We start from the raw sequence: 72,089 nt of genomic DNA on the forward strand, positions 1-72,089 counted from the left end.
GAAATCATAGAAGAAGTAATGAGCAGTCCCTGCAACTCACCAATCATTGGGATTAAAAAGCCTAGTGGAAAGTACCGAGTAGTGCAGGACCTGCGCAAGGTAAACCAAATTGTTGTACCTTGCTGTCCCATCGTGCCCAACCCTGCAGTGATCTTGTATCAGATTCCTTGGAATGCGGAATGGTTCACTGTCATTGACCTGTGCCATGCTTTCTTTTCCATCCCATTGCATCCAGAAAGCAAGTTCCTTTTTAGTTTTGAATTTGACAGCCATATCTATGTCTGGAATCGGGTCCCTCAAGGGTACACTGAAAGTCCTTCGATTTTCAACCAGATCCTAAAGAAATGTCTTGAGTCCCTAATACTGCCCGGAGAGTCTGTTTTGGTACAGTACATAGATGACCTTTTAGTGGCATCTAAAACTCAAAATGACTGTGTCACCGACACCATCGCCTTGCTGAATCACCTAGGAAAGGGAGGACATAAAGTATCCTCTGACAAATTGCAGTTCTGTAAAAACTCAGTAAAATATCTGGGGCACCAGATAGAGAAAGGGATCCGAAAAGTCACCACAGAAAGGATCAAGATAATTAAAGCAATGGACCTACCCCGAACTCAGAAAGAGGTGAGGATGTTTCTAGGAGTTGTGGGGTACTGCAGGCAGTGGATTGTGGGATTCGCAAATCTAGCCAAACCTTTGATAAAAATGACCAAGAAAGGAGTAGAAGACCCAGTCAGTTGGGACAGTGAAAGCATGTCCGCTTGGGTAACATTGCGAAATTGTCTATGTACCGCTCCTGCCTTGGGTATGCCCGACTATTCCAAACACTTTGAACTGTTCTGTGATACCAGAGAAAATTGTGCGCTCTCAGTCCTGACCCAGGAACATGGGCTGGTTAGGCGTCCTGTGGCCTATTTCTCAGCCACTCTAGATCGGGTGGCTGCTGGATTGCCCGGATGCCTGAAAGCAGTAGCTGCTACTTGCGTCAGTCTGGAACAGAGTGAGAATATTGTCATGGGACATCCTGTCACTGTATATGTTCCCCATTCTGTTGTAATTCTACTGACAAGAACCAAGACCCAGTATCTCACACCTAGTCGGCTGACTAAGTATGAGAGAATTTTGATTGGTGCTGAGAATGTAACAATTTCTCGGTGCAATGTCCTAAACCCAGCAACTCTGTTACCTGTTCCTCTGGATGTAGACGACGAGGATGAAATGGAACATAACTGCATTGATCTAACAGAATTCAGCACTAAGCCCCATCCTGACATACGAGAAGTTGCATTGCTTGATGGGGATCTTACAATGTTTGTGGACGGCTCATTTTTAAGACATGAGAGTGGAGGTCTGTGTGCTGCCTATGCTGTAGTCACATTGACAAACACCATAGAAGCCTTTTATCTATGCGAAGTGAAATCTGCACAGGTAGCAGAGCTCATAGCCATGACAAGAGCCTGTAGGAGGGGTAAAAACAAAAGAATAACTGTTTATACCGACAGTCAGTACTGTTACGGGGTTGTTCATGACTTCGGCCAACTATGGTTACAAAGAGAATTCATGACTTCCTCAGGTACCCCTATCAGAAACGGAAAGGTGGTACAAGAATTATTGGAAGCTATTCAATTGCCCAAAGAATTGGCTGTGGTCAAGTGTGCGGCTCACAGATCAGGAAATGATGATGTGACAGCCGGGAACAGATACGCTGACCAGATCGCACAATTTTGTGCCCGACACCAAATGTCCCTCCAAATTGGGTTATGGGGTGGACACAGCTGCCAACTGATGTTGTTTGATAATGTGTCAATGTGGGATGAATTAAAAGACTTGCAACAGTCAACAGGCAGGGAAGAAAAAGGTAGATGGAGTGAGAATGAATGCAAAATGAGGAATGACGGTGTGGTGGTAGACAAAAATGGAGTGCCTGTGCTGCCCGACAGCCTGATAGATCCCATGGTCAGGATGATACATGAACCAACACATATGGGAAGGGACGCCATGTGTCGTGTGTTTGACAAGGTGTTCTACAATTCAAAGTTCAGGAACCAGGCGGAAAGGTTTTGCCAGAGGTGCCTAGTATGTCAGCAATTCAATGCAGGGAAGAAGACTGTAGTAGAACAAAGTACCATCGGAAAGGCAGTAGGTCCCTTTGTTAGGATGCAGGCAGATTTTATAACTATGCCCAGATGCAAGGGATATAGGTATGTCCTGGTTGTAGTGTGCCTGTTCTCCCGGTGGGTGGAGGCTTACCCAGCAAAGAAAAATGATGCCTTGACGGTAGCCAAATTATTGCTCAGGGAGTTGATACCTAGGTATGGAATTCCTGAGACGATTGAAACAGACCAAGGTGGGAATTTTGCCAACGATGTCCTAGAAGAGCTCTGTAAGGCCTTTAAAATGAAGCAAAGACTGCACTGTGCCTACCATCCCGAGGCGTCTGGGGTGGTTGAACAAATAAATGGCACGATCAAGTCCAGATTGGCGAAGATGTGTGATTCCACCAAAATGAACTGGACAGAAGCTTTGCCCCTTGTGCTGATGAGTCTGAGAAGTATTCCAAATCGAAAAACAGGCCTGAGCCCCCATGAAGTACTAATGGGGAGAGTGATGCGACAAGCTTGGGTACCTGGACACAAACTGCTAAGCATTACTGATGATTTGGTGCTAGAATACTGCAAGCAACTGGGTGACCAAGTGCGTTCTATCTCCCACCAGATTGGAGAGACAGCTGACGACTGGCCCAAGACTCCAGCACATAAGCTACGACCAGGTGATTGGGTGGTGTTAAAGAAACATACCCGGAAGAGTTGCCTTGGACCAAAGTGGGGAAAGCCAAGACAAGTGATCCTCGTCACCACTACTGCTGTAAAGTGTGCTGGTGTGCCGAAGTGGATCCATGCCAGCCACACAAAGCGGGTAACCGGAGAAAACGCGACTGAAGCTGAAGGCAGCACCGCTGAGGAGACTCCCGAGGAGAGTCCGGATCTCGCTGACATCGAACTGCCGAGCACTAGTCGAAATGTTGATTGGTACCCTGCCGACGACCAGGTTCATGATCCAATACGAACCCGGAAATATTCCTACCTAGACAGTGAGTGGGATAGTCCAGGTGAGACAGAACTAGAGGACGAAGGAAAGGTCAACGAGACTCACATCACACCTGATCAGGAAATAGGCCAAGTAGGGACAGATCAAGACGTCAACACTCCACCTGAAACTCCGGAGTCTGGAAAGGGACAGATAGTGGTCAAAGTTGAAGTTCATGCGGAAGAAAATGAAGAGAACGAAGTGCATGAACCAGAGCAGATAGAAATAGATGAACGTGTTCAGGAATCAGAATCCAGTTCACCCGAAAGCAAAGAAAACCTACAAAGCGAACCTGAACAGGACCAGTTTGAGGACCAGGCAGAAGAAATAGATGAAAGACCTGGAACTAGTCAGACAGGAAGGGAAATAGACTCTGTCAAACACAAAGAAAAAATAAAAAGAGTGCACGAGGAAGGCCAAGTATCCTCGACCACTGAAAGTCACAGAAGCAAAAGTACACCCAGGTACGTCAAAAGGCTAAGACTCCGAATAAAAACAGTCGAAGAAAAACTGAAAGACCGTAAAAGGGCTGAAAGTGAACAAAAAGCAGCCAGAGGCAAGTCTCTGAGAAAGAGCGAAAGAGTGAAGAAACAGAATAGACTGTATCGGAGCCCCGAATGGACATACCTGGTGCTGGAAGAAATTGATGAGCCCAATCGCAGTGGCAAAAGTGACGAAGAGTCCATCACTGATCGGAGTTCGGAGGAAGACCCTCCTTGAGACAACACAGAGCGAAGCCTTGGTGTATAGAAACAAAGAGGGGTTGCAAAAGCCACCTGTGAGCTAAAATGTCTGATTCAAACGTAGCTGGAAGGTCCAGATTTGGGTGTTGTAAAACTTGCTGTAAAATATGCTTATGTAGTGTAGCTATGCTAATAGTGATGTGGATAGGATTAACAGTCTTTATACCTTTTATGATAAGTAAAGATCCTAACTTGTCCCCTACTGAACCTGAAATATTAGACACAGACGTTGTACAGACCGCAGAAACACCACGAAGCTTAGAACGACGTGACAACTCAGTTAGTTTGAAACACACACGACCAAATTTAGAAGCATCAGATGAGGGTGGACTGCACTTTCACAAGATGAAAAATAGGACGCATTTAAATGTTTTCGCTAACTTATTAGTGCATTATGTAGAAGCTATGGAAATAGAAGATTGTTATGTCTGCATGAAGCTACCCACATCTGTAGCTGAAGGTGTGACATATCACCACTTACCCCTAACTTACGGAATCTCCTGTAGTATATTAGCAAGCTTGTTTTATAGAAGCACTTTACAGTACTACTATTCAAATGCTGACGTAGTCTTTTCCGAACTCCCTATTAGGGGACACCTGAACCTTGTACATATTAGAAGTGAGGTAACGCGGTATATGGGAGAATATTTCCTGACTATAGGTGACATAGACTTAAACGAAGCACGACAGGCCAATTTGACCTGTTCCTTGCAAGAGCAGGAAAAGATGTTTATAAAAATGGCAGACAGAAGGAGAGAAAAGTTTCAGAAAAAGGCAAATGACGAAAAGGATAGAGTCCCTAGGTGGGCAGAGCATATGGATAACACCTCACAAGGCGAAGCTAATCCTGCTTTGTTACTGGATTTTGAACGGAAAGGAAAACTTTGTCTCCATAGAGAAAGGACAGAATATTATAACAATGTATTCATTGGTTCCAGCGAGTGTGAACATAATTATAAGGTAATTGGAGGTTGGGGTTTCAAAAATGGGTCAGAACCTGTGTTTCCCGGAATATATTATATATGTGGGAACAAGGCTTATTTCAAATTGCCGGATCACTGGTATGGAAGCTGCTATTTTGGCATTGTTTTCCCGAAAATATACCATGTGAATAATGCTGCTGGAAGCAATGATGAAGACACTAATGGCTTAGTGCGTAGTAAACGTGAGAGTGTAGGAGAAATCATAGGTGATATTTTTAGTGCACTGATACCTGGAATGGGGGTAGTTCTAAATACACACAGAATTTGCAAACTGTCTACAGTAGTGGATCGGTTATCTACTGACACTGCTGCTGGATTCCTGCTGGTCAATACTGAAATGGTTGCGATCAGATCAATGGTTTTGCAGAATCGCCTTGCTCTTGATACCTTATTGGCAAAAGAGGGCGGAGTCTGTAGAATGCTGAAGGCGCAACATTGTTGCACCTATATACCTGACAAAAGTATCGAACTTAAAAGATATGTAAGAAATATAACTAATTTGGAAAAAGAGCTCAAACCATTAGAGGTTGACAGTGCCTGGACGAGACTGACTGGAGGTCTCTCCTCAATAGGTAGTTGGTTTTCTAACTTAGGTAGAAATCTTCTGTGGAAAATACTGATGCCAATAATCGGAATAGGTGTGGTTGTTCTGATCATATTCATCTGCTGTAAATGTCAAAAATGCAGAAAGTATACAGTGAATAAGAGAGGGGTGAAAAGAAATATTGATGAGTTAGAATTAGAAGAATTGAGGAATCAAATATACAAGAAGGTAAAGAATCACCACTCTCATAGAGAAGCTGAAAGAAAACTCAACAATAAATTTGTCGAGATTGAAATGAAAGATATGGATGAATGAAAGTTGGCATCTGTTTCCTTAATGTAGTGATGATAGTAAATATCATCAAAGAGGGGATTGATGGAGCAAGGATTCGCACGTAACGCGACTTGCTCGTACTCATGAACCTCGCCTAACGTATAATCATATTAACCCCACTGTCCGTCATTTATTTAGCATTTTTCCCAACACGCGGGTGTCCCCGAGAGGCTTGCCTGTGTGTCCTTTCATCCTCACAATGCTTGCACTAAGAGAATGGCTGCTTTGCAGAAAATCCAATCTGCGCATGCGTCGGTCATACCCATGTGATGTGACGCACTCGCATTTTGGAGGGATTGTATTGCTCATGCGCACTGATGCAAAAATGGCCGCTTGTCTCTCACCACGCTCTCTGCTTGCTACCGCTGCTTTCGCCTATCTGTCTTTTCGCACTAAACTTTAATACTATTGATGTTATAAAATGAGGGGTGTGTTAAAATCTATCACGGTATACAGTGTGATCATTTTTATGTCTGATTCTAATTTGTTCTCGCTTACTTTTCATGTACCGCGTCTCTGGGGGCTGGGGCACACATGAGCTACGCCATGATGAAGCTCCTCTGAAACCTGTCATGTGACCTGGGAGAAACCTCACTGCGCAGAAGCTAAAACAAGCCAGCTGGCTCCTGAAGCCCAATGCGCCTGGGAAACCTCTCCAGGAGACTGAATCCTACCTTGAGCGAAGCAACACTGTTGCTATATGCTATGTACTGTATTGTCTTGCTGTATTCCTATGCCTGGGAACGTGAACCCAAGGGGCGGGTAGGCAAAAATTACTATTAATGATGGGAACACTGAATTCTAGGAGGCGACAATGACCAAGTCACCTCTCCTGACCAATCATAATGTGGGAAACTGTCACTTGCAACATTGGTGGTTGGTCTAAGGGTCCCCAAACAGTATAATTGCCCTAGTGTAGCATAGAGAAATTGTCCGACTTGTCCGAGTAGCAGACCTGTCACTGACCCTACGAACTCTATAGGTCCTCAATCTAGAGTGCTGCGGAGCACTCTGTCCATACTTTCCACAAACTCCTAGGGGTGGAAATAGTCTTAAGTGCTGGCGAAGCATTTTGCTGGGGAAATTCGAAACCCAATCGGGGTTACTGGCGGATTACTTGCAGAGAGGGGTAACGCAGGCGTTGCATACGAAGCTGTGGGTGTTGGTCGTACCTTGGTGAGCCCAGTCCTGACCCAGAACCTGAGGGGTATCCTGTCCTGACTATCCGTGAGCTGTACCTGCTCGCATTCTGGTATTCCTTTCCTTGAGGGTCCTTGTCCCCGTTCTTCTAAACTGACCCATGGCCAGGGTTAGTCCTCATTCCTAATTAGGTAAATATTACTCTGTGGGTTTGCGTCTTTCTCTTACTTTCTCTTCTTTTCTTAATAAAGCACTCTTGCCTGTGATATTGCCCTATTGCCTTTGAAAGCAACATATATGCTATTGTTTATTAGACTGTTCCACTTTTTCCCTGCCCGTAGGACGTTACTGAATTGACATATTATAGTAGTATGTTCCAATTTTTCCCTTTTCCCTTAGTATGATTGCAGTGAAACTCAGTAAGAATAGAATAACTAGTCTAGTTAAGTACTTGTTTTAGGTCCGGTTTTCCTGTCCCTTGCCCTAGTTTAAGTTTGCGGTGAAAACCTATTGCTTTCCAGTGTTCTCACTTACTCTAATGATCCTTGCCCTAATTCATAGTTATATTGTGGCTTTGGTTCTACTGATAGATGTGGTACTATGTATTTGGCTTGTCAGTTTGTCATATTCATTCTGAAATCTTTTGATAAACTTTAAAAACTCATCAGGTGTCTGTGGTCATTTACAATAACATGTGGTTAAACGTACTTGGTATATGCAAAGTTTTACTCCCTTTAGGAGACTTGTCACCTATCCACTGCTAGCTCCTGATCCGTCAGGAGTAATGTGCCTGTGGTAAGTCAGGTACATGAATAGTAAGTGGTGTAAGAATCACCCCCCAAATTACTCATAGTGGCGTGCAAGAAATAACCCAGTTCGCGCAAACTCAGTCCTCTTACTCACGCCAGGGCCCAGTGCGTGGGGAAAATTGGTAAACTTGTGACCCGGGTGACCTGCGCGCTCTATCACTAGCGCTTACCTTACAGTTGTATGCCTCTCTGAACTCAGTTGTATCCCTTTGCCTACACTGTCCTGGGCCACTGAACTGACTCATGGGGAACCCTTCTTCTCACTGGAGGACCCCAATTGTGAATCACCTAACCGTAACTTGATCACAGAGCATCCTAGTAAGCAGACAGTACCATCATGGCCAAAAAACTGATGTGGCCCATTCCACCTCTTAGATTAGACTTCTGTCCCCAACTCAAGGAAAAGTCTGCCCACAAACAGTTTAGACTTTTTAAAATGTCCTTCACTTGCCTAATCACGTGAATATCACAATTGGACTTAATTCACTTTGATTTGAAAATGCCCCAGGACTTGAGGGCTTACTTTTGCTGTGATCAATAGCAAGGCTGCAACCTGCCAATTGTTGTTAAGGTGTAAAAAAAAAAAGAAAATAACCTGCATACTGGAACAGATTGACATAGATGACAAACGGAAGACGTTTTCTGAGTTTAACTCATATTTTACGGATCACTGACAGAATATCGACAGTCAAAATATCAACTTGCCAAAATATCGGGGTAAAAATATAGAATGCCAGAATATCAACTTCCTATCTACAAACAGGCAAGTACAAAAATATCGACTCCAAAATATCGATTTTTTTTAAATATCTTAAAAGTAATTTAAAACTAATATAATAATTAATTTAAACATACTTACAATACTTAAATAAACTTAAAATTAATAAATAATTAATGTAACTTTAAATAAAAATAATAATAATTTTAAACATATATATATATATATATATATATATATTCACTGAAAAAACCATAGGTTTCACACCAGTTATAGTTAGGAATTAGCATTTAAAAAACCTATTAAATTCACTGAAAAAACCATAGGTTTGACCCCAGTTATAGTTAGCTGGAAATTTTACTGATATAAAACCATTGAAATTCACACGTTATAGTTAGTCGGACTCACTATAACTTGCGCGTGCAATGCACTGCTGATGACATCACATATTACATCACTCATGACATGGTCAGTGACATCACTCATGACACCATCCTTGTGACATAGTGACAGACCTCCTTTCACTATAATGTAACCCTTGAGACACATATTCAAAAATAGAAACTGAAATTTTTAAAAAAATGGAGATACCGATATCAGTTACAACAAGCAATTCAGTAATTCCACTATCTATATACACATCCACTCATTCACCAACAGTTCTATATAGTCACTCATACATATACTCACTCATCATATGAAGTGATACACCTATACATCCTGTTACACACCGACATTCATCCAAAAGTTACTCACACACATATTCACACGTGCAAATAAACTATTGGACATCCATTTATTTGAATATAGAGTTATACACACACTTCCACCTTACTTCTATTTAAAATTACACATATTTATTCTCTTAAACAATCACTTATAGAAACACATACTTATTTAAACAGGAACTCTTACAATCTCTTACTCTCACATATACTCACTTATATACATCAATATTCATATATACTAGATTAAAACATATGTAGTTACTGATAAAGACACTAGTGAGACAGTCATTCACTCACTAACAAACACATATAGACACTCATCCACCCATACAGTCCTGTACATATGCTGTCTTCAAAACACATAGAAACAGAGAGTCAGTCACTCATGCATCTATGTGCTAAGTAATACCCCCACCAAACCATATAGACACTCATACTGATACTAAGAGAAACATCTAATAACCCATATACATACGCATGTAGCTACTTACCAACACATGTAGCCACTTATACACAAAGTAAAACACTAATATATATATTTAAATATTTAAACATTACTCACTAATATTTACTTTTTCAGAAAGGCACATATTCACTGGATGGTGTCATCAGTGATGTCATGAGTGATGTCACTGACCATGTCATGAGTGATGTAATATGTGATGTCATCAGCAGTGCATTGCACGCGCAAGTTATAGTGAGTCCGACTAACTATAACGTGTGAATTTCAATGGTTTTATATCAGTAAAATTTCCAGCTAACTATAACTGGGGTCAAACCTATGGTTTTTTCAGTGAATTTAATAGGTTTTTTAAATGCTAATTCCTAACTATAACTGGTGTGAAACCTATGGTTTTTTCAGTGAATTTCATAGGTTTTTTAAATGCTAATTCCTTTCTATATCGAGTTTGTATCCTTTTTTTTTTTACAATTTGCTGTTTTTTTGTAAGTATTCTTTTTTTTATATATTTTTTTTTTTTGCGCTCTTGGTGCGCGCTCCGAGAAGCTTTCAGCTAAGCGCTCCCGTAAGCTTTCCGGTGAGCTTAGCAGAAAGCGCACCCGGAGCGCTATTGTCGTTCGTGAAAAAAAATATGAATGAAAAGTTAATAATAATGCAAAACTTTTCGTACTATACAAATAAAATCAGTTTTTTTTAATAAGGAAAATGATTATGCATTTCTGTAAAAGTTTGATGACATCACTTCGGCGCGCAACGTAAGTGCCCTCGGAAGCGCCTACGCTCGCGCCTCGTAAACGCACGCAGAAGCGCCTACGGTCGCGTCATATGTGCGCCCCGGAAGCGCCTCAAATCGCGCCGCGTAAACGCACCCGGAAGCGCCTACGATCGCGCCACGTTTGCGCCCCGGAAGCGCCTCCGCTCGCGCCGCGTAAACGCACCGGAAGTGCTCCGAAGCGCGCAGCGTAAGCGCGTCGGGTCATGTGACCCTAAAATAACACTTTTCATTGGTTGCTAACAGTTTTTTTTACAAAGAATGAAATCCCCACCCATTTCCTTCACTATTGCTTTGTACTTGGAGAGAGCAAGAGCTGTTCTGTGTACTATCTTCATCTCCTACTTTCCTGATCTACAGCAATGGCTGCAAGAGAGTCATCCAGCAGTGATTCAGATGCATTTGTAGATGAGGACCCTCCTACGGACAAGAAAAAAATCCATTTCATCTGGAAATTTTATAACATCCCTGAAGGTGAAAAAAAAGTCAACGCTCCAAAAGTAACCTGCAAAATATGTGGGAGTACTTTATCCAGAGGCAATCCTCTGAAAAAATATAGTTTTGGTAATGCCAATTTAATCAGGCATGTCAAAAGAAGACACCCAAACAACTTTGCGAGGGAGAGTGTCAGAGACCTGGCACGGAAATTACCCACAGATGGCGGCAGCACCTCCACTGGTGGAGCAACACCTTCGGGACCATCCCGTAGAAGAATGGTCCCTAACATACAGCCAGAGTTTGCAGGCATCAAATTTCTGTGCACGGAGTGTAACGAACTGCTCTGCTATGGGGAGCAGAGTGTTGAACTTATTGCCCTAAAGAAACAGCAACACCGCTGCCCTGACAGTCCCTAAATTTTCACATTTTTTTGCTCCTGTTGAGCCGTTTTTGAATTCCTGTTTTTTGTTTTTCCCTTGACAAAAATCCAAAAAAATTATAAAATTGTTTTAAAAAGCCAAAAAAAGTTCAAAAAGTTCAAAAAACACAAAAAAATATAAAACATCAAAAAGAAGAAAAAAAAAAGTTCTTTTCAGAACTACCTCTAATTTATAAAAAAATGCATTTTTTTGTGAAAAAAATCTGTCATTTTTTTTCTCCTTAGTACGCTCCTCAGTAAGCTCCCCGGTACGCGTACCGGGTGCGCCCCCCGCGGAAATCGAAAAAAAATAATTTTTTTAAGAGGCCCCGCGGGGCCCTTTAATGGCCCCCACATCAAAACTAGGGGGTCAGAGGGGGTGTACTCTTCCCCCTTATTGTCATTTCCCCCTTTCTTTTAGCCACCTCTTGTGTCTCGATTTTACCGAGACACAAGATGGCGGCCGCTCCAGACTGTTTAGAATGTTTACAGACAACTGAGATCCAATCAGCTTCCTGCGCGCAAGTCGCGTGTCGCGCCTGGAGCGCTCACCGGTGCGCGTACAGGAGCGCTGCTCTAGATATATATATTTTTTTGAACCTAAATTACTCAAAATCCACTGGAGCACATATCTTGAGACATAGCAAAGGCACATCGGGCTACCAGTCCCTACAATTTTGCCAAGTTTGGTGGAAATCCATTCAGCCGTTCGGGCTAAAAGTGAAATCGACCGCCCTATGGAAATTAACATGGGGAAAACGCGTTTTGGGACCCCCCTTTTATCTCGGCCCCCGCTTGACGAATCCCCCCCAAACTTTCAGGGAAGGACCGGACCGCCATGAGACCATTTTCCTGAAAATTTCAGGCAGATTCGTCAACCGGCGCCAAAGTTATTCAAAATAGAATGTTGAGATTTAACATTGAAAATTATCCTAACTATAACTACCTACTGGCGACCGCCAGTAGGTAATATATATATATATATATATATATATATATATATATATATATATATATATATATATATATATATATATTCACTTAAAAAACCATAGGTTATAGACCATATATAGTTAGGAATTAGCATTTACAAAACCTTGAAAATTCACTGAAAAAACCATAGGTTATAGACCATATATAGTTAGGAATTAGCATTTACAAAACCTTATTTTACTCACACAAAACCATTGAAATTCCATATATAGTTAGTTGCACTAACTATATATCGCGCACCCGCAATCCACTGCTGATGATGTCACATATTACATCATTCATGACATGGTCAGTGACATCACTGATGACATCACTGTTGACATCATCCAGTGACTGTATGTTTCTGTAAAGTTAAAATATGTCTTACATATTGAAGAATGAGTGGATGTATAAGTGTCTGGATGAAGGATTTAGTAGGTGCGTGACTGACTGTATGAGAGAGTGATTAAATGTCTCTCACTGAGTGCATGGGTTAGTGACTAAACTGTCTTAATTTGTGCATCATTATGTCTGTTGTTCTGTAAACTGTTGCATGTGTTGATAAGTAGCTATATGAGTAACTATATGGGTTATTGATTGGTTGCCCAAGTATTTGTATGGGAGACTGAGTGTGTGTGTGGGTGGCTGGGAGATGTATGACTCTGTGCATAGATGTGTGAGCAGTTGATTCACTAGATGTATGTGTTCAAAAGTGCATGTGGAAACAGCTGTATGGGCGGTTGACTGTGTGCATGAGTGTATTGGTGAGTGAATGGATATCTCAGTGCTACATGTCAAAGTAAGTACATATGTAAAACACAGTACATGTGAGAGTTGACATATATAAATAACTGTGCATAAGAGCCAGTGAATGTGTGAGTGGCTGTATGGATAATTGTAAACTTGTATCAGGGATTGTATAAGAGAGTAAATATGTGTTAGTATATGTTTGAATAAGTAAGGTGTGTATAACTGTATAGTTGGGGAAATGGAGGTGTGAATGATTCTTTGCATGACTGACTAGGTGTGTGAGTACCTCCATGGATGAGTGACAGTCTGTGAGTGTCTGTTTACACTGATTGTATCTAAGGTTATAGTAGAGTCTTAAACTGTTCATCGTATTATCACATGAATGATATCATCAGTGATGTGATCAGTAATGTCAAATGAGATGTTATCAGTGATTTCATCAGTGATGTCATTTGAGATGTCATCAGTGATGTCATCAGTGATGTCATTTGATATGTTATCAGTCATGTCATTTGAGATGTCATCAGTGATGTCATCAGTGATGTCACTGACCATGTCATGAATGATGTAATATGTGACATCATCAGCAGTGGATTGCGGGTGCACGATATATAGTTAGTGCAAATAACTATATATGGAATTTCAATGGTTTTGTGTGAGTAAAATAAGGTTTTGTAAATGCTAATTCCTAACTATATATGGTCTATAACCTATAGTTTTTTCAGTGAATTTTCAAGGTTTTGTAAATGCTAATTCCTAACTATATATGGTCTATAACCTATGGTTTTTTAAGTGAATTTCAATGGTTTTTTAAAAGCTAATATCTGTATTGTTCTTTAAATCTTAAAATATATTTTACATGTTTTTTATACAATTTTTTTTTAAAAAAAATTTTTGTTTCGCTCCCAGTCCGCGAACCGGTCAGCTTCCCGTTAGCTCAATTTAAAGCCGCGACTCGGTCCGCGAACCGGTAAACGTTCCTTTAGCGTAACTGTTACGTTAGAATGACGTTTTGCGTTGTCGCGTAATACGTCATTTGACGCGCCAAGTTAGTGGACCCGGAAGCGGACCGGAAAGCGGAGCAAAGCGCGAAACGTAAACACAGCAGGTCATGTGACTCAGTAATAACACTTTTCATTGGTTCATTTCACTTTTGGTTTCCTAATGATGTAATACTAGGTCATGTGATCTAAAATTAACACTTTTCATTGGTTTAGAACTTTTGCTTTTCCCAAATGATGAAAACCCCTCCTTCTTTCCTCACTCTGACTTTCATCTTGGTGAGAGAAAGACCCTTTTTCATAGTTGAGCAATGGCTTCAGTAGTTGCTTCAGCTGGTGCAACCCCACCACCACCTCCACCTCCTCATGGGAAGAAAGTACCACCTGCTAAAGTAATCATACAAGAAGAGGAAGATCAGGAAGAGGAGGATGAACAGGAAGAGCCAGAGTTTTTGCCAGAGGAGCCCAGGAGGTACAATCGAAAAGAAAACTACATCTGGCAATTTTTTTAATTTCCTGAGGGGCAAAAAAAAGTGAATGCAAGATATGTGTTTTGCTGTATATGCGATGAAAGACAATCAAGGGGGACTGATAAGAAATACAGCTTCGGCAATTATACTATGCATAGGCATATGAGTAGGTGGCACCCAAACAATTATAGTGCTGCCCAGCTTCGTGATGAGCAACAAAATCCCCCTGCGATGGCAAGAAGATCGGTGGTTCAAGAAGTGTCGGGACCAGAGGCGAGGGAGATGGTCCCAAACATTCAAATGAACTTTGGGGAAGTGAAGCAAGTGTGTGTGCGCTGTAACCAAATAATTTGCTACAGAGAAAGTAGCATTACTCTAATTGTGAAAGCTATTACTAATCATGTTTGCCCGAAACGCCCCAAACAATAAATTCTTCTTTTTTCGTTGCTCCTGTTGAGCGCTTTTCAATGAATCATTTTTGTTTCCCCCCTACCCCAAAAAAACAAAAAAATATCAAAATGTTCAGAAAATACATAAAAAATAAAACAAATGTTCAGAAAAATAATAAAAAAAATTTAAAACAGCAAAAACAAAAAAAAAGTTATTTTCAGAACTACCTCCCCATTATAAAAAAATTGGTAGAATTTTTGAAACTCTGCCAACCTCTATTCCTTTTAGTTCGCTCCTGGTCCGCACTTCGGTACGCGAACCGGGAGCGACCCCAAATTTTTTTTTTAAAAAAAGAACAGTAAGTATAAGGGAAGGAAACAGACAGTTATGTTACAAGAAAGACAGCTATAGGGAGTAAACAAAAGATACTGTTACCTGCAATCCACTTCTGATCATGTCACATATTACATCATTCTTGACATGGTCAGTGACATCATCAGCAGTGGATTGCGAGTAACAGTATCTTTTGTTTACTTCCTATAGCTGTCTTTCTTGTAACATAACTGTCTGTTTCCTACCCTTATACTTACTGTTCTTGTTTAATAAAAAATTTTGAGATCATTCAGAAACAGTAACATTAATAGAGACAGAATGAGTGAATAAGAATGAAGAAGTATGAGAAGAGAGGGACTGAGAAAAATACTGGAAGGCGTAGAATAATTAAGTAATAGAGAAAGGAATGAGGGAAGTAGCAAACGCAGGAAAGTAAGGATTAAAGAAATGAAGCAGTAGAACTAATAGATGGTAAATGTGATAGATTAAATGATTGATTCAGGATGACGATAAGGTGTGTCCTCTCCAAAAGTTTGTTTAAGGTGAGGCCTACTCAGGGTTGCATATCAAATTTATGCTTGTTGAAGAATACAGAGGAGATAATACATGTGAAGGCCTACCATTGAAGTAAAACATGTCCACTTCACTCTTGAACAACGGCCAGACCTCTTCTGTGTCCATAGACAGACCTAAACTTCATCTGCACAATGTCATTTGTAAACTTAGAAAACACAAGTAATGTAATTGAAAAACGTGGAGTTTCTTTTGCTCATTTCACAATCACATCACCTGTGTTGCTTTTGCTTAGGTATCTCATAGTGCAGATGTAGTCCAGCATATGAAACAGAACGCAGAAGTGCAGCAGTGTATGCATTAATACATGTGAAGGCCTACCAATGAAGTAAGTCATGTCCACTTATTACATCATTCATGACATGGTCAGTGACATCATCAGCAGTGGATTGCGGGTAGAAAGAGTAGAAAACATTAACCTTATAATTCTTGTTAACTTTTTCAATTCTTTTTTCATACTTTCAATCTGTAAAAGAGAGAACAAACATTTCAAAAATATTAAAACATGTATTTAAAAATTAGAAAAGACAAGGGAAAAGGTTCAAGAACAAATAGTTTTTCAACAACTTTGACATTTACAGAAGCCTCTGCTTCTCTACGTCCCCTACACAATCCTAAAGATATATATTTTAAACAAACAGTATCTTGATGCTGAAAAACTGAGGCCTATTTTGGAACATGGTGCATCTTTTGCACTACTGATGTCTCACAATAGTGATGCAATAGCAGCGCAAAAGAGATGTAAAGCCATCATAAAATTGTGTCTAACATTTTAAATGATTGTTTCAGGATGCAAATAAGATGTGTCCTTTCAAGAGGTTTCTTTGAGGTGAGGCCTATTCAGTTTTCAAAAAAAACAGTACCCAGAAGTGCAGCACTGTAAGCATTAACTTTGACACTTACAGAAGCCTCAGTTTCTCCATATCTACCTCACATTTCTAAATGTATATCATAAGTACAAAAAGTAGAACATTAATTATACATGTTAAATGGTTTATTTTTGCTGTTCTCAGAATGTATCAAATTTCACTTAAATCAGTGACTTGAAGGTATTCATCATGTAACAGCGGGGAAAAAAAACACAATCAAAATGATTGTGTTTAAAAAACCCATACAACCTAAGAAATCTGAATTCAAAACTCCTTAAAATTAACTTACTTTCCATAACGTCGAAGGATGTCCTATGAACAGCGTACACTCTGTTGTGCTATAAATATTTTCAGCCCGTCACTTTCTGAAAGAAAACCTCCATTGTTTTGAAAAATATGTTACATACGATAAAAGACTTCTCACATTCTACCACATGTTTCCACTTGGCCAAATCATGTTGCAGCGATTCACAACTCTTGTAATTCTTCTAATCAAATCCTGTCATTTTCTATTTTCGCAACTTTCAAAAAGAAAACATTTAAGATTACTTTCACAATCCTGGACTACTAATATCATACCCTTCTTGCTCACTCATGTTCTACTTTTCCTATGACACTGATACTGCTTACTATGAAGCAGACTTACTTGCATCAGGTTTATATAGTTGGATTTTTAAAATGACATTATAATTAAAAGTTTTGGACCAATAATCTAGACAGCATTACAGACTTACATTCCCTCTACTTCATGAACCTTTTGCAATTCCTCAGAGGAAATCCCAAGATTCTTTCCTTAAAATTTTGGTTTTAAAAACACCAGGTAAGAATTTTTAAGGTCAAACGGCAATTTTTTTTTGAAAGTTACAACAGAATCGTTGCAGAATGACCAGCCGTTTCTAGAATTTAAATAAGCTGTGTAATGTCCTGATGTTGTTGAAGGACCATCGTGATAGATAATTGCTACAGTTACAAAAGTCCTTCCTGATATTGACAGCTGAGAAGCAACAAATTTTTTTATTAAAGTTGACAATTTTGATCCATCAGGCCTACATCGTTGGATCATTAAAATGACATACTGGCCATATCTTCGTATAAATAATGTTGACATCATTTCAGATTTACATTGGCTACACTCCATGTTGTGATCAGCTGCATTTACTAGCTTATTAAAGGAGACTGATTTACTGTCTGGCAAAGTTAAATATATAAATCTTTCTGAGTCTACACTAGTAGTACTTGATACCCTACAATTCTCGCGTGATAAGAAAGCCCAAACAGGTGATCTACATCTACACCCTCATCTTGCAATACATCAAGCATATACATTAAAAACTCCTGACAATCCTGCTGATTATTTTCAGAGAAGTCTGTTTGACCTGAACATTCATCTAACAGATAACGAACTTCAGACACACTTTCTACTTTTGTCCGATCAGTGCTACATTTCTCTAACACAGAATTCAACAAGCAGCATAAACTTTGTTCCGAATTGAACACAATCTGTTCTTTTAAAGTCTCTAGTGAAAAGAGAACATTAACCACTACATTTGCATAGCAGTTGACACCAGAACTGTTTTCAAATTGAAAACCGACAACATCTTCAACAGAATCCGTTTTCTTTCTGCTTACAATTTTCGGTTCATCGGCTTTTCGGCTTTTTGCTACAACCTCCCTACTATTAGTGATATTTCTTCGTTTACGGCCTACCACACGTTTCTCAAACAAAGGATATTGAGGCAAATGTGGCGCATACTCTCTTCTTAACCTATTGTATTCCTTAACACAATCTATATCCGCACAAATGTTTGTGACATCACAATCAATCAAGTACAATCCCGATAAAGTTCTAACTCGTGACAATGCCACATATGCCATACCCTCTTTTTGAACACAGAACTGCCAATATTGACCAATGCACTATCTACACTTAAACCTTGCGATTTATGGATTGTCACCGCATATGCCAAGCAAACAGGAAACTGTTTACGGCGAACATATAAGTCTTTAACAAGCAAAAACCTAGCAGAACAATGACCAATTAGCTGTACTTCCTCAATGCCATCAAATTTAATTTTTAAAAATTCAATACCATCTCTACTTCTGTATTTCTCAAAATCAACAACATTACCCATTGATCCATTTACCAGACCTCTTTCAACATGTAAATTCCTTCTCAAAATGATTCGGCAATTTAAACACACATTCAGAGTCTTTTCAAAACCCGCTGTTTTAGATATAGTCTTCTCTAATGAATCCAATTTTGATTTCAAATTCTCTGACAAAATAATTGTGGATCCCATATGCTCTATTCTGTCAATAGCTTCAAGTTTCACAATCTCTTGCTTTTCTAAATTCAACATTTTGTTGTTGAAGATGGCACATTCTGCAAGAGTTGACATCAAACATATTCCGGATTTCTTCTCAGTAATTTTCTGAAAAATATTCTCAGGCACAACGTCTTGCTCTGGATATAAATTTGACAGTAATCGTGCATTTAAAGCTTCTTTCCCATGCTCGGTCACTTTTCCAATTCTAATATCTTGTAGAATATTCTTGTAATCTTCATCCTTTGCCTGACGCATATTTTCATGCAGTTCAGCATAATTGAAGTTTAACCACATATTGACGTTGCCAATGCTCCCTAGGCACTTCCTGGTATCTTCATGCGTGAGTATTTTGAATACAGGTTGTCCTTTTACTGGTAATGAAAAGAAGGGGTCCCAGTACTCAAGGATCACATTTACAAGACATACAATAAAAATAAATCAATCAAGAAACAAATCTGTCCACATTGTTTTAATCACAATGTGAATGTTTATAATAAATATATGAATTATCTCAACACGTAAACACAGTTTGCGTAGTGCCCCAGATATAGTGGAAGAAGGAGGGGAGTGATCCTGTGAGGAAGTGGTGGAGGAAAGAAGGAAGTTTTGTAGTGACAATTAAATCAGTAAATATACAGCATTTGTACATGCTACACAGTGTGTGTAGAAATGTTAGACCACAAGGTTCAATGTATTATTCACACATAACAGCATACTCCACAGAATTCAAATAATGAAGGCGTTTAGGGCGTGGAGTTGAGTTCTACGGGTAGTTGTCGAGGTTTCGACCCACTAATATGCAGGTAGAATTGCTATCCTTGCGGTGGGGTCTTCATCAGGACAGGGGTGGGGACACACCTGTTTAATATAAATATATAAATTATATAAATTAATATTGGGGAATGAATCCCTGTATTATTTCAAATGGAAAGCACATCATTACTAACCTATGATGGTAGGGAACACACTCACTAATGTGCCATACACTTAGGGCAGTATATTGTCCTGCATCACAAAAGTCTAGTTGACTGAATGGATGAAAAAATATAAACTAAGAATGAAGCTGTACTGCTCCAGTTGATTAGATCTAACGATTTGTAAGGAAAAAATGGAAAAATTGGGAGTAAAACCGGTCCGAAGAAAGCAGCAAACGGACAGTACTGTATCCACTGACTATGGACAAGGGGCAAGACATAGTAGTTGCTCAGTGTCAGTAAATCAAAGGAAACTCACCAAGAAACAGTAAAAACAGGACCGTGGAACCGACTAGCGGCTTGGCCCGAAGCAATCGTCAAGGCTGATAGAACTGTTAATATACAAAAATGCGGGCGATTTAGATAGACCAGAGTCTCCATCAGTAAGAAGCAAAATCAGGAAATGCGAATAGGGAACTTACCACGAAGTGATATCACGGCGACCCCAATTTAATTAGATGACATGGTCCGAGGTAACAGCTATTTAAATCAATGCTGGGGAGTGTGAATAAGAGACCAGAGTTTAGCACAGAATAGGTGAACTATGCCGCAACAGAAATGACGAGTTGAACATGGGTTTACACTCACCACAAATGCGTGATCATATTAACATCATTAAGGGGTCTGGTCCAATCACAAGGGTGCCTCGTAGATTATTCTGAAGGTAAAGGAGGGTTATGGGATTAGCATGGGAGAGGTTAGCTCAGAGCCACCAGAAAGAGACGGTTTGGTGAGTTAACTCACCATGAAGGCGCAATCAAAGTCCGATAATGGGGGGTCCGCCTCGGTCGGACGGAAGGCTTCTTAGTAGAAACTGCGAATGAAGACGGGAAACATTGATGTAGAGCGCCCATCATAAGGTAATAATTACAAAAAGCATCCGTTTGTTAGAGAAGATGCTTACCGGCAACGGAATGAATCTCGTCCCGCCGGCAGCCGAGTTCGCAATGGCGATTCTCGGTTCCGGGTTTAGAGCTATCCCCATGGTAACGGGATCACGTGGTGCGAGGCACCCGTGTAAGCATAGAGAAAAGACTGCAGTTGCGGTCAGAGTGGGTAATATCCTTAGTTAACCAATAATTAAAGATCTTTTGCTGGCACAAAAAATTAATTATGTTAAATCTTTCAAAGATAACCATAATAATTTTGGAAGCATAATACCACAGTACAGATGGTCATAATTAAATACGTGTGTTATCCATTGCTATATACCAGTTCATGGACTTAATGAAATCTTCTTATCCAAGTAAGGATCCACTTGCTCTGGGATCATTCAGAAACAACACATAAGGAGGCAGCATATAACATTTTAAGTGGATTATTTCACAATTAAATCATTCAAGAGCAACACGAAAGGAGAAGCATCTTAAAGCATTTTGAGTGGATGGTACACTAGTAGATGCGATTAAATTCGACAATTATACCAGACGTGGCGTACCTCTCTCATGAGGGTAAAGGCCACATGTCATTAGTTCGATAGTTATAGCGGCATGACCAGACGTGGCGTACCTCTCTCAAGAGGGTAAAGGCCACAAGTCATATAGTTACCACCTGGAATGACATCAAACATATATATGTAAAGTAAAAGCGTCCATACTGTAAATAGATTGACGATGTTCCTCTCACAGAGGGGTAAGGGCCATCCAGAATCTTATTACAAGTTGATAGTTACTCAAATCAGAGTCGCATACTACTACACACATGGTAAGAGCTACAGATAAGTTATATATGTCTTGCAGAGCTACATTACATTAAAATCAGAGTGGCGTACTACTGAACACAGGGTAAGAGCCACAGAGAAGTTATATGTGTCTTGCAGAGCTACATTGCATTAAATTCAGGTGGTTGATAGGGTAGCTAATTGTGAGAAGGAGCTATCTTGCTCATTAAGCCCGTTCTCAATTGAATCAAACCTTAGCATCCATTTTAGCTCCCGAATATTCAGAATATCCGCGATATTCCCACCCCGGGGCCCCAAGGTGGCTTTCTCAAGGATTACCCATTTCAGACTATCCGGTGTATGACCGGCTGTGGAAAAATGTTCAACCAAAGGTGCACCTGGTGTTCGGCACCTAATTCTACTCATATGCTGAAGGATCCTGGCCTTCGCTTTCTGTTGCGTCTGACCAATGTATATCATCGGGCAATGACACAAGATGGCGTATATAATGTTTGATGAGTTGCAGTTGGTGTGTGTTCTCAGTGGAATTTTATGATCATGGTAAGTGAATTCCTTCGTTTGGATAACACTGTCGCATGCCTTGCACTGACCGCATCTGAAGTGGCCTACAATGGCGGGTAAGTTCCAAAGAGTCGTGACCGTGGGATCATCTCTGGTCTTTAAGAAGGAACGAACCACATGGTCTTTTACACTACGCGCCTTCCTGAAGGCATGTAAAGGTGGATTAGGTTGCCTGATGTCATCTGATATCAAGTTCCAGTGGCGATTGACAATACGTTTAATTTTGTTACTCTGGGTGTTGAAAGTGGTAACACATACAATCCTTTCTTGCTGATCGACTTTGTCAATTCTGGGGGTGAGCAACTCCTCTCGAGGGTAGAACCACGCTCTTTTCCTTGCTCGTTTAAGTAGTTGTGTAGGATATCCTCTACTCAGCAGTCGTTGTTTGAGTTCTTCTGATTCGGTGAAGTAATGGTCCTTATTGGAACAATTCCTGCGGACGCGCAGGAATTGTCCAAACGGTAAATTATCTCGCAAAGCTCTGGGATGATGACTGTTATAATGTAATAATGAATTCCTTTCGGTGGGTTTGCGATAAAGTGTTGTTAGCAAGTGACCCGAACATTCGTAGATGGTAAGATCAAGGAAATTGATTCTGTGGTTATCTGATTCAATCGTAAATTTGAGATGTCCCGATTGATTGTTTAGCCAACCAAAGAAGAGCGTTAGTCCTTTCAAGTCTCCATTCCAGATTAGCAGGATGTCATCTATATACCGCATCCAGAGACCGAGCTGGTCTCTGAATGGGTTAACTGGGTTAAGAATAGTGTCCTGTTCAAAAGCTGCCATGTACAGAATGGCTACATCAGGAGCAAAGGGAGCCCCCATTGCAACTCCGGAGGTTTGAATGTAGAATTTGTCCCTAAAGATGAAAAAATTCTTTGTCATGGCTATGCGTAATAAACCAACAGTGAACTCAGTTGGTACTTGGACTGGTGCCGGGCGTTGGTTCAGGCAGCGTGTAATGACCGTTAGCGCCGCATATTGCGGAATCGATGTGTAAAGAGATACAACATCACAGGTGGCAAGTCGTTGTTTTGAGGGGTCAAATGTGGAATTTTCAATAATATTGATGGTGTGCATAGTATCACGGAGACATGCAGGAGTGTCTTCCGCCAATGGTTTTAAGAAGAAATCGATATATTTGCCAAGCGGCTCAAGCATGGAGCCGCAACCCGAGACAATTGGACGACCGGGGGGGGGCAACCATGGACTTATGAATCTTTGGTAAAGTATATATGGTCGCTAGGCGTGGATACTTCTTGTTCAGAAAGTTGAACTCTAGTTCTGATAGAAAACCTTGTTCAAGGCCAGCTTGGGTTAACTCCAGGATCTCATTTGCGATAGTCCTTGAGGGATCTGATCTCAGTTGCTGATAGCTGGTGTCAGCTGCAGAAGATCTCCGAAAACAATGATGTGTTTGCCACCAAATAACACATCATACTCAGTTTTAAGAACTTCTTGCATTCTCAAATGCACAAAGGCAAGCATGACATTGGAAACCATGCTTACTTCGTCAATGATAAGAAGTTTCATTTTCCTCAAGACTCTTGAAACTTTACAACAAGTATCCCCAGATAACTTGTGGTATTGTAAATTGTTGTCATGCTCCACTGGCAGCATCAGTAGACGATGCAAAGTAATACCTTTAATGTTATGTGCTGCCAGTCCAGTAGGAGCGGTAACAACACAAGACAGCGATGACTCAGTCCTTTCCTGTAAATAACAAGAAATTGCTTTAATAAGGAAACTTTTTCCAGTTCCCGCTTCTCCACTCACGTACAGTCGGACAGGCTTCAACGACGTACATGAGCACTCTTTCTTCTCATGACTTAATCCATGATCAATTTGCTTGGTAACTTCGTCATATATTTTCCTCTGCTCAACGTTGAGTTGTTTTTCCAAGTCTTCTAAGTTAACCGCATCCTCCTGAGCATGTGCCATGGCTCTTTCCACTTCATTCATAGCAGTGGCAGCTTCATTTTCGATAATAGGTCCTCCTAGTGGATCCTGACTCAATGAAACAGAACTCTGACTGTCCTGAGAACTGTCTCTGGCAATCTCGGCTGCAATCGTTGCTTCCTGCTCAATTTCCAAAGTCAACATTTCTTGATATTTGGGAAAAGCAGGAGATTCTATGGTCTCCTTAGCAGCAGTGAAAGAGTCTTCGTAACAGAGGAAATCTCCAAGCAGTTCCTCTTCTGCACGCCAAGGCTTGAAAAGTTGCAAAAGTGCTAAATAGAAAAACTCCTTTTTTTCTGGAGATTCGCCACTCAATTTTCGATGGTTTACTAATTGGCATTTTCTTTGCTTGACCAGACATCCCTCACTTCCAATTACAGCATACACTCCTTTCTCAATATCTTCTTTGATGTTCCTCTTGAATATATAATTTTGTAGAACCTCATATAGACAAACATTCTCAAGGTGACTGCTTCGATTTGGATAATATGTATCCAACATGTTGGTCTTCAAAATGTCGGTACTGTTTGGTTCCTTTTCCGCCAAATACTCAATTTCCCGGACAGGTTTTAGAACTCGATTTCGCGTTGCAGCAAGACCAAGACTCGCCCAAACGATACTCCTGGATTTGGCATAGAGACTTGCTGAAGACAACCGGTCAGAACATTCGTAAGCTCCGATTTCTCGATGCGACAACATCTTCAGACTGAAACTGTACAACTTCTTGCTGAGGCTCTTTTCATGGGAAATGTCCTCCCACATATCCTTCAATTCTGTCTTTTCTTTTTTGGTGATGTAAGATGTCGCATACCGAGCCACAGCCATATAGTTGTCAGCCACAAACTGTATATCCATGTTAGCATTCCACATGGACAAAATCACTGGGTTGTAGTCGTTGATGTACTTGGACTCTTCGTTCCTTTTCAAATTGTATGTATTTTTGGGTGATTTCCTCGTCACATTATGTCGCAATGAAGACATCAAACTGTTCACTCTTCCTTTAGAAATCACCGGTCGTGGAAAGTTGAAACGACATTTGGTGTAGAACTAGTCCTTGTTTCTGAATTTACGACGACAGTACTTTCCACAACGATGGCTTTGGAAACGTAGAACTTGTTCTCTTAGGCTTTTCTTCTCCGTTGCGTTTGGAACAGCACACGTAGAATACTGTTCTATGAAATTCATCACTAAGTCATCCGGATCTGTTCCAAATTTAGGTGCATCCTTGATCCACAGCAACATATGTATATGAGGAGCACCTCTTGCTTGGTACTCCTTTCTCCAGAAGAAATCCAACACCTCTCCAAGAGGTGGATTCTTCTTATTTGTGATGAAAGACATCATAGCTTCAAATCTATGATTGAAGTACCTGCATACATTCACTGGATCCAAAGAACACAGTTCTCCAGGTGTCTTGAATTCAATGTTTTCAATATTTCCATTTGCCTCTCGTAGAAATTCAAGTAAGTCTTCCCAGCCATACTCGGCACAGCTCAGAGTGAGGAACCAAGTTGGAGTTCCTAAGTTCCTCAGCATACATTTTAAATCACCATGACGACGGTACCAGTACTCATTAGTACCACGCTGACACGCCATGAGATTAATTAGGTGAGAATCCAAAATACTGTCTTGGACATTGACTTTATGCATAAAGTCACTTGCCGAGATGTTTCGCATCTGTATACCACTTTTTAAGATGTGGTTCACTGCATATGACAGTCCAGACAGGAGATGAAACAAATAGGGAATGCATTGACGAAACCTAGGATCTTCTGCATACAATCGTAAAGTCCGGTATTCAGAAGCAGGAATTTGATGAGGTCGCTCATCATATCTTCCTCCTTGACCTGTTGGAAATAGTTGTGGGAAACACCGAGCTTCCAAACTTTCCTCCCAAACACTAATGGGACTCCCTTTGGCTTGTTTCATTTGAAACAACTCAATAGCATTCCCCATGACTTCCTTGGAATGCAAAGGATGAACACTATAATGTTCATATATTTCTTCACTTTTAGAGGCCTCTACTTTCTCAATTTGGCCAGCACACAAATCGCTCTCCTCTTCATCACTTACTTCCTCTCCTGCAACATATACATTCTTATAGAACTTATTATTTTTCTTCAAATACAATGTTGCCTTTTTGACTTTCCTAACATCCACTAAATCTTGCCATATTTTCTTATTCTTTGTCGGAACCCCATTAACCAAGATAACCAGAGGTTCCTCTTCCACTTTTTCTACTCCAATTGTGTTAATGTTTTTGTTCAAATCTAGAGGCAAATAAACAACTCTTCCCTTTAATCCTCTCTGTAAATCTGATGGAGGCAACTTCCCTGTCTTTGGCTCCATTCTTACAATAGCCTGAAAGGGATGGATACTTTGAATCAAAATAGATTCATAAGTATTTAAATCCTTCAATTCAGAAGGAATCTCAGCCAATTCCAGATTATTATGAACCGCCCTAGCAGGCATCTGGTTTTGGTTTAATTTGTTACAACAATAAGTACACACACGTTGATCCGATCCCAAATCAAAACAATTTTCTACCATCAAGTATGTGGCAAAATCCTTCCATTCACTATTATTTTCCCTTTCACTTTTTGCATATAAATCCACTAACTTAATCTGATTCTTGTAATAAGTATGTCAACAACACACACAAGTGAAATTAGGCCTCTCACTTGATTTCATCTGAAACGTGGCAATTTCCTTCTGAAATGTATCTGTACTACAAACCTGTACATTATCTTCAACATTACCCTCTACTTCTGGGTCAATTTGAACATTCTCATCTTTACTTCCAAAGTAACAAAACTCAATTTCTTCACAAATATTCTTGACATCTATTTCAGAACCATGCAAAAGAGCAGCACATAATTGTTTAAGCATAATTGCTGGACTCTTAGCATGATACAACATTCTGACTAATTTCCTGACTTTATTATGATGCACTGCTAGCATCCTGAAATGATGAAAAACACTCTGGCATACTCTCCTGGAAAGACAAGCCAGTGAATGACCACACAAACCTGTCATTTGTCTCACTCTGCAAGGATCTAATTCTTGCAACAACTTCATTTTCTGCTTCAAACTTTTCTAAATGTCCGTACAAAATCACAAAGCAAATTGATGGAATCCTGTCGCACACTGCAAATAGAACTACACTTCCAAATGTACACAGAACCCTTAGGACGTCTTCCTAAAACCTCATTACCTAACACCTCGTCTGCCTCTGTTGTCGCAAGTTTTTCTTTTTCAACTGGACAACCATCCTTCACTTCATAAGCTCGACCACTGGTGTCAACTGCAAACACCAAATCATTATCCTGAAAATAACTCTCCTCATTAAAAAATGCCTCACAACTTGAACTATGCATCCATTCTCCGGAAAAAACTTCACAAAAGTTAGTACGATTTACTACTCTCTTCCATCTACTATTTGATTTGAAATCAGAAATTACCTTGTTTAGTTTCCTAATTCTATTGATTACCAAAATAAATAACTTTCGCTTAATTTCGAAAGCATGATCAATAATTTTCTCTACATTTTTCTTTTCTTATAAAATGCCACTTTCTGTTGGCCTTTCTTAATATTTTTTAATAAATTTACTATTATCCTGTTGCGGAACATTCGTTTTCGAATGTCCCTAAACTGTTGTTTCCTTCTACTATCATGCACAGAGTTATCTCTTGCTCTAGCAGTAACATTTTTGATTGGTCTTTCTTTTCCATTTAAATTGCTTTTCTTTTTCTGGACTGAAACATTTTCGGAAGAAATACTTTTTTTACTACAAATATTTCTTATGAATGATTTCGTGCTCTTACCCGGAGCTTTCTTGGTGATTTCACGAGTTTTTTGGGGAGAGGACTGCTGCAATAATAGATGATCCTGCTGTCTTTGACGTTTTCTAGCCTTTCTAATTCGATTCTTAGTTGGCATTTTTCAAATTTTGAAATGATCTGCAGTTGAATCTGTGGAAAAATATAATAAAAAATGTTATTAACCACTATTACTAAACAGTAAATGAATAACAGTCATCAAAAACTTAACACCCTACTTATTATTTAACATAGCAAATCTTTTGCACCACCACTGCGTCACAAAAGTGACGCACAGTGGTACAAAACAGGCATACACCTATCATAAATCTCTCCCTAACATTTTAAATTATTGATTCAGGATGACGATAAGGGGCCTCATTTATGAGGCCTTGCGTCAGTTTTGCGCTGCGGATGCGGCACTTTTTGTGACGCATCTGCGGCGTAAAACATGCGCCTTGTTGCGCCATATTTAAAAAGTGACGCATCTAGGTAGATGCGTCACTTTTTAAACCCCTGCGCCACATTATACCTGCGTCAGGTATAATGTATGCAGAGGTGGCGTTCCCCCGCAAAAAGCCTCGTAATAGTGACGCAGTGAAATCTATGAGATTTCACTGCATCACTTTTAGGATGCTGTTGCGTCAAAATCTTGCGCCTGCCTCACAGCAGGCGTAAGGCTGACGCAAGCCCTTTCACATGGGGCTTTCCCCATGTGAAAGGACGCATTGCTGGAGATGCGTCACTTTTGTGACACACTCCAGCAATGCGTCACTTTTGCGCTTACAGATGCGTCAGAAATACTGACGTATCTGTAAGTCCTTGCAACATGATGCGTCATACATTAAATATGACGCATAATTGGTGTCGCAAGGAGTGCGCAGTGAAAAGTGACGCATCGCTGTTTTCACGCAGCGATGCGTCACTTTTCATAAATGAGGCCCAAGGTGTGGCCTATCTAAAGGTTTGTTTGGGCCCAGATCTTTGGACTGGGGTGAATGTGTGTCATTGATCCACATTCGGTCCATCACCTGTTTTGTTTGTTTGAGGTGAGGCCAACACACGGTTGCAGATGAGATTTTTGCTTGTTGAAGAAAACAAAGGAGATAGTACATGTGAAGGCCTACCAATGAAGTAAGTCATGTCCACTTCACTCTTGAACAAAGGGCAGACCTCTTTTGAATCTGTGGTCACACCTAAACTTCATCTACACAATGTCATTCATAAACTTAGGAAACACTAGTGATGTAATTGAAAAATGTGGAGTTTCTTTTCCTCATTTCAGAATTACATCACCTGTGTTTCCTCATTGACTTAAAATGTCCTTAATACACATGAAAGCGTTTTTTAGATTGCCCCTGCACCATTTTGGGTCATTTTTAACCTGGCTATATAACTCCCATAATCAAAATCTAAATTTGCCAAGCACAGGTGGGAGCGTATTTACAAGAAACTTGCCCCATTAAGAACGCTTTCCATTTAAAAAGGGAAAAATAACATCATAGACACTCAAATGCCTTATAAATATGGCCCAAACAACCTATGAAGCTCTAGCAGTACATATCCAGAAATGTAATTGATTTCAAAAAATCGTTTTTAAACACAGCATATAAATCAATTGTATACCTACATTCAAGAGGAAATGACTAAAAATGTCCTTAAGACACATGAAAGCGTTTTTTTGAATGCCCTTGCACCATTTTTCAGACATTTTTAACATGGCTATGTAACTCCCATAATCAAAATATAAATTTACCAAGCACAGGTGGGAGCGTATTTACAAGAAACTAGCCCCATGAAGAAAGCTCTTCAATTAAAATGGGAAAAATAACATCAGAGAAACTCAAATGCCTTATAAATATGGCCCAAACAACTTATGAAGCTCTAGCAGAACATATCCAGAAATGTAATTGTTTTCAAAAATCGTTTTTAAACACAACATATCTGTTTCAGCTTACATGAGAGACCATGGAATGGGCTCCATGTACAACAATATCTTGTGTTACTGCATGCCAGAATGCTAAACCGAATATGCAATTACAATTTCTCAAAGAAACAAAATCTATTTGTATATGACTTGAGACAAAGCCACATTTTAAAAACACAGCTTTCTTCATCATTTTCTCCTTAAATCATACTATTCTCTATCTAAATTAAATAAATCTTTTCTCACCTTAGCAAATACTTTTTGAGTTTCAAAACAGTCTCAGAAATACTCCAAATTGTCTTCAGCAGAACAAAGAGGATGCACTCCAGAGGCTGCAGCTATAGAAAGCACAGAAATACAGATATTCATTACACATATCTCTCATATTAGGCAATCATAACTCTTCCCTCATTTTTTTCAAATCAAAACCCTTCCCCCCTCTTCCCTCTCTGCCTTTTTTGCTTAGCAACCACCTCCTGAAAGACCTCTCATGTTTGCAAGTTCACACAACAATGTTTCAATTGAACTCTGAACTCTCAGTGCACCTGCGTATCCAGTGCAATCTTTCATTAAAGGTTTTTTCCTTGACCATTCAAATTACATCTTTCAAAGAACACATCCATGCACCCTAACTTTCTGTTTTCAGAAATGGAAATGCACCAATCACTGCTAATGGATCATTAGCACTGGAAATCCACAGTTTTTTTTCTTTACAAACTCCTACTGTTTCAAACTGCCCTTTCATTACCACACTTCATCTGACTGCAGCCCAACCTTCTCTAACCATGTTTAATGTCTGGATTGTTGGACATAGTTACATCTACTGGGCTCAAAGGTATGCTGAGAACAGAAATTTACCTAACCTCAATTTACAAGATGTGGAAATTAAGTGGTTGGGCCAAAGAGGATTAAAATGTCACCAATTGATACCATTGGTGAAAACCTTTATACATTTGCCAAAACCTGACCTGTTAATTGTGCACTGTGGAGGTAATGATTTGGGCACTTTGACTGGGGTAGGTCTGGAAATGCTTTTAAAGGACACCTTTGAGCAATTAATGGCACTTTTTCCTCAAACTGCCTTGGTATATTCCAATATATGTCAATAAACAAAAAAGTGGCCTGGTCAGAAACCTGTAAGTGTGCCGCAACTGAACTAGTGCCCCAAGACCATTAGTAGCACTAGAAGTGATAACCCAGGTCTGTTAAGAAAAATTCCCATCAGCCCACCCATGTGGTGGAATGTCGTCATGTGGGAGATGTCACCAATCCAATTCTCAAACAGTGCACCTAGTCATGGTGCAGAGATGGATTAACATGGTGTAAATACAGACCACTGGGCTTCACTGGTGATGCTAATGGGGTGCAGTGCAAAAAATTAAAGTGAAAAACGTGAAAGTAAAATTGACTCCAAGGGCCAAAATTAATTTTAATCAGTATGGCGCTCGGGTCAAGATTAAGATTGCCAAAATAGTTTGAAATAATAACTATATGTGTGCAAAGTAAGTGGAGGTCGACATGTTTCAGCTGTGTTGACTGTTGGTCTTAGCTTTCTTCAGGACCATTAGGAAACTGCGACTGCAAATCAAAAATTAGTGATGTACGCTAATGTACATTGGATAAGTCCTACCAGTTCCTCTGAGCCCAGATGAATACTGTAGGAAGTCCAGAACTTTATGTATCTCCTAAGGAAGAGACATAAGCGTGAATCAAAAACCATGTAGTGCACAACAGATGTTAGGAAAACAAGCACAAGATGCTGAGCACAAAAACAGGGCAATGGAGACAATCTCTCCCCGCTAATTATACTACTATGTTTTAATCAGTGTATAAAATCACACATATGGGAATGGATGTGGTAACTTACCCAGCATTATGTGGGAGTACGCCTCACCTCACCCGGAACCCACTCGGGAAGAAGGGAGGCCCGCTCTAGTTAAGGAGGGAAATGGACAAGAAAGTACCTCTGAAAAGTAGCAAAGGGACTAACAACAATAATAGCTACCATTTCCAAAACTATTCTTAACACATAATGCTGGGTAAGTTACCACATCCAAGCTAAGACCAACAGTCAACACAGCTGAAACATGTCGACCTCCACTCACTTTGCCCACATATAGTTATTATTTCAAACTATTTTGGCAATCTTAATCTTGACCCGAGCGCCATACTGATTAAAATTAATTTTGGCCCTTGGAGTCAATTTTACTTTCACGTTTTTCACTTTAATTTTTTGCACTGCACCCCATTAGCATCACCAGTGAAGCCCAGTGGTCTGTATTTACACCATGTTAATCCATCTCTGCACCATGACTAGGTGCACTGTTTGAGAATTGGATTGGCGACATCTCCCACATGACGACATTCCACCACATGGGTGGGCTGATGGGAATTTTTCTTAACAGACCTGGGTTATCACTTCTAGTGCTACTAATGGTCTTGGGGCACTAGTTCAGTTGCGACACACTTACAGGTTTCTGACCAGGCCACTTTTTTGTTTATTGACAGTTTCTCTTAGGGCATGAGTGGTTTTGGTCGTTAAATATAGCCCTATTTGACCCTCCCTACGTTTATTCTTTATATTCCAATATATGCCAAAGACAGAAATGGAGGTGGTCCAACCAATTTTGTCCACAAATTGAGAAGTCGAGGAAGAATGCAAACAAATCTGTTTCAGCTTACATGAGAGACCATGGAATGGGCTCCTTGTACAACAATAACTTGCGTTACTACATGCAAGATATCTACAGAGGAGAGGGAGTTCACTTCTCAGATGAGGGCAACAGAGTTTTCATTCTGAATTTAAGACTGTGCATTGGTACCTACTTATAAGTACCAAAATGTACCATAAACCCAAAAGCTCTTTTCAGACTAACCCTACATCTGATCACTCACAATTATTATTTTTCTCTAACTTTTTTCTCTAATTTTCAACAAAATACGCTCAAAGAGCGCTACCCGGTACGCGAACTGGAAGCTAACCGCGCAAAATTTCTAAAAAAAATGTTTTTTCCCCGCACATATGGTCCTCCTCAGCCACCCTCAGAAAACCTAGGGGGTCAAGATACATCTACCGTGCCCCCTTCTACCCATTCTGAACATTATTTGCCCTCCATCTTGTATCTTGATTCGACCGAAACACAAAATGGTGGACTCCTGTTACGCTGCTGGTTCGCGGACCGGACCGCTTCCCGGGAAGCGGTCCAATAAAAAAGGTGGGAAAGTAATTCACAGAAAAACGACTGGAGACACTCTCACCAAATATAGATTAGCTCATACTACATAACAATCCCTTTCATTTTCACAAATTTGATAAAAAATCCATTTAGCCATTAAGCCTGTAGACCTCTCTAAATACCGTGAGGTAAATTACTTCACAAAACACATCTGAAGTGTTGGAATTGACAACCAATGAAAATGTTACTTTCATTTTCTACTTTTATTACCTGACATTTGATTGGTTATATACCTGAATATATATAAAGGAAGAGAAGAAAACACAGCCATTTTGACTGCTAATTCGTATTGTACATTACATTTGAATAGTTACCAAACACTTCAACTTGTTTGTGAAGGTAAGTTGTTATTTTTAAAACTGAAGTATATTGTGCACTATAACTTAATATGGTAAACTTTTTCTGATAGTTATATACTATCCCTCTGTAGTAATTATAGATTTAGATAGACTTCTCTGTTATAGTTATGGATGGAGTTAGGCTTCTCTTGGTTAAATCACATACACTTTTTTATAGTCCTACTTCCACTCTGATACTATACACTGCCAAAAGATGAATTCACTGATAAAAAACTGCCTATCTAAAATTAATCCCAACAGTGCCCTATCTCTAGTAATATATATTTTTTTAATCCAAATTTCAGGCAAAATGGAAGGCGAGCAGCAAGTTCAATTTAAAATTGTACTGGAAGAGAGCAGCCAAGGAAACATTGATGAATTTATGGATGAAAGTAGGGACCAGGAACTACTTCAATGTGTGGAAGCAGTGGATAACCTGCTTAAAAATGAGGACATTTTACACCCTCATAGACTTCAAAATATATTCAATGACAAAGATGAAATTTCTGACAATGAAATGTTAGAATATTTAATAAATTATGAAACACAATCAAAATAAATAAAATGCTTAAAAAATAAAGAAAAAAAAATAATCAACAAAAACAACAAACAATTAACATACAGTATTCTTTTTTCCTTATAGTACGCTGCCCAGAACACTTTCCGGTTCGCGGACTAGGCGCTCACAATGCAAAAAAAAAAAAATGTTTTTTTGCCCTGCTGGGCCCTTTTAAAACCTCCACATAAAACCTAGGGGGTCAACGAGCATCTACTATGCCCCCTTATGGTAATTTCCCCCTTTGTTTTGGCCTTCTCTTGTCTCTCGATCCTACCGAGAGACAAGATGGCGGCCGCTCCGGACTGTTTAGAATGTTGACAGACACAGAAGAGCCAATCAGATTCGCATCGCAAAGTTCCGTTACGCGAAAAGTACGCGAACCGGAGCGCAGCCCGGAGCGCTGTTACAGATACATATCTTTTTTTGAACGTTAATTTCTCAAAATCCACTGAAGCACATATATTGAGACCTAGCAAAGGCACATCGGGCTAACAGTCCCTACAATTTTGCCAAGTTTCGTGGAAATCCATTCAGCCGTTCGGGCTAAAAGTGAGGCCAACCGCCCTATGGAAATTAACATGGGAAAAACGCGTTTTGGGACCTCCCTTTTTTCTCGGCCCCCCCTTGCCGAACCCCCCCAAATTTTCAGGGGTTGCTCAGAAACAAAATGTGCCATTTTCCTGAAAATTTCAGCCGATTCCGTCCACAAACGCCAAAGTTTTTAGACATAGAATTTTCAAAAATCCCATAGGGAAAAAATCCTAACTATATATACCTACTGGCGACCGCCAGTAGGTAATATATATATATATATATATATATATATAATATATATATATATATATATATATATATATATATATATATATATATCTATACTACTATTATAAAGAGAGAACTTGCACCTTTTGGCAAGGTAAACTCGAAAACTACACCACCAATCTGAACACCCAAGACATCTTAGAAAACCTCAGGGCAAGAAGAAGGACATAGGCTACAAACGCATGAAATATTTACTAATAAAAATAAATTAGTCCTTTGCAAGTAGCGCCGGCCGCGACATATGCGTGAGGGGAGTAGCGTCGATCACAGCAACAGGAAGAGCGAGGAAATGAGTAGCGTCTGCATGAGGGGAGGAGCGGAGTTCACCAGCAACAGCAATACGGAGCGGTGAGAAGCGGTTAGCGGAGAAGCAGTGGCAGCGCGGGGAGGTAAGTCGGGACCTTGGGGGGGTTTACAAAGCCGGGGCAGGAGGCGGGCGGGAGAGTCGAGGCGCGAGGCCGTAGGCGCTATGCGCTATGCTCAATGTCGGGTCGGGGCGGGGCGGCAGGCGGCGGGCTCAAAGCGGGAGGCGGTATAGCCAATGTCAAGGCGGGAGGCGGGAAGGATGCGGACTGGGCAATGCTGTGGGGGGGGGTGCGGTGCACAAAGGCTTACAATGCTGCCCCCAGCCCCTTTCTGCCCCAGGCAACGCTGGGGCGGGCTGCTAGTATATATATATATATATATATTACCTACTGGCGGTCGCCAGTAGGTATATATAGTTAGGATTTTTTCCCTATGGGATTTCTGAAAATTCTATGTCTAATAACTTTGGCGTATGTGGATGGAATTGGCTGAAATTTTCTGGAAAATGGCACATTTTGTTTCTGAGCAGCTCCTGAAAATTTGGGGGGTGTTTCGCAAGGGGGGGCTGAGATAAAAGGGGGGTCCCAAAACGCGTTTTTCCCATGTTAATTTCCATAGGGCGGTTGGCCTCACTTTTAGCCCGAACGGCTGAATGGATTTCCACCAAACTTGGCAAAATTGTAGGGACTGTTAGCCTGATGTGCCTTTGCTAGGTCTCAATATATGTGCTTCAGTGGATTTTGAGAAATTAACGTTTAAAACAAGATATATATCTGTAACAGCGCTCCGGGCAGCGATCCGGTTAGCGAACTTTTCGCGTATCGGAACTTTGCGAAGCGAAGCTGATTGGCTCTCCGGTGTCTGTCAACATTCTAAACAGTCCGGAGCGGCTGCCATCTTGTCTCTCGGTAGGATCGAGAGACAAGAGGAGGCCAAAACAAAGGGGGAAATTACCAAAAGGGGGCATAGTAGATCCTCGTTGATCCCCTAGGTTTTATGTGGAGGTTTTAAAAGGGCCCAGGAGGGTCAAAAAAAAAATTTATTTTTTTTTGCGTGGTAAGCGCCAAGTTCGCGAACCGGAAAGCGTTCTGGGCAGCATACTATAAGGATAAAAGAATGATAGACTTTTCTAATACTGTATGTTAATTATTTGTTGTTTTTGTTGGTTTTTTTTGTTTTCTTTATTTTAATTTTTTTTTTATTTTGATTGTGTGTCATAATTCATTAAACTTTTAACATTCAATAAACATATAAAAATAAATAATGTGTCAAACAATTTTTGAATTAAGAAATTAAAATTTATTTTTCATTTTGTTTTTCAAAATTTAAAAGAAAATCTAAAAAATCGTGATCATTTTTTTCTTCATTTTTTAGTAGAAAATCCACTGCTTCTACGCATTGGACAAGTTCATTATTTATTGTGTCATCGTAGAAGTCCATATCATCTTGTGTCTGAATTTTTTCTTCTGTTTCAGTTTTCATGTTGTTTTGTTGTTCTTCCATTTTTAATTCTGAAAAATGAATTTTTAAAAAATATATCAGTACAGAAAGGGCATTGTTGGGTTTCAGTACAGATTGGCAGTTTGGTTATTTATATAGTGTTTTTTTCACAAAGAAAGGTGTCGCCTGCAATTAAGGTCTATTGCAGGGGGCCCCCTCCTTGGGCCTCCCATGGATGGTGTCAGGAGGTATAGGGGAGGGAGAAGGAGACGCTCCCTCAATTGCAAGGAGACCATTCACAGGCACTGAGGGGGCCCATTGTCCAGCATTTTTGCGCACCCACAGTTTTAACTTTTAGACCACAATCAATTCTCACACCTATGAAGGTGTGAGATATGCGTGTGGATTTAAAGTTAAAACTGTGGGGGTGTCAAAATGCTGGACAATGGGGCCCCCTCAGTGCCTGTGAATGGTCTCCTTGCAAGGGGCCACTTATGTAAATTGTAGGGGGCTTCGCCCACGTTCCTTTTTAGCCTATGGTCTTGCAAATTCTTGGAATGGCTCTGCCATAACTAAAACAGAGTAGTCTATTTTTTTCTATAAGTATTACAGAGTGATAGAATATAATTCTCAGAAAATGTTTTTCTAATTAGGTTTCAGTACAGAACATACTTAAGTTTTATAAATAATATCTTACCTTTCAAATATAAGTTGAAGTTATCAGTTGATTTTTTGTTGTGCACTTCACGAAGTAGCAGTCAAAATGGCTGTGTTTCCTTCTCTTCCTTTATATATATTCAGGTATATAACCAATCAAATGTCAGGTAATAAAAGTAGAAAATGAAAGTAACATTTTCATTGGTTGTCAATTCCAACACTTCAGATGTGTTTTGTGAAGTAATTTGCCTCAGGGTACTTAGAGAGGTCTACAGGCTAAATGGCTAAATGAAATTTCAATCAAATTTGTGAAAATGAAAGGGATTGTTATGTAGTATGAGCTAATCTATATTTGGTGAGAGTGTCTCTAGTCGTTTTTCTGTAAATTACTTTCCCACCTTTTTTTAGGACCGCTTCCCGGAAAGCGGCTCGGTTAGCAAACCTTAAGCGTCACGGGAGTCCACCATTTTGTGTTTCGGTCGCATTAAGATACAAGATGGAGGGCAAATAATGTTTAGAATGGGTAGAAGGGGTCATGGTAGACTTATCTTGACCCCCTAGGTTTTCTGAGGGTGGCTGAGGAGGCTTATATGTGCGGAAAAAAAACATTTAAAAAAAAAATTCCTCGAGGTTAGCTTTCGGTTAGCGAACCGGATAGCGCCCCGGGGAGCGTAATTTGTGGAAAATTTGTGAAAAAATTAAAAAAAATAATAATTGTGAGTGATCAGATGAAGGGTAGCTCTGAGAAGAGCTTTTGGGTTTATGGTACATTTTGGTACTTATAAGTAGGTACCAATGCACAGTCTTAAATTCAGAATGAAAACTCTGTTGCCCTCATCTGAGAAGTGAACTCCCTCTCCTCTGTAGATATCTTGCATGTAGTAACGCAAGTTATTGTTGTACAAGGAGCCCATTCCATGGTCTCTCATGAAAGCTGAAACAGATTTGTTTACATGCTTCCTCGCTTTCTCAATTTGTGGACAAAATTGGTTGGACCACCTCCATTTCTGTCTTTGGCATATATTGGAATATACCAAGGCAGTTTGAGGGAAAAGTGCCATTAATTGCTCAAAGGTGTCCTTTAAAAGCATTTCCAGACCTACCCCAGTCAAAGTGCCCAAATCATTACCTCCACAGTGCACAATTAACAGGTCAGGTTTTGGCAAATGCATAAAGGTTTTCACCAATGGTATCAATTGGTGACATTTTAATCCTTTTTGGCCGAACCACTTAATTTCCACATCTTGTAAATTGAGGTTAGGTAAATTTCTGTTCTCAGCATACCTTTGAGCCCAGTGGATGTAACTATGTCCAACAATCCAGACATTAAACATGGTGGGAGAAGGTTGTGCTGCAGTCAGATGAAGTGTGGTAATGAAAGGGCAGTTGAAACAGTAGGAGTTTGTAAAGAAAAAAAACTGTGGATTTCCAATGCTAATGATTCATTAGCAGTGATTGGTGCATTTCCATTTCTGAAAACATAAAGTTAGGGTGCATGGATGTGTTCTTTGAAAGATCTAATTTGAATGGTCAAGGAAGAAACATTTAATGAAAGATTGCACTGGATACGCAGGTGCACTGAGAGTTCAGAGTTCAATTGAAACATTGTTGTGTGAATTTGCAAACATGAGAGGTCTTCCAGGAGGTGGTTGCTATGGAAAAAGGCAGAGAGGGCAGAGGGGGGAAGGGTTTTGATTTGAAAAAAGTGAGGGAAGAGTTATGATTGGCTAATATGAGAGATATGTGAAATGAATATCTGTATTTCTGTGCTTTCAATAGCTGCAGCCTCTGGAGTGCATCCTTTTTCTTCTGCTGAAGACAATTTGGTGTATTTCTGAGACTGTTTTCAAAACTCAAAAAGTATTTGCTAAGGTGAGAAAAGATTTATTTAATTTAGATAGAGAATAGTATGATTTAAGGAGAAAATGATGAAGAAAGCTGTGTTTTTAAAATGTGGCTTTGTCTCTAGTGATATACAAATAGATTTTGTTTCTTTGAGAAATTGTAATTGCATATTCGGTGTAGCATTCTGGCATGCAGTAACACAAGTTATTGTTGTACATGGAGCCCATTCCATGGTCTCTTATGTAAGATGAAACAGATATGTTGTTTTTAAAAACGATTTTTGAAATCAATTACATTTCTGGATATGTACTGCTAGAGCTTTATAGGTTGTTTTGGGTCATATTTATAAGGCATTTGAGTGTCTTTGATGTTATTTTTTCCTTTTTAAATGGAAAGCATTCCTCATGGGGCAAGTGTCTTGTAAATACGCTCCCACCTATGCTTGGCAAATTTAGATTTTGATTATGGGAGTTACATAGCCATGTTAATAATGTCCAAAAAATGGTGCTAGGGCATTCCAAAAAACGCTTTCATGTGTCTCAAGGACATTTTCAGTCATTTCCTCTTGAATGCAGGTATACAATTGATTTATATGCTGTGTTTAAAAACGATTTTTTGAAATCAATTACATTTCTGGATATGTACTGCTAGAGCTTCATAGGTTGTTTTGGGTCATATTTATAAGGCATTTGAGTGTCTATTATGTTATTTTACCCTTTTTAAATGGAAAGCGTACCTCATGGGGCAAGTTTCTTGTAAATATGCTCCCACTTGCGGTTGGCAAATTTAGATTTTGATTATGGGAGTTACATAGGCATGTTAATAATGTCCCAAAAATGGTGTAAGGGCATAATCAAAATCTAAATTTGCAGGTGGAAGCGTATTTACAAGAAACTTATCGTCATCCTGAATTAATAAATAGATCTATTAAACAGTATCTCTGGTTTACTCCCTATAGCTGTTTTTCTTTTAACATTACTCTCTGTTTACTACCCTTATACTAACTCTTTTTTTTAAAAAAAAAATATTTTTTTGGTTCGCTTCAAGTTCGCGAACCGGGCAGCGAACCGGAAAGCGAACCAAAAGAAATAGAGCTTGCCAGAGTGCTAAACATTCTAGCAATTTCATTTGAAAGGGGAGGTAGTTCTGAAAAGAACTTTTTTTTAATGTTTTTTTTTTTTCTGAACATTTTTTGTTTTTTTTGTATTTTTAGAACAGTTTTATGTTTTTTTTTGTGTTTTTCATGGAGGGGAAACAACAAAAAACAGGCATTGAAAAGGGCTCAACAGGAGCAAAAAAAAAAATACTGTTTGGGTGGGTTAGGGCACTTATGGTTTTCAAACACCAAGTTGATTAAGTTCACGCTCATGTTCCCACATGAGAGCAGAGCACCACAATATATGCACGTAAACTTCATGTGCTTGAAGTTTGGCTGTATGTTTGGCACAGTTTCCTGTGCCTCTCTTCCTGTCAAAGATATAGTTGATGTTGATCTGGCCACAGGAGTTGTCGGGGGATTATCTTGAAGGTCCCTTAACTCTGCCCGGCTGTAGTTTAATGGATGCCACCTGGCCATATGGCGATGCATAGTATAGTTGCCCATACTATACTTTTTATCAGTGCCTCTAGATAATCTGTGTTTGCAGATTAGGCAGGTGGCATACTTGGCATTGACCTTCTTCTCCCCTTGAGGGATTGAGAAAAACTGCCATATGAAACTTGTTTTCCTTTTTGAAACACGGGGCAACTCCTGTATAAATTGAGGTTCATCTGTGTCCTCTTCTTCTAGGTCCTCCTCTTCCTCCTCTCTGTTGGAGATGAATTGTGATGGTGGTCCTCTCTTGTCATGAGGAGGTTGAGGTGGTGGTGGGGGTCCACCAGCTGAAGCAACAATAGAAGCCATTGCTGAAATACTGGAAAATGGTCTTTCTCTCACCAAGATGAAAGTCAGAGTGAGGAAAGAAGGAGGGGTTTACATGATTTGGGAAAAGCAAAAGTTCTGAACCAATGAAAAGTGTTATTTTTAGGTCACATGACCTAGTCATACATCATTTGGAAACCAAAAGTGAAATGAACCAATGAAAAGTTTGATAAACAAGTCACATGACCTGTTCCTCTTACGTTACGCGGTGCGCGCCGCGTCCCGGATCGTTTCCGGTTCGCGGTCATAAGACGCATTACGCGACAACGTGATACGTCGCGCTTCCGCGACGCGTCACAGTTGCGCTAACGAAACGTTTACCGGTTCGCGGACTAGGTCGCGGCATCAAGTTGAGCTAACGGAAAGCTTCCCGGTTCGCTTATCGGAAGCGAAGAAAAAAAATATTTAAAAAAAAATTATCAATAAACATCTAAAATATATTTTGGGATTTAAAGAATACATTTTACAGCTACAGATGTTAGCTTTTAAAAAACCAATGAAATTCACAGAAAAAACCATAGGTTATAGACCATATATAGTTAGGAATTTGCATTTACAAAACCTTGAAAATTCACTGAAAAAACCATAGGTTATAGACCATATATAGTTAGGGATTAGCCTTTTCAAAACCTTATTTTACTCACACAAAACCATTGAAATTTCATATATAGTTAGTTGCACTAACTATATATCGCGCACCCGCAATCCACTGCTGATGATGTCACATATTACATCATTCATGACATGGTCAGTGACATCACTGATGACATCACTGTTGACATCTCAAATGACATCACTGATGACATCACTGATGACATCTCAAATGACATCACTGATGACATCACTGATGACAACTCAAATGACATCACTGACAACATCACTGATGATATCATTCATGTGATAATACGATGAACCTCTTCAGACTATAATATAACCTTAGCTACAATCAGTGTAAACAGACACTCACAGACTGTCACTCATCCATGAAGTTACTCATACATCTACTCAGTCATGCAAAGAATCAATCACACCTCCATTTCCTCAACTATACAGTTATACACACCTTACTAATTCAAACATATTCTAACACATATTTATTTCCTATACGATCCCTAATACAATTTCACAATGATCCATACAGCCACTCACACATTCACTGGCTCTTATGCACGGTTATATATGTCAACTCTCACATGCACTGTGTTTTACATATGTACTTACTTTGACATGTTGCACTGAGATATCCATTCACTCACCAATACACTCATGCACACAGTCAACCGCCCATGCAGCTGTTTCCACATGCACTTTTGAACCCATACATCTAGTGAATCAACTGCTCACACATCTATGCACAGAGTCAAACACCTCCCAGCCACTCATACACATACTCAGTTTCCCATACAAATACTTGGGCAACCAAGGAATATCCCATATAGTTACTCATATAGCTACTGATTAACACATTCAGCAGTTTACAGAACAACAGACATAATGATGCACAAATTAAGACAGTTTAGTCACTAACCCATGCACTCAGTGAGACACATCTAATCACTCACTCATACAGTCAGTCATGCACCTACTAAATCCTTCATCCAGACACTTATACATCCACTCATTCTTCAATATGTAAGACATATTTTAACTTTACAGAAACATACAGTCACTGGATGTTGTCATCAGTGATGTCATCAGTGATGTCACTGACCATGTCATGAATGATGTAATATGTGACATCATCAGCAGTGGATTGCGGGTGCGCGATATATAGTTAGTGCAACTAACTATATATGAAATTTTAATGGTTTTGTGTGAGTAAAATAAGGTTTTGAAAAGGCTAATCCCTAACTATATATGGTCTATAACCTATGGTTTTTTCAGTGAATATATATATATATATATATATATATATATATATATATATATATATATATATATATATATATATATATATATATATATATATATATTACCTACTGGCTATCGCCAGTAGGTATATATAGTTAGGATTAATTCCCTATGGGATTTCTGAAAATTCTATGTCTAATAACTTTGGCGTTTGTGGACGGAATCGGCTGAAATTTTCAGGAAAATGGCACATTTTGTTTCTGAGCAGCCCCTTAAAATTTGGTGGGGTTTCGTCAAGGGGGGGCTGAGAAAAAAGGGGGGTCCCAAAACGCATTTTTTACATTGAGTTTTCCATAGGGCGGTTGGCCTCACTTTTAGCTCGAACGGCTGAATGGATTTGCACGAAACTTGGCAAAATTGTAGGGACTGGTAGCCCAATGTGCCTTTGCTAGGTCTCAATATATGTGCTTCAGTGGATTTTGAGAAATTAACGTTTAAATCAAGATATATATCTGTAACAGCGCTCCGGGCAGCGATGCGGTCCGCTTACTTTTCGCGTTTCGGAACTTTGCGCGCAGAAAGCTGATTGGCTCTCCGGTGTCTGTCAACATTCTAAACAGTCCGGAGCGGCCGCCATCTTGTCTCTCGGTAGGATCGAGAGAGAAGAAGAGGTGAAAAACGAAAGGGGAATTTAATGAAAGGGGGCAAGGTATCCCCCTCTTGACCCCCTAGGAATGTTGTTGGGGTTATTAAAGGGTCCCGTGGGGAAAAGGAAAAAAAAATGATTTTTCACGGTAGAAGCGCTTCACGGGCCGCGAACTGGGCCGCAAACTGGTAGCGAAACGGGAATTCGCCATTTTGTGCTTCGTTAATTTAATTACTAGGTATAAGGGGGTGCGGGAGACGTATCCTAATCCCCTATGTTTCCTGAGGGTGGCTGAGGAGGCTGATATATGTTGATACATCTCTTCCAGCGGCTGTGCGTGAGCTTTTTTTTATTTTGCTACGTGACAGTCCGGAGCGGCCGCCATCTTGTCTCTCGGTAGGATCGAGAGAGAAGAAGAGGTGAAAAACTAAGGGGGAATTTAATGAAAGGGGGCAAGGTATCCCCCTCTTGACCCCCTAGGAATGTTGTTGGGGTTATTAAAGGGTCCTGTGGGGAAAAGAAAAAAAAAATGATTTTTCACGGTAGAAGCGCTTCACGGGCCGCGAACTGGGCAGCAAACTGGTAGCGAAACGGGAATTCGCCATTTTGTGCTTCGTTAATTAAATTACTAGGTATAAGGGGGTGCGGGAGACGTATCCTAATCCCCTATGTTTCCTGAGGGTGGCTGAGGAGGCTGATATATGTTGATACATCTCTTCCAGCGGCTGCGCCATCTTGCCTTTTTTCCAATGCCACAATTTTGTCGTGCACGGCAGCCATTTTAGATGCCAGGCTGGTCCCAGGCTATCACCTACCCCTGCGGATGTAGTTTATGGCCCCAGCTGTAGAGAATTCAGACATGCCAACCCTCCTGATTCAGGCGTGTGACTTCTGATTTCAGTGCTAGTCTCCCGCCTCCCGATTTCTGCAAGCAAAAACCCGGGGGCATATTACGAACAACTAGCGATAATTTTTGTCTCTAACTTGTTTAGAGACAAAAATTATCGCCGCACATCGGCGATTTTTATCGCAGATAAACCTTGCTATTATCGCAGAAAAGTCAGCGATATTCATGTATTATCGAGCAAATGCTCTTAGCCATGTTATCCACCTCCCATTGGATGACATGGCTAAGAACTGCTCAGGGCAGGTGTTAGATTTTGGAGATATTCGCGCTTAGCGCGAATATCTCCAAAAGTTGGTAATAGAAGATAGCGATGTTAGGGACTGTTTCCAGTCGCTAACATCTTGGTACGCCACTTTGCATGTCATTAGTGATAAGTATCACTGACATGCAAAGCGGGGCCCAAGATGGTCGCTATCTCCTTTTAGCTGTCACTAACTGGTGTTAGCGACAGCTTGGTAATAGGGAGATAATTTTATCTCCGCTTTCATGGCTTTTAAAGCCAAAAAAGCGGAGATAAACCCCCTTGATAATATGCCCCACGATTCCTTGGGGGTTTCAGCTGACAGGGCTTGGTATTGTGTTACATGGTAATTTTTCCAGGAAACGTCAGAGGGTCGATGCAGGGGTTCTAGAAGGGGTGATAAACCATTTAAGCCTCATGAACAAGCGCATGGTCTTTTAAAGATTTGTGAAGTACTCGGGGCGGCGGTGTGTGTGTGCCCTCTTTTAGGAGCGGGCGGGGGGGCACTGCCAGCAACTTGCCAGGTCAGGTAGTGTTCAACACGTGCATCACCCTTTCTCTGCCTGCTATTGCGCTCCATGCTTCGGAAAGGTAAGAAAAAGAACGTGCATTTGAGTTTGAAATGTCCGATCCTGCAGCAGCACACTTCCAAAGCCCACACATGACAATAACCCGATTCAAGGCCCCATTCACCCGTTTAAAAAAAAATAGATAACACTCCAACAAAGTAAGATTATAAAACTTTATTAACTATTAACTATAACGAACGGAACAAAAACTAAAAACATTTAAACATTTTTCAACACAAAAAGCAACAATGGTTAGAAGCTGTCTTTTGTGCGAATAGTCCCAAGGCAGCACAACGTGCAGAGTTCTGGACGGCACCCAGGTGATGTCGCCTGGGTGCCGCACTGGTTTTGGGATCCTACAATGCAGCACAGAAAAACAGCGTGGGGCGTCCCGGGTGGTGCGGGGGGAGGCCTCCTCAGTAGCGGTCTGTTGTGCGAATAGTCCCAAGGCAGCAGAACGCGTTGAGATGTTGATGGGACTGTGTCCAGTGTCACATGGCTGACACAACATGTACGACAGGCACCCAGGTGATGTCCAGTAAACTGCCGCACTGGTTTTGGTATCCTACAATGCTGCTCCGAAAATTGGCGTGCGGTGGCCCAGGGGTGGGGGAGGCGGCGTGAACGGGCCTCCCCAGGTGGCGGCCATCTAGCTGAGTTGCGCCCGCTCTTGCGGCTACAGCGTCTCGCTCACCATGTTGTTGAGTTGCTCCCACTCTTGCAGTGCAGCGATAGGCGGCTGCCACATGGCTCTTAAAATGGCGGACGGCTCCTCGGTTTTGGGCCTGGTCCACTGAAATGGCCCTGGGACACCTTGGAACTCGGACGCTTGCCTGCTAGGGCTTGGGCTCCATTCTCGAAAAGCGTCCCCTCAGCCGTGAAGATTCTACAAAAGTCTTGGGGGCCCCCGACTCCCGCAGGCTTCCGGTGGGGAGCGGCTGCCATGATTGCTCGCGGAATGACCACGACGGAGCCACGAGATGGTGGTGCTCTCATGCTGACGCCAGCTTCAGTCTGAATGATCCAGAAACAAGGTGGGGCTTTCATCGTTTGGGAAAAAAAAATGTTCTAAACCAATGAAAAGTGTTATTTTTAGGTCATATGACCAAGCCTTCCATCTTTAGGAAACCAAAAGTAAAATGAACCAATGAAAAGTTTTATAAACAAGTCACATGACCTGTTATGCGGCATAGGGCTACAAAAAGCGTAGAAAATCCGTTGGCACGTGAGGCGGCGTCAGTAGCGGACCCATGTGCGAATAGGCCGAAGGCAGCACAACGCGCCGAGATTCGGATGGCACCGAGGTGGTGTCCAGCAAATTGCCGCACTGGTGTGGCCATCCTACAATGCTGCGCCAAAAGACGGCGTGTCCAGCTGAGTTGCGGTCACTGTTGCGGTACAGTGACTCGAACGCGCCGAGATCCGGATGGCACCGAGGTGGTGTCCAGCAAATTGCCGCACTGGTGTGGCCATCCTACAATGCTGCGCCGAAAGACGGCGTGTCCAGCTGAGTTGCGGTCACTGTTGCGGTACAGTGACTCGAACGCGCCGGGATCCGGATGGCACCGAGGTGGTGTCCAGCAAATTGCCGCACTGGTGTGGCCATCCTACAATGCTGCGCCGAAAGATGGCGTGTCCAGCTGAGTTGCGGTCACTCTTGCGGTACAGTGAGTCGAACGCGCCGAGATCTGGATGGCCCCGATGTTGTGTCCAGCAAGTTGCCGCACTGGTGTGGCCATCCTACAATGCTGCGCCGAAAGTCGGCGTGGGGTGCCCCGTTGGCTTATGAGGTGATGTCAGTAGTGGACTGATGTGTGAATAGGTCGGAACCAGCACAAGGCGCCAAGATCCGAATGGCAAGTCCTGGATGTTGAGTGCCTCAGTTGAGAGTTCTGAGCAGTGCTTGTAAGACTGTCTGAAGCTTATTTGCACCTGCTGCAGCTTCACTATTGCCCTGGTGTGGCCAAAGGTGGCACATGACATAGGCGGCCGGCTCCCGAGTTGCGGCGGAACTTTTTTCCTTTTCCTTTCTGCTTCTTTTCCTACAATCCGTTTCATCTGAAGACACGACCAGGTCCCTGAATGTGTGCAGCGGGACGCTATTGATTGAATGAAAATGGCGGCTTGACACAAAGCTGACTCAAGCGTTACTGTTGATGCTATACAGACAAAAATTGGTTTTCAGTTTGTACATTCTTCAGGTTTTTTTTTTCCATCCAAGTCTGATTGAGAGTTTGTAGAAAAATGGCTTCAGATTTTCCACATACTACTCTTCAACATTCTTCCTAAATGTAACAATGTGAAACTCACTAGGAGAATGGCTGTTTCTGTTTCCTTTCAAAATGCTGCCAACACTATTTTCTGAATGGAAGACACCATCTTGTAGCATAAAGGGCCGAAAGGGGTTCTGGTCTGGCCGATGGTTGGTGGAGACATTTTGACTATATCTTGGACCTGCCCGGCCTCGCCCAAAATGGCGACAGTATAAATGGGACTCGTAACTCCTTGCCCGCAAATGTATATCTAGAAAATGTTATTGTAAGTGGCCGTGTCGTATTTTAATTACAAAATGTACGTCCACCGATTCCGCAACTGTTAGACACCTTTGTTCTTGCAACCTAATGGCCCGCTCGTTACGTTCTTCTACAGTGTAAATGTCTCCTCATCATATACGATTTCAGTTTGCTCCGTGGCCGGCCCACGTGGTTATAGGCCCGTATTTGTATACTGACATTTTCACAATAAAGGTTTTTAAAACAAAACACGGTAGTAGTATTTACATTGGTAAAGTTTTTACTTTTAGTCACTGTTTTCGAATCAGTAAAGGCAAGTGAAATAAAGCAGTCCAATTACATGACGGATAAAAGGTATAATATGTAGGAACGCAGTAAAGATAAATGCTTAAGGGCAGTTGTGTTTTTCATGTCTGCAATATAAAGTGATCGATAAGAATCTGATAATCAGGCGTATCGGCGACTAAGATAGCAGGCCGAATCTCTTTTACTCAACGGCTCCGTTATGGAAGGAAGAAACGCCCTTTTTCTCGAAAAAGGAATATATTTTACTTACAAGACAGTTGTAAATTTTCCGGGAAAGTACATTAGCCTTGAATATTATAACATATGTTTGAAAAAAAAATATTGTTCGAAAACAATAAAAAGCGTAATTTTTAGGTCATATGACCAAGCTTTTCATCATTAAATTAACAAAAGTAAAATGAACCAATGAAAAGTTTTATTAACAAGTCACATGTCCTGTTATGCTTACGTTACGCGCTGCGCGCCGCGCCTCGGATCACTTCCGGGTGCGGTAACGCGGCGTGTCATATAACGCATTACGCGACAACGTAGGTCAAGAATATAGTCAAAATGTCTCCACCAACCAGCGTTCGGAACACAACTCCTTTCAGCAGTCCAAAAAGTTCTGTTAAATGACAACAGAGGGGACAGGCAACAAGAACCATCAGTCAAAGAGGGGAGGGCAAGTTCTTCTCTTCCGGGTCATGTTGGGGCGCTACCGGAACTGATCGAATTGGTAGTCTACAGTGTTTCTGGATGTTTCAGACTAAAGCTGGCGTCAGCATGAGACCACTACCATCTCGTAGCTCCGTCGTGGCCATTCCACGAGCAATCATGGCAGCCGCTCCCCACCAGAAGCCTGCTGGAGTCGGAGGCCCCCAAGACTTTTGTAGAATCTTCACGGCTGAGGGGACGCTTTTCGAGAATGGGACCCAAGCCCTATCAGGGAAGCGTCCGAGTTCAAAGGTGTCCCAGGGCCATTTTAGTGGACCAGGCCCAAAACCGAAGAGCCGGCCGCCATTTTGAGAGTCCTGTGGCAGCCGCCTATCGCTGCACCGCAAGAGTGGGTGCAATTCAGCTGGATGGTGGGCAAGACGCTGTAGCCGCAAGAGTGGGCGCAACTCAGCTGGATGGGACAAGGTTCAGAATTGAAGAGTCATCAAAAGGCAAAAAGTTCCGCCGGATCCCGGGAGCCGGCCGCCTATGTCGGGGGCAATCTCAGGCTACACCAGTGCTATAAGACTTGGGGAGGGTGTCGGAGCCAAGCGTCTTCTCCGAGTCCATGGCCATCACACCGCCCCGCAGGGGCCTCCGTCAAGCTGTTTAGGAAGGTAACATATCACATTGTTTTCTAATGCAGTCAGGTCCACAAACGACACTCACTTACTTTGAGAATAGTGCAGCTGCAGTAGGTGGAAATAAGCTTCAGACAGTGTTACAAGCGCTGCTCAGAACTCTTAACTATGGCACCCAACATCCAGAACTTATGCTATTTGAGAATGGCAGTGACATCGAAGCATCTCAGGGACCAAAACCATTAACGTACTTTCACGTATGAAAATCTTACTTGGGGAGGGGGCAGGAGCGAAGTGCCCCCTCCCAGTCAGCGCCACCACACCGTATGTTGAAAATTTGAAGCCATCGTTCTACAAAGTCAACCAAACTTGGATTAAAAATCTAGAAAAATGTACAAACTGAAAACCAGTTTTGGTCTGCATAGCATCAGTAGCAACGCTTGAGTCAGCTTTGTGTCAAGCCGCAAATTTGATTCAACAAAGCACAGACATTGAAAAAGGCTCAAATTCAGAACTCTAAACTATGGCACCCAACATCCAGGAGCTTGCCATCCGGATCTTGGAGCCTTGTGCTGCTTTCGATCTATTCACACATCGGTCCACTACTGACATCATCTTATAAACCAACGTTATGTAAATAGTTTTTTAATAAAATGTTTTACCCTGTTTCTTTGCTGGTGTGTTGTCTATATTTTTAATATTTGCATAGGGTTTGTCGTTATTTTGTGCGGGATGGGTGATGGAGCCGAGCTGTCTTGCAGCCCTCATGGTGTGGAGCTCAGTTCATCTCACTATTTTCGTATTTCTCATGAAGGGTTGTTCCTAATATTTCTATTTTAGCGAGGTCAATAAGAGATCCAATTAGTGGCCTACTGATTTTGCTCGATTACTTTTATTTTTTTTACACAATTTTTCACTATCTGCAAAGACTAAACAGAGTATTGCGACTTTGTGCTTGTTTGTAAATAGAGAATGATCCAAAGAGAACCAATTCTAAAACAGTAAATGCTTGGACAACAATCAATCAAATGGAGAGACAAGCAGCCACGACGGATTACAACGGGGGTAAAGGCCTGCGTTAACTACCCTTCAGTATCTGCAAAGAGAGAGTACTACTAAGACAAAAGAGGGGAGGGGGGGGGGGTGCAGCGTTCAAAGCACATCAGCGTGCATAAATACGAAAATGTTTTTATTTATCACGTACTTGACATTTTAAAGCTTTTCATATTTGCTATTAAAAAACCAATGAAATTCACAGAAAAAACCATAGGTTATAGTGGATATATAGTTAGGAATTTGCATTTACAAAACCTTGAAAATTCAATGAAAAAACCATTGGTTTTAGGCCATATATAGTTAGGGATTTGCATTTACAAAACCTTATTTTACTCGCATAAAACCATTGAAATTCCATATATAGTTATAAGCGCTAACTATATATCGCGCACCCGCAATCCACTGCTGATGATGTCACATATTACATCATTCATGACATGGTTAGTGACATCACTGATGACATCACTGATGACATCTCAAATGACATCACTGGTGACATCACTGAAAACATCTCATTTGACATGACTGATAACATCACTGATGATATCATTCATGTGATAATACGATGAACCTCTTCAGACTCTAATATAACCTTAGATACAATCAGTGTAAACAGACACTCACAGACTGTCACTCATCCATGGAGTTACTCACACACCTAGTCAGTCATGCAAAGAATCAATCACACCTCCATTTCCTCAAATATACAGTTATACAAACTTTACTTATTCAAACATATACTAACACATATTTACTCTCTTATACAATCCCTGATACAAGTTCACAATGATCCATACAGCCACTCACACATTCACTGGCTCTTATGCACAGTTATTTATATATGTCAACTCTCACATGTACTGTGTTTTACATATGTACTTACTTTGACATGTAGCACTGAGATATCCATTCACTCACCAATACACTCATGCACACAGTCAACCGCCCATACAGCTGTTTCCACATGCACTTTTGAAACCATACATCTAGTGAATCAACTGCTCACACATCTATGCACAGAGTCACACACCTCCCAGCTACCCACACACACACTCAGTATCCCATACAAATACTTGGGCAACCAATCAATAACCCATATAGTTACTCATATAGCTACTTATCAACACATGGAACAGTTTACAGAACAACAGACATAATGATGCACAAATTAAGACAGTTTAGTCATTAACCCATGCACTCAGTGAGACACATTTAATCACTCACTCATATAGTCAGTCATGCATCTACTAAATCCTTCATCCAGACACTTATATATCCACTCATTCTTCAATATGTAAGAGATATTTTAACTTTACAGAAACATACAGTCACTGGATGATGTCATTTGAGATGTCATCAGTGATGTCATCAGTGATGTCACTAACCATGTCATGAATGATGTAATATGTGACATCATCAGCAGTGGATTGCGGGTGCGCGATATATAGTTAGCGCTTATAACTATATATGGAATTTCAATGGTTTTATGCGAGTAAAATAAGGTTTTGTAAATGCAAATCCCTAACTATATATGGCCTAAAACCAATGGTTTTTTCATTGAATATATATATATATATATATATATATATATATATATATATATTCACAGAAAAAAACATAGGTTATAGACCATATATAGTTAGGAATTTGCATTTACAAAACCTTGAAAATTCACTGAAAAAACCATAGGTTATAGACCATATATAGTTAGGGATTCGCATTTACAAAACCTTATTTTACTCGCATAAAACTATTGAAAACCCATATATAGTTAGTTGCGCTAACTATATATCGCGCACCCGCAATCCACTGCTGATGATGTCACATATTACATCATTCATGACATGGTCAGTGACATCACTGATGACATCACTGATGACATCTCAAATGACATCACTGATGACATATCAAATGACATCACTGATGACATCACTGATGATATCTCATTTGACATTACTGATCACATCACTGATGACATCATTCATATGATAATACGATGAACCTCTTCAGACTCTAATATAACCTTAGATACACTCAGTGTAAACAGACACTCACAGACTGTCACTCATCCATGGAGTTACTCACACACCTAGTCAGTCATGCAAAGAATCAATCACTCCTCCATTTCCTCAACTATACAGTTATACTAAGCGTGGGCGGAAAATCCGTTCCGCTCGCGGATTTTGCGGATTTTCGGGAAATCCGCAATCCGCGAGATTTGCGGATTTCCCGCAAAATCCGCAAATTCGCACGCAGCGGATTTTTTTGGCGGCGCGCGGCGTTGGTGATACAATTTTTGCGGCGCGCGGCGTTTATCATCGTTTGCCGAGTTGTTTTTTTCGATAGTTTGCGAGTGCTGCGCCATTTTGGATCTTGCTGTGTGATCCCGCGGGAATTTGCGAGCGCGATTACGTCATCGCGGCTTGCCAGCGATAGTTTGTCAACGCGAGTACGGCGAGATCACGTCTCGCGGTACTTCGCAATTGCGAGATTTGAGATGCGGCGAGCGAAAATATAAATTTGCAATTCTGCACAAGAAATCCACCAGCAAGCAGCATAAACCTTCTAGAAATGATGATTTTTATGTGAATAACTCCTTAGTTTGACATTTGCCTGCACTTTTTTAGCGAGGAGTCCATTTTGGGGAGGGGGGCAGGGGGGTGGGAGGAAGGAAGTGCCCCATAGTCTTCAACTTCCTGTTCCTGTTCAGCAGGCTCCTCCCAGTGCTTTGTCCATCTCCTGGTCACTTTTCATTCGGATGTGGACCTGGAAGGATTACTTTTTGTGGATGCTGCTGGATCTTTGGATTTGAGGCCTTTTTGACTTTCTTTGGATCACTGTTGGATTAGAAATTTTACAAGTAAGTTTGTTTGGGGCATTACAGTTGCTGCAACTAAAATTTTGGGATTTTCGATTTTTGGGCTGTTTTGGGGCCTTTTCCCCAGGGGTACTCAGTGGTGGGTGGACTGATTCTTTCTGTGGGTTGTCTTGAACTTAAACATCATGGAGGCCATAGATGAATTGGGATTGTGCTGATTTTTCTGTGTTTTTCGATTTTTTTTTTTTGTAAAATTTTGTGTTTTTCGATTTTTGACCTGTTGTTGGGGCCTTGACCAGGGGTAGTGAGTGGTGCATGGGCCTAGTCTTTCTGTGGGCTGTCTTGAATTTAAACATCATGGAGGCCATGGATGGAATGGGATTGTGCTGATTTTGCAGTGTTTTTCGATTTTTGGGCCTGTACTTGTGGCCTTTTCACCAGGGGTATTTGAGTCTAGCATGGGCCTAGTCTTTTTGTGGGCTGTCTTGAATTTAAACATCATGGAGGCCATGGATGGAATGGGATTGTGCTGATTTTGCAGTGTTTTTCGATTTTTGGGCCTGTACTTGTGGCCTTTTCACCAGGGGTATTTGAGTCTAGCATGGGCCTAGTCTTTCTGTGGGCTGTCTTGAATTTAAACATCATGGAGGCCATGGATGGAATGGGATTGTGCTGATTTTGCAGTGTTTTTCGATTTTTGGGGGTGTTCATGGGGAGGGACATGCCATGTGGCTGGTGGCCATTTTGAGTGCAGCTACAGGCACTGGCCATGTGCTGGCAGGCAAGTGGCCATTTTGAATGCAGGCTTTGTTGTTAGGCCTCCAACTATTTTGCCTACTTTTCAACCTTTATTTATGCCCAGGGGTAGTGAGTCTTGCATGGGCCTAGTATTTCTGTGGGTTGTCTTGAATTTAAACATCATGGAGGCCATGGATTGAATGGGATTGTGCTGATTTTGCAGTGTTTTTCGATTTTTGGGCCTGTACTTGTGGCCTTTTCACCAGGGGTATTTGAGTCTAGCATGGGCCTAGTCTTTCTGTGGGCTGTCTTGAATTTAAACATCATGGAGGCCATGGATGGAATGGGATTGTGCTGATTTTGCAGTGTTTTTCGATTTTTGGGCCTGTACTTGTGGCCTTTTCACCAGGGGTATTTGAGTCTAGCATGGGCCTAGTCTTTCTGTGGGCTGTCTTGAATTTAAACATCATGGAGGCCATGGATGGAATGGGATTGTGCTGATTTTGCAGTGTTTTTCGATTTTTGGGGGTGTTTATGGGGAGGGACATGCCATGTGGCTGGTGGCCATTTTGAGTGCAGCTACAGGCACTGGCCATGTGCTGGCAGGCAAGTGGCCATTTTGAATGCAGGCTTTGTTGTTAGGCCTCCAACCATTTTGCCTACTTTTCAACCTTTATTTATGCCCAGGGGTAGTGAGTCTTGCATGGGCCTAGTATTTCTGTGGGTTGTCTTGAATTTAAACATCATGGAGGCCATGGATTGAATGGGATTGTGCTGATTTTGCAGTGTTTTTCGATTTTTGGGCCTGTACTTGTGGCCTTTTCACCAGGGGTATTTGAGTCTAGCATGGGCCTAGTCTTTCTGTGGGCTGTCTTGAATTTAAACATCATGGAGGCCATGGATGGAATGGGATTGTGCTGATTTTGCAGTGTTTTTCGATTTTTGGGCCTGTACTTGTGGCCTTTTCACCAGGGGTATTTGAGTCTAGCATGGGCCTAGTCTTTCTGTGGGCTGTCTTGAATTTAAACATCATGGAGGCCATGGATGGAATGGGATTGTGCTGATTTTGCAGTGTTTTTCGATTTTTGGGCCTGTACTTGTGGCCTTTTCACCAGGGGTATTTGAGTCTAGCATGGGCCTAGTCTTTCTGTGGGCTGTCTTGAATTTAAACATCATGGAGGCCATGGATGGAATGGGATTGTGCTGATTTTGCAGTGTTTTTCGATTTTTGGGGGTGTTCATGGGGAGGGACATGCCATGTGGCTGGTGGCCATTTTGAGTGCAGCTACAGGCACTGGCCATGTGCTGGCAGGCAAGTGGCCATTTTGAATGCAGGCTTTGTTGTTAGGCCTCCAACCATTTTGCCTACTTTTCAACCTTTATTTATGCCCAGGGGTAGTGAGTCTTGCATGGGCCTAGTATTTCTGTGGGTTGTCTTGAATTTAAACATCATGGAGGCCATGGATTGAATGGGATTGTGCTGATTTTGCAGTGTTTTTCGATTTTTGGGCCTGTACTTGTGGCCTTTTCACCAGGGGTATTTGAGTCTAGCATGGGCCTAGTCTTTCTGTGGGCTGTCTTGAATTTAAACATCATGGAGGCCATGGATGGAATGGGATTGTGCTGATTTTGCAGTGTTTTTCGATTTTTGGGCCTGTACTTGTGGCCTTTTCACCAGGGGTATTTGAGTCTAGCATGGGCCTAGTCTTTCTGTGGGCTGTCTTGAATTTAAACATCATGGAGGCCATGGATGGAATGGGATTGTGCTGATTTTGCAGTGTTTTTCGATTTTTGGGGGTGTTCATGGGGAGGGACATGCCATGTGGCTGGTGGCCATTTTGAGTGCAGCTACAGGCACTGGCCATGTGCTGGCAGGCAAGTGGCCATTTTGAATGCAGGCTTTGTTGTTAGGCCTCCAACCATTTTGCCTACTTTTCAACCTTTATTTATGCCCAGGGGTAGTGAGTCTTGCATGGGCCTAGTATTTATGTGGGTTGTCTTGAATTTAAACATCATGGAGGCCATGGATTGAATGGGATTGTGCTGATTTTGCAGTGTTTTTCGATTTTTTGGGCCTGTACTTGTGGCCTTTTCACCAGGGGTATTTGAGTCTAGCATGGGCCTAGTCTTTCTGTGGGCTGTCTTGAATTTAAACATCATGGAGGCCATGGATGGAATGGGATTGTGCTGATTTTGCAGTGTTTTTCGATTTTTGGGCCTGTACTTGTGGCCTTTTCACCAGGGGTATTTGAGTCTAGCATGGGCCTAGTCTTTCTGTGGGCTGTCTTGAATTTAAACATCATGGAGGCCATGGATGGAATGGGATTGTGCTGATTTTGCAGTGTTTTTCGATTTTTGGGCCTGTACTTGTGGCCTTTTCACCAGGGGTATTTGAGTCTAGCATGGGCCTAGTCTTTCTGTGGGCTGTCTTGAATTTAAACATCATGGAGGCCATGGATGGAATGGGATTGTGCTGATTTTGCAGTGTTTTTCGATTTTTGGAGGTGTTCATGGGGAGGGACATGCCATGTGGCTGGTGGCCATTTTGAGTGCAGCTACAGGCACTGGCCATGTGCTGGCAGGCAAGTGGCCATTTTGAATGCAGGCTTTGTTGTTAGGCCTCCAACCATTTTGCCTACTTTTCAACCTTTATTTATGCCCAGGGGTAGTGAGTCTTGCATGGGCCTAGTATTTCTGTGGGTTGTCTTGAATTTAAACATCATGGAGGCCATGGATTGAATGGGATTGTGCTGATTTTGCAGTGTTTTTCGATTTTTGGGCCTGTACTTGTGGCCTTTTCACCAGGGGTATTTGAGTCTAGCATGGGCCTAGTCTTTCTGTGGGCTGTCTTGAATTTAAACATCATGGAGGCCATGGATGGAATGGGATTGTGCTGATTTTGCAGTGTTTTTCGATTTTTGGGCCTGTACTTGTGGCCTTTTCACCAGGGGTATTTGAGTCTAGCATGGGCCTAGTCTTTCTGTGGGCTGTCTTGAATTTAAACATCATGGAGGCCATGGATGGAATGGGATTGTGCTGATTTTGCAGTGTTTTTCGATTTTTGGGGGTGTTCATGGGGAGGGACATGCCATGTGGCTGGTGGCCATTTTGAGTGCAGCTACAGGCACTGGCCATGTGCTGGCAGGCAAGTGGCCATTTTGAATGCAGGCTTTGTTGTTAGGCCTCCAACCATTTTGCCTACTTTTCAACCTTTATTTATGCCCAGGGGTAGTGAGTCTTGCATGGGCCTAGTATTTCTGTGGGTTGTCTTGAATTTAAACATCATGGAGGCCATGGATTGAATGGGATTGTGCTGATTTTGCAGTGTTTTTCGATTTTTGGGCCTGTACTTGTGGCCTTTTCACCAGGGGTATTTGAGTCTAGCATGGGCCTAGTCTTTCTGTGGGTTGTCTTGAATTTAAACATTATGGAGGGCATGGATGGATTGGGATTGTGCTGATTTTGCAGTGTTTTTCGATTTTTTTGTGCTCTATAACTGAACTGATGTTCCTCTGTCTTCCATTTTTTTTAGGTGCACAAGACTCAAGAGAACCACCAGTGCCAGGAAGAAGTCCTGCAGCGGTGTGTGTGTGCAGCATAACGTCACGCGACGTCACGTCTGGCCTCAGACAACTCTACAATTCGTGCAACTGCGGCCTGCTGTCTGACCTGCTCTGAAGAAGATGGCCCCGCCCCCAAAGAAAGTTCTCCGTAGCTCCTCTAGCAAGAAAGTTGCTAGTAAGGAGCAGAAGAAGCAAGTTACCAAGGAGGCTGGTGTGCCACCCGCCACTTTTTTTGGGAGCAAAAAAAAAAGTACGCCTGCAGCAGCAGGATCTGCTGGGGACCAACCTGAGAGCAGCACCCCTGCTCCATTGGGTTCAGTGCCTCCACCACCACGCCAACTTAAGTCAAAGCCCTTGAGTGCTTCAGAGGCAGTCAGTGTACTTCTCCAATCACCATCGACCAGTGATGTTGGCTCATCGCAAGAAAGTAGCAGCAATGTCCCTGAATCAACACAGGTTGTTGTAACTCATCTGACAAGTGTTGAACAACCACAGCCGCAACAACAACACCATGTGCAAGTACACGCCCAAGTACATGTGGAAGGAGAGGCAGCAAAAGGAGATGCGCAAGCAAAGGTGCATGGACGTTCACAAGTGCCCACAATAGTTGTTCCTCCCGAAGTAGGGGCACATTTGGAAATCGACAATGAAGCTGAGGTATCATTGGAAGCCACTCCTCCTGATGATCATTCATTGTCTTCCACATCCCTAGCAAGGAAAAGATCAAGGGGGGTGTCTACATCTTCTTCAAGCCCACCTCGTTCTGGTGCAAGTGATCTGTCTTGGGAACCACAACTGCGGTCTGACAGTGAGGCAGAGGCACACCATGATCTGACACCGGTACCTAAGCGTAAAAGGAAGGTCGTCCAAAAACTCAAACCTATGGAGTGTGATGAGGCTCAACAAGAAGTGACAGATACTGCTGGTGATGAAGCCTCTCACGATGACGACGAGCCAGTCATCACAAAGGTCACTGCAGCCCCACCGGGCATGCAGCAAAGAGACATTTTGACCCTATCCCGAGAAGCTGCTGAGCGTGATGATGATGTCGGCGAGGAGGCAATGGAAATGGAATCATTAGATTTGGAGTTAAGTAGTACACCAAAACCTACCGCTTCCATATTTCTTCGCAAGAAGGTACCCACCTCGTCCTCGACCTCAATTCGTGGTGGTGAAAGTGCAAAACGTACTGAAGTTCGGCAATCCACATCCTCCACTTCATCTGTCATTAGCAGCAGGACCACCACCACCAGTATCGCCGCCTCCTCCGGCCCCCGAAGACATTTCAAGTCTCCAGTTTGGGACTTCTTTAGTGTTTGCCCAAAAAAGGAAAACGTAGCCATTTGTAGCCTTTGTAAGCTTCGATTTAGTCGTGGTAAGCTTGGTTCTAACTATGGTACCGGAGGCCAGAGAGGTCATCTTGAGAGAAGGCACGCTGTCGAATGGTTTCCGCACCTAGAGGCGGTCAAGAAAGCCGGAATTGCACGTAATGAAAACGTTGATTTGTCATCTGCTGATGACGAGGAGGTAGAAGAAGACGATTCAAACACTTCACTTACACCCAGTTCCCATGTCAGCAGCACACCCCATGGAAGCCACACTAAGAGTGTGGGAGAGAGTGAGACATCAATGCGGAAAAGTTCATCAGCGAGCGTAACTGGGTCGAAGAGATCATCATCATCCCGTAAATCATTGGTCCAGGGCAACATTAAAAAGATGTTGTTTACAGAAGCGCAATATGAACGCAACCACCCAATGACCCGTCTGTATAACACTAAGCTGGCTAAAATGCTAGCTCTGGACCTTCTCCCTTTTTCTTTTGTAGAAGGGGTTGGTTTTCTAGAATTAGTGACAGCACTCTGCCCTAAATGGAAGGTTCCTAGCCGGTTCTATTTTGCCCGAGTTGCGGTTCCAGCACTACATGAAGATGTTCTGAAGGTGATTGGGGCAGCTTTGCAGAAGAGTGCTGTTCACACTATACATCTGACAACAGACATGTGGACCAGTGGCGCAGGCGCTGATTACATGTGCATCACTGCACACTGGGTCTCTTTTTCAGGGGCTAAAGCAAAGCTAAACTCAGGTGTTGACACTAACATTGTTTTTAAAGGTGCTCGGAAACATGCAACACTAGCCATGTTTGGTTTGGAGAAACGTCACACAGCAGAAAACATTTTGGATGTCTTTAACACAAAGGTCCTTAACTGTCTGTCCCCACTAAAACGCAAGGTTGGTTATGTTTCCACGGACAATGGCTCCAATATAGTTAAGGCCATGAGGGACGGTTACTATTTCAGAGTGCCGTGTTTGGCGCACTGTATAAACCTGGTTGTCCAAAAATTCTTGGGTAATAAACACAGTGCAGCGTACAGTGTATTGGAGAACTGCCGAAAAATTTGCAAGCATTTCAGGCATTCTTTTAAGGCCCGCAAGCAGCTGAGGAGCATGCTATATCAATGTCAAATGCCAGTGAAAGCACTCATCCAGGAGGTGGTAACACGTTGGAACTCAACCTTCTACATGCTTGAGCGTCTGTATGAGCAGTATACGCAACTCGATCAATATTTCTTGAAAGAGGGTATAGAGGAGCTGAGGATGGGTGGGCCGCAATGGAACATAGTTGAAAGCCTAACACGCATGCTTCGTCCTTTTGAGGTCTTCACACGTGCAGTCAGCAAGGAGGACTCTAATTTGGGAAAAGCTATCCCATTGTTGTACATGCTGGAGGACCAACTGAAGGAGGTGTGTTCTGTGTTTCGAAAAGATGACAAAAAGAAAGACTCTTTGCTTCTGGCTGAGCAATTATTAGAGCTCCTACAAGGTGATGAACGTCTTAAAAAGATCCACTCAGAACAGCATTACATTTGTGCTACTATTCTGGATCCACGCTACAAAAAGGCGCTGGCAGGCAGAGCATTCTTTCCTTTTGCTGATGAAGATGTTACAAAGTACAAACGTTGGCTAGCCTTGTCAGCCAAGAAGTTTGAAACAGAACGGCTGGAAATTGAAGGAAATGGCAGTACATCAGCAGGCCATCCCCAGTCAAAACAATCCACTTCTGCACCTGTGGCTGTGGCACAAGTGACCTCTCAGCCGTTAAAGACACCGGCAACCGGATCATCTGCACGAAAGACAACAGAAACATTGGAGGCTGAAGAGGATTGGCTAGCTCTGCGTGGGTTTGGTTCTCAAAAGGTCAGAGGCACAGCAAGAGCTATGCAAAGTGGAGGAACCTTGGAGGAGGACCTTGAGTCGATGGTGAAGGACTATCTGAATGACTCCACAGAGGTCTATGTTAATTCTGACCCATTGGCGTATTGGCATGGGAAAAAAGAATTGTGGCCACAGCTCACCAACCTGGCTTTAAACTACTTGTCTTGCCCACTCGCAAGTGTGTCTTCTGAACGGGTTTTCAGTGCGGCTGGTGGGATTGTAACTCCCAAACGGAGCCGCCTCTCGCCCAAAAATGTGGAGAGGTTAACAATGATCAAGATGAATCAGCACCTCATACCACCAGATATAAGAGTACGAGAGAGCGTGCCGGATGAAGAGGAGGTGGCCAGCACCATAGATGAGGGAATTTCTACTCTGTCAGGTGGCACTGACCTCACCCTGGCTGAATTCGCAGAGTATGATGACGAAGCCTTATTCTTATTCCTGGACCGTGATACCGACTTCGAGCCCTGAAAATGAGACAACGAATCAATAACTTTCTTTTTCATCCTTATTCACTTTTATTCCTGTGTGTCTGTCTTTCTTTGTTGTGCACAGTTAATATAATTCAAACTTTAATCAGATAATCACAAAAACAAGCCCATCAGCAGAACTGTCTTCACTTGTTTGCTAATTTATTTGAAGGTGCCGCAGTCTGCATTCCTCAGGTTCACAAGTTCAGAAGAACATGCTCCTCTATCCTCCTCCTCCAGACTCCTATTTCCATCAAAGCAGAGGGCTGGTTTACGCCCAATGAAGAAAGACTCAGCACTTGTGGGGGTGTTGTTCTACCTCTTTGCAGGTGAGTTGACGGGTCTGGGGCCATTGCTGGGAAGCACTAAAAGTGGTTTGTGCCAAATCCGAGGCGGAAAATTTTTTGTGTTTTTGATGACTTGCTTGCCTTTGAGGTGCTCTTAGGGGGGGTTCCGTCTGTTTGTGGGTGAGTTTCGTGGTCTGAGAGCATTGCTGGGACACTCTAATCTTGATTGCATTTGCTTTTCAGGAAATCCGTCGTGCCAACCCCGACTTATGGCCTAGCTACGCAGCGCGTTTGGACCGAAGGCCCAGAAATATTGCAAGTATGAGATTTTGCTTTTGGCCTGTTTGGGGGTGTTATGCTTCTTGGCGGGTGGGTTGCCGGGTCTTGGGGCATTCCTGGGAAGGTCTAATACCGGGTAGAAGTAGTTGGGACAAAATCCAGGCCGATTTTTTTTTGGGCTATTTCTGACATTTTGCTCTATGTAGCGTTTTCGGGGGCCTGTTTGGGGGGCTTCCTGGTGTTTGTGGGTGAGTTTCGTGGTCTGGGAGCACTGCTGGGACACTCTAATCTTGATTGCATTTGCTTTTCAGGAAATCCGTCGTGCCAACCCCGACTTATGGCCTAGCTACGCAGCGCGTTTGGACCGAAGGCCCAGAAATATTGCAAGTATGAGATTTTGCTTTTGGCCTGTTTGGGGGTGTTATGCTTCTTGGCGGGTGGGTTGCCGGGTCTTGGGGCATTCCTGGGAAGGTCTAATACCGGGTAGAAGTGGTTGGGACAAAATCCAGGCCGATTTTTTTTTGGGCTATTTCTGACATTTTGCTCTATGTAGCGTTTTCGGGGGCCTGTTTGGGGGGCTTCCTGGTGTTTGTGGGTGAGTTTCGTGGTCTGGGAGCACTGCTGGGACACTCTAATCTTGATTGCATTTGCTTTTCAGGAAATCCGTCGTGCCAACCCCGACTTATGGCCTAGCTACGCAGCGCGTTTGGACCGAAGGCCCAGAAATATTGCAAGTATGAGATTTTGCTTTTGGCCTGTTTGGGGGTGTTATGCTTCTTGGCGGGTGGGTTGCCGGGTCTTGGGGCATTCCTGGGAAGGTCTAATACCGGGTAGAAGTGGTTGGGACAAAATCCAGGCCGATTTTTTTTGGGGCTATTTCTGACATTTTGCTCTATGTAGCGTTTTCGGGGGCCTGTTTGGGGGGCTTCCTGGTGTTTGTGGGTGAGTTTCGTGGTCTGGGAGCACTGCTGGGACACTCTAATCTTGATTGCATTTGCTTTTCAGGAAATCCGTCGTGCCAACCCCGACTTATGGCCTAGCTACGCAGCGCGTTTGGACCGAAGGCCCAGAAATATTGCAAGTATGAGATTTTGCTTTTGGCCTGTTTGGGGGTGTTATGCTTCTTGGCGGGTGGGTTGCCGGGTCTTGGGGCATTCCTGGGAAGGTCTAATACCGGGTAGAAGTGGTTGGGACAAAATCCAGGCCGATTTTTTTTTGGGCTATTTCTGACATTTTGCTCTATGTAGCGTTTTCGGGGGCCTGTTTGGGGGGCTTCCTGGTGTTTGCGGGTGAGTTTCGTGGTCTGGGAGCACTGCTGGGACACTCTAATCTTGATTGCATTTGCTTTTCAGGAAATCCGTCGTGCCAACCCCGACTTATGGCCTAGCTACGCAGCGCATTTGGACCGAAGGCCCAGAAATATTGCAAGTATGAGATTTTGCTTTTGGCCTGTTTGGGGGTGTTATGCTTCTTGGCGGGTGGGTTGCCGGGTCTTGGGGCATTCCTGGGAAGGTCTAATACCGGGTAGAAGTGGTTGGGACAAAATCCAGGCCGATTTTTTTTGGGGCTATTTCTGACATTTTGCTCTATGTAGCGTTTTCGGGGGCCTGTTTGGGGGGCTTCCTGGTGTTTGCGGGTGAGTTTCGTGGTCTGGGAGCACTGCTGGGACACTCTAATCTTGATTGCATTTGCTTTTCAGGAAATCCGTCGTGCCAACCCCGACTTATGGCCTAGCTACGCAGCGCGTTTGGACCGAAGGCCCAGAAATATTGCAAGTATGAGATTTTGCTTTTGGCCTGTTTGGGGGTGTTATGCTTCTTGGCGGGTGGGTTGCCGGGTCTTGGGGCATTCCTGGGAAGGTCTAATACCGGGTAGAAGTGGTTGGGACAAAATCCAGGCCGATTTTTTTTTGGGCTATTTCTGACATTTTGCTCTATGTAGCGTTTTCGGGGGCCTGTTTGGGGGGCTTCCTGGTGTTTGTGGGTGAGTTTCGTGGTGTGGGAGCACTGCTGGCTATATATACTTTACTTTGCAAGAGGTTTGAAGCAAATCCATGGTGGCTGAGGGGACTTAGGGCCTAGCTGCAGAGCGCGCGCGGAGTGATTTGGGAAATTTGTGAAAAAGTGACTAAGTCCCCATTTTTGTACTTTTGCTCTTTGGCTGTTTGGGGGTCTTCTACTCGTTTTCTCCTGGGTTGACGGCTCTGGGGCCATTGCTGGGAAGCTCTAATACCGGATAAAAGTGTTTTGGACCAAATCCCAGGCGGAATTTTTTTTGTGTTTTTGATGACTTGCTTGCCTTTGAGGTGCTCTTAGGGGGGGTTCCGTCTGTTTGCGGGTGAGTTTCGTGGTCTGGGAGCACTGCTGGGACACTCTAATCTTGATTGCATTTGCTTTTCAGGAAATCCGTCGTGCCAACCCCGACTTATGGCCTAGCTACGCAGCGCGTTTGGACCGAAGGCCCAGAAATATTGCAAGTATGAGATTTTGCTTTTGGCCTGTTTGGGGGTGTTACGCTTCTTGGCGGGTGGGTTGCCGGGTCTTGGGGCATTCCTGGGAAGGTCTAATACCGGGTAGAAGTGGTTGGGACAAAATCCGCGCGGAAAAGCCTTTAGTTTTGGCACTTTTTGTAACTTAGGGTTCGTTAGGGTTAGCCCTAGCAGCAGGATTGCATGTGTTTCGGGGTGTTCTAGATTTTTCAAACTGAGTTCTGGGGTCTTAGAGCACTCGTGAGAATGTGTAATTTTGGTTGCAAGTCATTTGAAGAAAATCCATGGTGGGAAAGGGGGGATTTGGCATAGTTAAAGAAAGCCTTTGCCACTATTCTTAACTTAGGGTTCGTTAGGGTTAGCAGTATTTCTATTGCATGTGTTTGAGTGGGGGGGATTTCGAGTCTTGGAGCGATGCTGGCTATGGCTACTTTTGCTTGGTTGCTTGCAAGTGGTTTGAATGCAATCCACGGTGGGTAATGGGTAATTAGGGTACTTCGGCCTACTTTTACTTTCAAAGTAAGTTTTGTCACCAGTTTTCTGCTAGGCCTCGTTTTTTGAGATTTGATTGGGGGTCTTCTACATTTTTGCGACTGGCTTTAGTAAGGGTCTGGGTGGGAGCACTGCTAGGAAGATCTAATTTTGTTCTAAAACACAGTTTACAGTACACCTAGCTTGAGGGGCAAGATCCGATACATTAATTTGCCCATACTTATTTATCCTTCAAAAGGTGACTCAGAGTACGCACTTTCAAAAACATTGTACTGTCTACTAGGAAAAACAAATTGTGACTTTTTGCACTCCACAGCCTACATACCTTATATTTATTTATCAGTGGTGTTGTAATATTATATCACTTCCTGTTTTTCGTTGAATAATTACAGGCCGGGTTTCAGTCTCTGCAATGGGGAAAAAAGGATGGAGTCAGGCTTCACAGTAGCGAGCCACAATTCAGCATCAGGCAGGCAGTGGACAGGGTGTCTTCTGGTGACCAACATCGATGGACGAAGCGTCGGCTGCAATGGAGGAGTGCCGCTAATAGGAGGATTTTTTTTCTGCGGGCAACTTACTTACCACTTCCAACAGGACCACTACAACCACATAGATACAGTATCCCTTGCCTTTTTCTCTGACTGTGACTGCATTTCTTGGCTCTCTCTCTGCTTCTACATTGATCCCTTAACACATCACTTAGTCCACTCCACTATCACATCTGCACCACACATAGTCATTTGTAAGTGCTCCTACGTAATTCGCAAGTCGCAGCACGCCCCAGGCCGTAGAGGACTGGGATGGCCCCAATGATGAAGCATGTCACCAAGGGGCAACCCTGGTGAGTGAGGGGACACCTAGAAAAAAAGCAATTTCTCCTTTTCTATCTACTATACCTTCTGTCAGGTTACGCAGCCCCTAAGCGCCTACCGTACTATGAAACTACATTTCCCATGAGTAGGCGGGAGACTTGCAGACTATTTAGTGAGACTATATGAGAGTACCCTTGTATGTTAGGACAGCACTTCACTGATGCCTGTCTTGTCTTCTGTTACAGGTATCCTTTCCCTGCTGACCCTACCTTTACCCATCCCACATTTTTTATTTTAGTTTGTTATTTTTCTCCCCCGCCTAATGCCTCGAACACCCTGTGTTTACACTTCTGGGTGTTGGTGACATTTGGAGGTGGAACCATATTTGCATCGACTGGATCACGGGGAGTAAACCTGACACCTTCCAGACCAACCCCATTGAGTGTTGTTGTGAAAGGATTTATAGTGACCAGCAAGGCTCTCAGGTATCTGGCTACAGAGACCTTATGTTGAATATAGTTATCAATATTTCCACCCACGCCCTGTACTGTCGCATTCTTTCTTCCACAGTTGTCGAAAGTACTAATTACTTTTAACTGACATGCATGCAGTTACAGTAGTGTATGCACTTTCAAAGATTGATGGATAGGTTTGTACCCAAAGATTTGTTTATGTTCACAATTGTTCGTCCATGCTGTGCTACTTTTTCTTGTCTCCCAAAACCTTTCCCAAAAACCCCCGTACCCATCCATTTTTCAAACCCTAACCCTCTTCCCCCGGGCTGTGTGGTTTTGATTGATGTGTGACTAAATTACAGCAATAAATCCACACACTTGCTGGGGAGGATAAGGTGATAGCAACAGGCTGGTGAAGAAATCCGAGGATATATTCTTACTCTGCTTGACAAAGACCCATGGCTAATGTCAAAGAACTTCAACCGAATTAGTTATACTTTAACATTTGTTAGGCTACAACGTGGCACTGTTCTAGTGTACTTCTGTCACCTGCTATATTCTGTATTGTACCTTTGTATTGCTCAGGAGGACAAACCAGATTTCATTTTCTTTTTTTCATAGGCAAGCAACTGCCACTGTGTCACACCACTAGTATCACCGCTATGAGGAAATTTTATCCGCCCAGGATTGCCAACCTTATTTGCTGTTTCCCGTGGAGCCAGCCCTGGGCCTAGCCCTACTTGCAAACAGAAATTACAGGTAAGATAGGCGTTTGGTTGGAGGTAGTATAATGGAGTATTAGGAGAGACGAGAGATTTGATTGACGGTAGTACTACTAAAGTCCTAGGACTATTCAGGAAAACAAACTTACTGTTATGTTAAACCCCCACCCACCAGACTCAAAAGCAGTAAAAAACAGGTATGGTCAGATAAAGTTTCAAAAAGTATATTTTTATAGCCCTAACAAAAGAATCTCCCGCAAGACCCTCCCTAACCCCAACGATTGTCCTTCAAAAGTCCCCAAAAATCACAACTCCCAATTCCCACCCCCCAAAAGTCTCTAAAAAAGGGGCAAGGGACACTATGGCAGGGTGCTGTTGGAATTAGCAGCCAGGGCATCATGCTCCTTGCGGAGGGTGGCAAGTTCGAAGCGGAGGCCCTCCACCACGTTCTTATAATTATGGACCTCCTGCTCCAGGTAGGACAGTCTGAGGGATAAGCGGCGCCGGTGTGCCTTGCAAATCCTGTGAGGGGCAGCTGCTTTCTTTGCTGCTGGGCGGTGGCGTTTGGCTTTGGTAGCCCGGCTCCGTACCGCTGGAGCACTGCGCTGGCTGTCAGCCCGCACGGAGGAGGAAGCAGCTGTCCCAGTGGACGTTGTTGTTGTTCCAGACTGCGTCTCCTCCTCCTCCAGGGCCACCAGCCGCCGATATTCAGCAACAGTGGCATCCAGCCTCCGTTGCCGGGCCATTCGAGCCAGCTCCTTCCTCCTTGATGGTGTCTTGGATTTGGAAGGAGCAACTACATGAAAAAAGAAAGACATAGTCTGTAACCAATGCTCCTTAAGATTAACACAAAATGATTGAGCAGAAAGTTGTCACAGTACAAGTAGCAAATTGAAAGCACAGTGCATAACTATTGAGGACAGTATCTATGTAACCTCCGACTTCTTCATCCTTGCTCTAACATTAGTGGGAGTTTAAGGAACAAATTCTACGAGCACTATGGACTTCTATTACAGTCGACTATGACAGTACACCACTCTTATTCTTCTTCTTCTCTCTTGTTTAGGAAAATTGGTACGTTATCTTATGCAAGCCGGCATAATGCCAGCGCAGTGAACTTGCACCCGAGAAAAACAGACGCACACCATGGTGAGTGAGACAGACTTGCGTTACTGTACCGGTCCAGTACATGCAGGTGGTGAAGCTCTTACTTTTCTATTACGGGTGGCACTGAGAATACTCTGTTAAAAGGGCTACTGCTTAATTAATTTAGCTTTCACCCTACAGTGCAAATGAGTATTAGAAAAGGAAAATGAAGAAGCTAAATTATCTGATTATCTATCACTTCACATGGGATGTATTTGATGACATATGGGATGACTTTAGGTGCTTTGCTTATTATTGAGTGAACAGTGATACCCCCACACATGAATGACGTACTACTACTAAACTAAAGTTATTAAGGGAGGTAGGGAGTGCCCACCGTAATAACTGGATATATGCTGTGCTTGCAGTTGCAATACAAACTACTGCTACTATTCATGGTAGTCTTTGGACAACGTTACAACTTCTTTTCCTTGCCTTTCCTACACTGGAACGGACGTGCGGGTGCGGTGTTACATGCTCTTCAAAGTAACACTTAGTTCATCCAGTGACCGTCTACTCTCTCTAGATTCACATATGCTATCTAAGAGTCAGATAGTACCATGAATGATCCAGGCATCCATCCATTCAAAGTATATTGCACACATACAGTTTCTGTCTCACCCACCCAGGCTGTTCTCCTTCCACCCATCCTTGCTTCATCATTCACCCAGCCATGCACCATACCATTTTCTTACCTTCCCAGCCACCTCGGGGACCAAGCAAACACATATCATTCTTCTTTGCCAGTCATCATTACATTTCTCGTGCTTCCACACTTACTTACACCCTTCTTTCGCTTTTCGTTCATCCCATCCATCAAGTTCACCTCAGATCTGATTGGGATTCTTCTCGCCAAAAACTTCACAGCTAAGTCGAAGTACATTTAGAGGAGGCTACTACCTGCTTTTTTTATAATACACCCGTGCAGAAAGCACACTCTGCAGTCTTCAATCTCAATGACTAAGGAATGTATAGCTTACCTCTGCCCGCCACCACCGTGTGAACCCTCACAGGCATGTCCTTTTCCGGCACTTGCACCGCCTCCTCCCCAGAGTTGTCCTCCTCGTCCAATGCCACCACCTCCGCGCTGGCCCCGTCTCCAGATGTTCCACCTACAAAGTACATTTAATAATGTTAGAATACACCACTCACTACTATATAATATTTGTTCTAGGAGGAAGAAAGAAATGTGAAAAAAAGTGTACAATTTAATAATTTTTGACTGTGTACTCTAGAGTAAAAATGTCCCTTTTTCCAGGGAAGGCTGTTGTCTTGCTGCACTTTTTGGCACAACTGATGAATGTTTGCTTTTTACTTTTTAACACGCACCACTTTTTCTCCTAACAGACAGAACCTTGACTTCTAAGAACACGAGCAGGATCAAGTTCAAACCAGGTGAGAGCTCGGCTCGACCACAAGAAATGTGTCCAATTAATCGTCAGCACTAAGCACTTTTCCATTTTCAGTTACACGTTCACTTTTATGACAAACTTGAATTTAATAAATGTGTTTACTTTTAATAAAGCTTTTAAACTTAAATAGACTCTGTGGTTTTTGGTCCTCCAGACTAGAGTGGATGAGCTAAAGGTTTTCGAATTTTTGCAAGCATGAGTCCGTGCCTCTGCCATCGGTGACTTTGGGAGCTAAATGACTCTGCCACACTATCTAGTCAGTAAGGAGATTGGGGGTTCAACTACAAAGTCTGTTATCACTGAGGTATGTGGAAAGTCTAACAGTTACAGCACCTATTATAATTGATAAGCTAAGCGATGCATTATTTAGTGTCCATAGTTCTGTTTGTGCAGATTTGTCCCTGCAACAGTAGTAGAATGGATTGTCCTATCCAAACCAAAAGTAAAGTAGTATCTTATTATTTCTTGGTGGTGGTCATTCACCTTTTTATTGTTGGCAATGGTCAAAGCATAAACATTTAGAATACTTGAAAAGACATTATGGACAATCCCAGAGGACTACACTCAGTGCATAGAGCTATTGCTGACTAGAATGGGAGTCCAATGGAAATGCCAAATGTGCAATCTTAGTTAGCTACACAGACAGACTAATAAGAATAATCTAGTAATACCACACGGAGTCATAGGGATAAGAATTTAGATCCTGTCTACAAGAAGATCAAAGACGATTTAGAAAAAATCGAATGAGGAACGCTAGGAAAAAATAAGTACTCTATATTAAAATTAAAACTTACTGGGGCCAGCAAAGGAGCCCTCGACTGCCCGGTCCTGGCCTGCATCGACAACAGCACCCTCCTCCTCCTCCTCCTGTGTCCTCCTCTTGCCCCTGGGGGAAGCTGATGTACAACATGAAAGAAAGAAAAACAGAAAACATGGATGATATTTATTTCTCAACCAAATCAAACATTTAAAAAAGAACTAACAAAGTAACAAAATATTTTTGCGAAATAGCAAATAGGGAACGACTCCACGGGATATATTATTGACCAATCTCATGTGGTCGACTACGTCATTACTTTAGTATTGCTTGATTTGCGGACCGTCGAATTGGAAACTACCCTATGTAACTCACTAAACAAAGTACTAAAAAGGTTTGCCTAGGATTGGCAGGCAGCAGTCCGCAGCACGCAAAGTGACAGCCAAAGTCCATTGTGATTGAAGATCAGCGACAACACTAAAGTTTCCTACTACATTCACCAGTCATTAAAATACTCAAACTATTAATCCACCACCACTATTTCTTCTTATCGCCATGTGTACAAAGGAAGGACTGGACTTGAGTCTGTAGGGGCTGATTTATAAGGCCCTTGCGGCTCTTTTGCTCCATTGTTGCGTGACTTTTGTGACGCAGCGACAGCACAAAAGAGGCGCAATGGTGCGGCGTATATTAACAACGTGACGCATCTGGGAGATGCATCACGTTGTAAAGCCCTGCGCCAATAGGGGTGTTCCGGCGCAAGGGAGGGCGTTCCTGCGCAGGAACGCATCCTAAAAGTGGCTGAGGGAAATCTACAAGATTTCAATCAGTCACTTTGAGGACAATGATGCGTGACTCAAACCCTGCGCCTGCTTGAAGCAGACGTACGGCTTGACGCAGCATTGGGGAGATAGGGCACCCCAGAGAATTGATGGAGCTGCACAATCGTTGCGACGCAACTCCAGCAATGCGCCACCTTTACGGCACAGATGCGTAACGCTTTGGTGACGTTTTGGGCCCATGGCGCGCCGCATTGTAATACGGCGCACCATGGGTGATGGTGGCGTGACGCACAATTACTGGCGCATCCCTGCAACTTTGCAGGGATGCGCCGGTAATTAAAAATCTGAACCTTAGTGTGTAGCATTGCGCAGTTCTTTCAACTACACTCATACATAATTTCACAGGCCAATGAAATGAACACAAAATCTAAAACAAATAAGCATAGTAGCAACACTACTGAGAAGGAGAGCAGTGTACCTGAAATGCACAGAAGATTTTGAAATAAAATGTACCTACAATGTAATGAGCAGCATTATTGCTCTTGGTAAAAAACAAAAATTTGCAATATAATAACACAGCAGGAGAAAACATAGTAGTAAAGACATAGCTACTACTACTCACCAAGCCCGGGGATCTCAAGGCCAAGGAGGTCGAGCAGATCTCGCTCACGGGTCAGGACATCCGTCCAGCGGTGGGTGGCCTGGTTGTAGGTGCGCCAGACCCGAGAGTGGTGGTAAATGGCCTGGCACACCTTCTCCCACCGCTTCCGGCGCTCCCGGGCCCCGTACCCGGCACTGATCTTGCCGCCTCCCATGATGGTCCTGGGCAGGCGGCGCTGAACATAAAAAATGAGTTGGGCCACCTCCTCCGGGGTAAAGATCTCCCGTGGCATCACTAGCTCCCCCCTCAAACGCCCGCACGGGAGCCGGACACGGGGTGCGGGACCCTTCCCCTTCTCGGGATGCTTCCCGGCTCCCTTCACCATGGTCTGGGCGGAAAGGAATAAAGAAAATAGAATAGGGAAGAGAAGAAAAGAAAAGAGTTTACAAAAGTAGTTTAAAATTAACCAAAAGTAGCAGTAAACACAAAAATATAGGGCTAGAAAAACAGAGGGATAGATAATAAGTAAAATAGATAAAAAAAAACTTCAAACAAGCAAAGGATGGCAGAGATTGACAGAGGATACAAAGACCATGCCCAGAACTATAGCAATGAATGAGAAACAAGATGGCCGCGCCCGTTCACGACCGCGCGGGTAAGTTCGCGCGAGATTTTCCTTGCGAACACGCGCGAGACTGTACTGGCAAACCGCGGACTTTGCGAGATTACACTTCGCGCCCGGAAACGGAAATACGTCAGGCAAACAAGATGGCTGCGCCCTT

The sequence above is a fragment of the Lissotriton vulgaris genome, chromosome 4_1 (genome assembly GCF_964263255.1).
Source record: "Lissotriton vulgaris chromosome 4_1, aLisVul1.2, whole genome shotgun sequence".
Taxonomy (NCBI): domain Eukaryota; kingdom Metazoa; phylum Chordata; class Amphibia; order Caudata; family Salamandridae; genus Lissotriton; species Lissotriton vulgaris.